The 69,739-nt window shown below is 44.1% G+C and overlaps 4 protein-coding genes across 7 annotated transcripts; 2 read left to right on the top strand and 2 right to left on the bottom strand.

Moving 5' to 3' along the window:
- Positions 1-16,888: 16,888 nt before the first annotated feature.
- GPBAR1 (G protein-coupled bile acid receptor 1) lies at positions 16,889-19,389 on the top strand. The gene is made up of 2 exons (XM_074307644.1): positions 16,889-17,023; positions 18,276-19,389. Exon 2 carries the CDS (start codon positions 18,314-18,316, stop codon positions 19,283-19,285), a length of 972 nt encoding a protein of 323 aa, XP_074163745.1. The 5' UTR covers positions 16,889-17,023; positions 18,276-18,313; the 3' UTR covers positions 19,286-19,389.
- Positions 19,390-19,594: 205 nt separating this feature from the next.
- Positions 19,595-23,919, bottom strand: AAMP (angio associated migratory cell protein). Of its 2 annotated transcripts, none has more exons than XM_074307639.1 (11): positions 23,687-23,919; positions 23,118-23,276; positions 22,381-22,500; positions 22,082-22,221; positions 21,783-21,927; positions 21,344-21,427; positions 21,151-21,266; positions 20,889-20,992; positions 20,681-20,771; positions 20,406-20,560; positions 19,595-20,059 (listed from the first exon to the last, which is right to left on the bottom strand). In XM_074307639.1, exons 1-11 carry the CDS (start codon positions 23,805-23,807, stop codon positions 19,984-19,986), a joined length of 1,311 nt encoding a protein of 436 aa, XP_074163740.1. In that variant the 5' UTR covers positions 23,808-23,919; the 3' UTR covers positions 19,595-19,983. The 2 variants fall into 2 exon arrangements, with proteins under 2 accessions (XP_074163740.1, XP_074163741.1); XM_074307640.1 differs by having other exon boundaries at positions 23,118-23,296; positions 23,598-23,888.
- Positions 23,920-24,190: 271 nt separating this feature from the next.
- On the top strand, positions 24,191-25,546 carry LOC141564749 (putative thioesterase PNKD). Its single transcript, XM_074307645.1, has 3 exons — positions 24,191-24,327; positions 24,720-24,879; positions 25,236-25,546. Exons 1-3 carry the CDS (start codon positions 24,264-24,266, stop codon positions 25,426-25,428), a joined length of 417 nt encoding a protein of 138 aa, XP_074163746.1. The 5' UTR covers positions 24,191-24,263; the 3' UTR covers positions 25,429-25,546.
- Positions 25,547-26,352: 806 nt separating this feature from the next.
- Positions 26,353-61,526, bottom strand: TMBIM1 (transmembrane BAX inhibitor motif containing 1). Of its 3 annotated transcripts, none has more exons than XM_074307641.1 (12): positions 61,381-61,526; positions 42,692-42,899; positions 33,519-33,619; positions 33,110-33,174; positions 32,809-32,862; positions 32,291-32,341; positions 31,987-32,026; positions 30,497-30,534; positions 29,903-29,990; positions 29,516-29,611; positions 28,169-28,222; positions 26,353-27,814 (listed from the first exon to the last, which is right to left on the bottom strand). In XM_074307641.1, exons 2-12 carry the CDS (start codon positions 42,861-42,863, stop codon positions 27,668-27,670), a joined length of 906 nt encoding a protein of 301 aa, XP_074163742.1. In that variant the 5' UTR covers positions 42,864-42,899; positions 61,381-61,526; the 3' UTR covers positions 26,353-27,667. The 3 variants fall into 3 exon arrangements, with proteins under 3 accessions (XP_074163742.1, XP_074163744.1, XP_074163743.1); XM_074307643.1 differs by lacking the exon at positions 61,381-61,526 and adding an exon at positions 60,622-61,089; XM_074307642.1 differs by lacking the exon at positions 61,381-61,526 and adding an exon at positions 60,592-60,707.
- Between the last annotated feature and the right edge of the window lie 8,213 nt (positions 61,527-69,739).

The following is a 69,739-nucleotide window of genomic DNA, read 5'->3' as shown; positions in this document are numbered from 1 at the left end:
GTAGAAACATTCTTGAGTTAAAGGGTACGCTCAGTTTGATAACTTTTTGAGCATAGTTCCAAATTGCTCTCCAGAATGATTGGATCTATTCACAGTTACACCAACAGTGTATCAGTGTCCCAGTTTTCCCACATCCCCTCCAACAGTTGTCATCTTAGCCAATCGAGAGGTGTGTAGTGGTATCTCAGAGTTGTCTTCATTTGCATTTCTCTGATCAATAATGATTTGGAACACTTTCATATGACTAGAAGTAGTTTCAATTTCTTCATCTGAAAATTAGTCTATTCATATCCTTTGACCATTTATCAGTTGGAGAATGGCTTAAATTCTTATAAATTTGAGTCAGTTCTCTCTATTTTTTAGAAATGAGGCCTTTATCAGAACCTTTGAATGTAAAAATCTTCCCAATTTATTGCTTCCCTTCTAATCTTATCTGCATTAGTTTTGTTTGTACAAAAACTTTTTAACTATTTAATGTAATCAAAATTATCTATTTTGTGATCAACAATAATCTCCAATTCTTCTTTAGTCACAAATTCTTTCCTCCTCCACAGATCTGAGAGGTAAACTCTCCTATTTTCTAATTTATAATATTCTTTATGTCTAGATCATGAACCCATTTTGACCTTATCTTGGTATACAGTGTTAGGTGTGGGACAGTGCCTAATTTCTGCCATACTAATTTCTAATTTTCCAAGAATTTTTTTGTCAAATAGTGAGTTCTTATCAAAAGTTGGGATTTTGGGGTTTGTCAAATACTAGATTGCTATAGTTATTGACTATTTTGCCTTGTGAACCTAACCTATTCCACTGATTGACTATTCTATTTCTTAGCCAGTACCAAATGGTTTGGATGACTACTGCTTTAAAATATAGTTTTAGATCTAGCCCACCTTAATTTGATTTTTTTCCTCATTAATTCCTTTGAAATTCTTGACCTTTTGTTCTTCCAAATGAATTTTGTTATTTTTTCTAGATCAGTAAAAATAATTTCTTGGGAGTTTGGTATAGATAAATAGATTAGTTTAGGTAATATTGTCATCTTTATTATATTCTCTTGATCTATCCAAGAACAGTTGACATTTTTCCAGTTGTTTAGATCTAACTTTATTTGTGTGGAAAGTGTTTTGCTCATATAGTTCCTGACTTGCGTTTGGCAGATAAGATTTCCAAATATTTTATACTATTGACAGTTATTTAAATGGGATTTCTCTTTGTAGTTCTTGCTGTTGGATTTTGTTATGATGTATAAAAATGCTGATTTTTGTGGATTTATTTTGTATCTTGCAACTTTGCTACAGTTATGAATTATTTCTAATAGTTTTTTAGTTGATTCTCTGGGGTTCTCTAAATATGCCATCATATCATCTGCAAAGAATGATAATTTGATTTCCTCATTGCCTACTCTAATTCCTTTAATCTCTTTTTCTTCTCTAATTGGTGAAGCTAGCATTTCTAATACAATATTGAATACTAATGGTGATAGTGGGCAACCTTGTTTCACTCCTAATCTTATTGGGAATGGCTCCAATTTATCCCTGTTACATATGATGCTTACTGATGGTTTTAAATAGATGCTACTGATTCTTTTAAGGAAAAGTCCATTTATTTCTGTATTCTCTAATGTTTTTAATAGGAATGGATGTTAATTTAATCAAATGCTTTTTCTGCATCTATTGAGGTAATCATGGTTTTTGTTAATTTGGTTATTGATATAGTCAATTATGGTAATAGTTTTCCTAATATTGAACCAGCCCTGCATTCCTGGTATAAATCCTACATGGTCATAGTGTGTTATCCTGGGGATGATTTTCTGTAATCTCTTTGCTAATATTTTATTTAAGATTTTTGCATTAATATTCATTAGGGAGATTGGTCTATAATTTTCTTTCTCTGTTTTCGTCCTACCTGGTTTAGGTATCAATACAGTACCATGTCTGTGTCATAAAAGGAATTTGGTAGGAGTCCTTCATTCCCTATTTTTTCAAATAGTTTATATAGCATTGGAGTTAATTGTTCTTTAAATATTTGACAGAATTCATATGTAAATCCATCTGGCCCTGGAGATTTTTTCTTAGGAAGTTGATTAATAGCTTGTTCTATTTCTTTTTCCAAAATGGAACTATTTAATTTATTTCCTCTTCTGTTAATTGGGTCAATCTATATTTTTCTAGGTATTCCTCCATTTCACTTAGGTTATCAAATTTATTGGCATAAAGTTGAGCAAAATAACTCCTAATTATTGCTCTAATTTCCTCTTCATTGGTGGAAAGTTCTCCCTTTTCATTTTTGAGATTAACAATTTGATTTTCTTCTTTTTCTAATCAAATTAACTAAAGGTTTATCTTTTTTGTTGGTTTTTGTATAAAATGAACTTTTAGTTTTATTTACTAATTCAACAGTGTTTTTTTAACTTTCAATTTTATTAATCTTTTATTTTTAGATTTGGTTTTTGGTATTTTTTCTAGCTTTTTTAGTTGCAAGCCCAATTCATTGATCTTCTCTTTCTCATATTTTATGCAAATAAGCATCTAGAGATATAAAATTTCCCCTTATTACTGCTTTGGCTGCATCCCACAAATTTTGGTATGTTGTTTTATTATTGTCATTCTCTTGGATGAAATTATTAATTGTGTCTATGATTTGCTGTTTCACCCATTCATTCTTTAGGATGAGATTATTTAGATTCCAATTGCTTTTTGTTTTATTTCCCCCCCAGGGGATATTCTCAAAAGAACACTGGCCAGGAAACCACCTTGTAAAAGTAACAGTAAATTTGTCTAGGTTTTGGGGGGAATCTAGTGGATCACTTTTCCTTATATACATTGCCAGCTGAATGTTGTGTAAAGTTGATAGCTCCCCTTCCACTCTGTTCACTATGGTTCTCCAAAGACTATAAGTTTATCTTGAGAGAGCCAAAATTCCAAGTGAGATAATTTAGCATATTAATAGTACAAATGGTGCCATTCCATTTATTACATTAAGACCAGCTGTTCATAAGGCTTTATGAATCTTGGTTTTTTACATCTGATTTCATCAGAGTCATTGGAGCCTTGTGTGTTCCTATTCCCTTACCCAAGAATACATATCTTGAAACTTCAACAGAGCCAGCATGTTTACACATTGAGAAAGTAAGAGGATAAGAGGGGAAAATCTAATGGGGAAGTGTGCTATAAACCTTCAAACCCCTCTGGGTAACAGACCAGAAGCACAGTCTGGCTTGAGGGGATCTCAGGTAGTCCAAAAGTACTTGCCTTCCTTCCTTGCAGAACTCAGAGGTGACCTTTGGCCTTCCAAAGGTTTATATTTTATAAAAGTGCTGTAAAAGGCTAAATTATGATGTCCTATCCCCTTCACAAGAATAGAGAAAACTCTATGGAATCCCAAAATTTACCACAATCCTTTTATTTGCTCCAAACTGCATGGAGCCAGGAGCCCACAATGGGGTTACCTAGAACCTAGACAAACCTCAGGCGTCATGGGAAATGAGAATGAGTGGAGAGAGAGGCAGCTGATGAAGCAGAGCTCCAACAAAGTCCAGAGCCTTAGCCCCCCAAAGTGGAGCAGGCCCTGGCTGAACCATTATTCTCTTCCCTGATTCTTCCTTTTAATAACATAAAGAGCAGGACCGATGTACAGAATGAGACAGGAGATCAGGTAAGGCCATATCATGAAGAAATTTTTTTTTGTTGTTGAGGAATAGGAAATCATTAGAATTTTTCTAAGGGAGCAGCACACAGTCCTAGCAGAGTACTGAGCTTAGGTTTAGGGGCTATCAATTTAGACAGTCATATTTAGGCAGTCATTTTTAAACGTAGGCAAAGCTAAAAACCTTGTGTCCTAAAAGTGCCTTTGCTAAATCATTGTTATGTAAATTTTGTGTTTGTCCTGGAATAACTAGTGTAAAAATTGTCATTACTGACTCTATCTGATGGATTTGATCATGCAGAGGTATCAGGAGGTTTGAGATTGTCATTTGACCTTCAAGTGCTAGGTCCACAATGGAAAAGGGAGATTTTTAGTTATCGCTACTTTTCCTGGCAAAAAGCAAATTAATAGAGTGCTCTTTTTCTATACCATCTTTGTACAACAGTGAGCTAGTCAGATATAGCTGTGAGGCTTTTTAGATGCTGGAGTTCTTTTTTAAAGGTTTCACCTGCCAGTCCAGAACTCCAGGAGGATACCTGTCCCTTTTATCACCCTCTTGCTCCCTGCCTATGCTGTCCTGAGCACCTGACTATGTCCAGTGACAACCAAGAGATATAACAGAAGACTTTTGCTTCCAGGTAGGTAAGATGACAGAGTCCTAAAATCTACCTCCCAAAAGTTAGCAATTTATATTCGATCAAGGGAGGAATTCAAACAGGAGCACTCAAGATGCTCTGATGATTTTCTAGCCTTCTTGTTCATTCTCTGGTTAAAAGCCAGGCCACTGAAGGCAACACAATATGAATTACTCTGGGCTTAGATGCTTCTGAAGCCCAAGATTAGGACATGGGAAAGAAGGAAAAGAGCTGGACTTGCCTGACTAAAGAGAAGAAATAACAATAATGAGCCAGGTTTTTTCCTTATCAAGAAGGCAAACTAACAGTAAAGTATATGAACAAAGAAGAAAATTGAGACCCATTTTTTCACTTCTAAGAAAAAGACATTTTCATCCAACACATTTAATTAGATATTAACTAACTAATAAAAGTGTAAGACTGCTACATTTGGGGATACAAAAACATGAACCAGTCCCTTCCGTCCAAGAGCTTACATTCTATGAGGGAAGGTGGGAATACTGAGTATATGTAAATTTAAAGAATAAAATTCAGTGAAAAAAAGAGGCTGGGTTTGGAATCAATATACTTTAACGCCCAGGCAGAGGTCAAATATACTAAGCTTGTCACTTTATCTGTATAAACTCAGGCAGTTACTTGGCCCTCGATTTCTTCAAAGGACCTATGAGAAGGTTGATCATTCCTTCCAGCTTTATAGATTTAATGTAAATATAAATATAAATTTAATACAAAGTGACTTCAAGGAAAAGGAATTGGCATTTGGGAATATGGGAAAAGTCTCCTCCTCAGTGCCTTCATGAAGCCATGTAAGGCTGTCACTATATGCTGGGCTACAGCTGGTGCTTCTGAGTTAGAAATGGCCCAGGACAGCCCAGGTGAGTCCCACCGCTTCAGACAAGGGGCAGTCCTTCCCAGCTAAGGATACTATTCATACTTGTGAGGTAGGATTCCATCATTATTCCCAATAAGGTCAGGGATTGGTTTGGTTGGATTTTTCCCTTTCCAATATTTAACATATTGCTTGGCACAGAGTTGCCTGTTAGTGAACATTTGCTGATTATTTTCAGTTGTGATTCTACATAGGTTAGATCATGAGATCCCTGCCTCGTTCCTGTAGTATTTGTTTCCAATCCTTTTTCCTTCTAGCTCTCACACCCCAATAATAGCAATTGACTAAATCCTTCACTAAAAGTGAGGCTATCCAATTTTAGCCCTCTTAGTTCCTTTTTTTCATTCTTCAAAACGTCACCAATCCAACATTGCAATAAATTTCATGTCACCAAGCATTTATTAAAAGAAGCCATCTATATGGTTAGTGCTAGACACTGGGAATACATAAGTAAAAGCAAAGTCCCTGCCTTCTTGAAATGTATTTTCTATCGAAGAAAAACAACAAATACACAGATAAGTAAATATGAAAAGTTTATAAAACAGTTCAGATTAGTGTAATCCGGTTCAAACTAATTTCAACCAGGTCAATTTGGTTCAAATCACTTTAATCCAGTTTTGATATAAACCAGATTAATCCAGTTCAAAACAGTATAAACTAGTTCACACTAGTATGAGAATATAATAAACCATTTACCAATGTTGATATATACTATTTTTCTACTAATTCAAATTAGTTTATACTATTTATTTGAATTTATTTATATTGAATTGGTTTACATTGACTTGAACTGAACTGGTTTATAACATACTGGTTGAACTGACTTATTCTGTTTTATACCATTTGGCATTTGTGCTGAACAGGTTTATACTGGTTTGAACTCATTTGCACTGGTTTATACTAGTTAGAAGAGGGAAAATAGAAAAAAGCAAATGACCATTTGAGCCATTGTAAAAGGCAACTTGGTACAATAGCAAGAATACTGATTTCTTGGAGTCAGGACAAGATTCAAGTCTTGGTTCTGCCACTTTTTATCTATTATTGGATAGTGGAAATCAATTAACTTCATTTCTCAGTCTCTTTAAATTTCTGCCTTGCCTATGAGAAAAGGGGGGCAATGAGATTATGAAGACTCAGTGGAGGGACAGCTAGATGGTGCTGTGGGTAGAGTATCTGCCCTGAAGTCAGGAGGATCTGGTTTCAAATCCTACCTCAAACACAATATGTCCTAGCTGTGTGACCTTGGACAAGTCACTTAACTCCAGTTGCTTTGCCAAAAATAATGCTAGGATAAAAAAGAAAGCTTTAAAAAAAAAAATGAAGATTGAATGGAACTAGTAAAGTCAAAGTGTTGGTAACTACAAAGTGCTTTGGAAACTACAAGATTTAATTTTCTAGTATTACTATATTCCAGCACTTCAGATTAGGAGAAACGATGAAATGATGGGAAGAGTGCTGGCCTTGGCTCAAAAAAAAAAAAAAAATGGGGCATCAAGCAAGTTATTTAACCTCTCTGGGCCTCAGTTTCTCAACTATAAAATGAGTTGATTCATCAATGTCTATGTTCCCTTCCAGTTGTAAATATATGTGGCCAAATAGTGTTCTTTTTCCTGCTCTATTCAATTCAATTAACAATTACTAAATACTTACTATGTGCTAAGCACATAGTATCAGAGGGAGAGGGAGAGAGAAAGGAGAAAGGGAAGGACAAGAAGAGAAGGAAGAGGAGGAGGAACAGGAAGGAGAAGGAAGAAAAGGAGTTGGTGAAGAAGAGAAGAGGAAAGAAGGAAAGAAAGAATAATATTGTTTCCCTGTTTCTGTTGCTTTGCTAGTATCCCTCCCTCCCTGAGCCAAAACTACTAGCAAAAAGTTTTGCAAATCAACCATTAACTGTAATGTGTTAAACACCTGATATGGGCTAGACATTTTACCTACTCTGTAAAGAAAAGCCCTCAAGGTGCACAGAGGAGACATGTTCAGTATACTTATTTACAAGATGGATGAATAGATAGATAGATAGATAGATAGATAGATAGATAGATAGATAGATAGATAGATAGATAGATAGATAAGAATTACAACATAACCTTAAGGGGAAAGTCACTAGCAGCTAGGAGAAACCAGAAAGGCTTAGTCTTCCTCCTATTTATTCTCCAGCTATTAAATTTGTATTGATCCCTTTAAAGCAGAATTCAAATACTAACTTGTCTAAGTAGGCTTTGCTGATCCTCATAACAGCCTGGGACTTCTCATATAGCACAGCATACGAGAGATTAGGATCTCTCATAATATCATGTTTATATTTACAATGTCTTGCATATGTTAAACATTTAGTAAATGTTTTACATTACTTTATTCATTCATACAACTGGGAATTTCATGTAGGCAGAGAAATTCTATTTCTAAATCTCCTATCTTATCTAGAACTTAGCTGTACACATGGGCAATCAATCAATAAACATTTATTAAGCACGCAGTTGAGTTTTATATGTGTTACATTCACTTTACCAAACTGCAAATTCTGGAATATTGCCTTATTGTGGAAGAAGCGTTTATATAATAGCTCAATGAAATTAGGAGCTATATCCTGCAGGGTTACCCAAGACAGAGTGGAGAGCTCTGACACAAGGTGATCCACTGGAGAAAGAAATGACAAATCACTCCAGTATTTTTGCCAGTGGACAGCCATCTCAGATACTATCGTCCACAAAGTCACCAAAGTCAGACATATCTGAATGACCAAACAATTACAACAAGTTCTTTGAGAACAGCAACTTTACCTTACATTCATAAGCACAGAATCATAAAACAAAACTATAGTTATTGTATGTAAAGAATCTTAAAAGACTTATAATTCAACTTCATTTGACAGATGAGGAAAGAGAGCTTAAGTGATTTAGCTAATATTATATAATACTTTAAGGTTTGCAAAGTGCTGTATAAATAATCTTTTATTAACAATCTTGGGATGGAGGTGCTCTTGTTATCCCCATTTTATGGATAAGAAAACAAAGGTACAAGAAAGTTAAGTGTCTTGCCCAGAGTTGCACAGCCAGTAAATATCTGAGGCCCGTTTTTAACTGTGATTCCATGTTTGGCATTCTGTCCAAAGAATACTGTCTCACATTCTTATTGTCCAAGTCAGTGCTCTATAATCAATGATTCAAAAATGATTGTCATATGAAATGAGACTGACGCATAGACAAATAATAATAAGAGATATTGCTGACAGTAAATAATGTACTTATGCATAGACTGAGTTTTTCAACATTGGCAACCCACTTTGATTTTTTTTACTTTAATTTTCCCCCTTTTTCCTTGCCTCCCCCATGAGACACACATGTGTATATACACACATACTTTATTACACACAAACCATTTACACATATACCATATAGATTGTATAATCATATACATTCATATGCATCTATGTAAAACTATATTATGCTTGCTTGTTCCATTTCTCTGAAGATGGATAACATGATTCTTAAGTCCAAGTCTTTCCATATTTTTCTAACTCTACCAACTTATCATTCACTGTACTATAGCAACATTCCAACCTCACACTATCTGGTTATTTTAAATAATCTAAAACAATATTGATTAAGATGACTGGTATATAGTATAGTTTCCCTATTTTTCTCTTGATTAAATTATTTTTTATCTTTTATTTTGTGGCACCCCACTTTTTCTCTTGCCTGGAGTTTCTCAGTCATATCTCCTTACCTTCTCCCAATTGATGTGGATCTTAGGGAAGGAGGGATGAAGTTCAAATCTACACAGGGAAGTTTCAGGCCTTTGCAACTCCCAGTTCATTTCCCTCCCCACAACTACAAAGCTCTATACTGAAAATTTGCAGTCTCTTTCTTTCTCTCCCTTCCTCCCCCACCTCTCTGTCTCTCTCTCTCTCTGTCTCTGTTTTTGTCTTTTGTCTCTGTCTCTATCTCTGTCTGTCTCTGTTTTTCTCTTTTTGTCTCTGTCTCTGTTTCTGTCTCCGTCTCTCTGTGACTCTTTTTCTTTTTGTCTCTCTGTCTCTTATCTCTGGATCTCTGTGTCTCTGTGTCTCTCAATTTGTCTCTGTCTCTGTGTCTCTCTGTTTCTGTCTCTCCCATCCTCCCCAAGGCAGGTGTTCTATCCACTGCACCACCTAGCCACCCCACAATGTCAGTCCCTACCCCAGTGGAGATCACTTTCTGCATGGCTTTTGAAGGCCTTTTCCAGAAGAACCAATATTTGATCCTTCTTGTCTAACAGGACAGGGAGAGGGCCAGTGATTTCACTGGTTCTGCAAACTCCAGGAAGCGATTTCTTCTGTGTCTAATCTGTGATTTGGGGAATGTCTAGACCACTGAGAAGTTACGGGACTTGCCCAGAGTCACGTGGCCAGTTCACTATCAGAGGTAACATCTGAACCTTGGTCTTGCTGACCAAAGGCTGCAACCTGAAAAAAGATTGAGCAGGTAACTTAGGACAACAGTGCCCCCTGGGGGTTGTTAAGCCTGTGCAGTTTTCTGATGTTATCTCATCCCCCCTTCATCTTACCCCCTTCCCCCAAAAAGAAGTTTCAGTTAAGTTGAGTCTCAAACCCTGCTGAGAGTGACCCACGATGCATCTTGCTCAAATTCAGGAAGCTTTTCCCGGGAGGCAGAGTCAGGGCGCCTGATGGAATTCTGCACAGACACTTTAATTGCTACTTGTTCTAAAGCACATGATTTACCCTGCCATGCCCTTACTGGATCAATTCTAACGAATCCCTGTTGCCTCGACCAGAAACTACGAATCTTTCTCTTTGGCACTTAAAGCCTTTCACAACCAGCCCTATCAGGTCTCTCCTGTCGCATTCTCCGGTCTCCTTCCCGTACCAGGGGCCAGTAAAACTGGCCTTCAGGCTGGTTTCCTAGCAGATGCCCATCTCCCTCCTCCCCGGTGTGCCACGGTCCTCCTTAGAATGTCTTCCCTCTGCACCTTAGAATCAATCCCTTATCTCCAGACAGCCCCTATATGAAGCTTGTGTGTATGAGAGAGAGACAGAGAAATGAAGAGAAGAGAGAGAGTCAGGATCTTTGCCCAGGATCTCACAGCTAGTGGCAAGTATCTGAAGCTGAATTTGAATTCAGATCCTTCTGACTACAGGGCCAGTGCTCTAACCATTGCCACCCAGCTGCCTCTGAAGCGCGTCTTAATGCCCAGTCCACATAACAGCCCCAGTCCCTAGTGCCTTCCCAAAACAATTTTCTATTTATCTTTTATATACGTATCTGCTGTTTTCCCCAACAGAATGTTAGCTCCTCTTTGTATCCCTAGTGCCAGGTGCATAATAAGTGCTTAAATGATGAACCATGGGCAAGTCACAGCTTCTCTAAGCCTGTATCTGTAAAATAAGATATAATGCTGCCTGTAGCATATATCACAGGTTTTCTGTGAAGTCTAAATGAGCAAATACAAAATTGCTTTGCAAATTTTATTTACTTTTATTCACAATTTTTTTTTTTTTTTTTTTTTTTTTTTTTTTGGTGAGGCAATTGAGTTTAAGTGACTTGTCCAGGATCACACAGCCAGGAAGTGTTTAAGTGTCTAAAGCTGTATTTGAATTCAGATCCTCCTGACTCCAGGGCTGATGCTTTATCTCCTGTGCTTTACAAAATTTAAAGCTCTATCCTTATTTAAAATAAGTTTGTATTGATATTTTCTGTTTAACATCACTATAGTTATCCGTGTTTTCACCCAGTCCCTCCCAGAGGATGATCCCCTATGAAATATAGCATTTTAGGGAAGAGGAAAAAAAGCAGCCCAACTGAGCAATACATTAGGAAAAGTCTGAAAATATGATGTAACTTAACCTGCGCACTTGCACCTTCACCAAAGGAGTAGGTTGAAGGCATCTTTTCATATCTTTTCAATTGAAACTTGCTTGATCTTTATAATTTTGTTACATTTTCTTTTTTATTTAAATATATATATATATATAGTTCTATTTGTATTGTAGTTAAACAGTGTGTATTGTTTTCTTGGTTCTGCTTCTTTTACTCTGCATCAGTTCATATAGTTCCTTCCATGCTTTTTGGTATTCATCACATCATTTTTTACAGCATAGTGGTACTCTATTACATTCTTGTACCACAAATATATAGTCTTTTTCCTCCAAATGAAGTGCATCTATTCTGTTTACCATTCCTAGCCATCACAGAAAGTGCTGCTACTAATATTTTGGAGAATGGGGAACCTTCCTGTTCGTTGGGATATAAGCCCAGTAGTGAAGTCTCTGGTTCAAAAGATATGGGTATTTTAGGCATTTTATTTACATAATTCCAAATTGCTTTCCAAACTGCTGTACCATTTCATAGCTCTACCAATAATGTATTAATGTGCCTATTCTGTGACCCCTTCCAACATTGACAGTTGTCATTTGGAGGAGGGTGTGCATTTTTGCCAATTTGCAGGGTATGATGTAAAACTTCAGGATTGTTATAACTCGTAATTTGGAGCATTCTTTTATGTGGTTATGAATACTTTCTAATTCTTCACTTAAGAATTATTCATTCCAATAGACTTGGGACGGAAAATGCCAATTGCATCCAGAGAGAGAACTATGAAGATTGAATAAGAAATTAAGCATAATATGATTACCTTTCATTTGTTTTTTTTTCTCATGTTTTTCCTTATTATCATGTCTGACTTTTCTTGCACAAGATGGCAAATGTTTTAAAAGATTGTACATATTTAATCTATATCAGATTGCTTTCTGTCTTGGAGAGAGGAAAAGTTAAAAGAGAGGAAGAAAATTTAGAACAAAGGTGGTTTTGTTTGTTTGTTTGTTTAATTGAATAATTTTCCCCCTGAGGCAATTGGGGTTGTGTCACACTGCTAGGAAGTGTTAAGTGCCTGAGGTCACATTTGAACTCAGGTCCTCCTGACTTCAGGGCTGGTGCTCTATCCACTTCGCCACCTAGCTTCCTAGAATAATTTTTATTTGAATTATTTTGAATTATTTGAACCCAATATATGAATTATTTTAATAATATTTTCAAAATATATGCAAAAATGTTTTTCAGCATTCACACTTGCAAAACCTTGTTTTCTAAATTTTTCTCTCTCTCTTCCCTCCCCTCTTCCCCTAGACAACAAGCATTCTAATATCAATTCTTCTATACATATTTCCACATTTATCAAGCTACACAAGAAAAATCAGACCAAAAAGGAAAAAAATTAGGGAAAAAAAAAAAGGCAAGCAAATAATAACAAAAAAGGTGAAAAATTATGTTGTGGTCCACATTCAGTCCACAGTCCTCTCTGAGTGCAAGATGCTTCTCCATCACAAGGTCACTGGAACAGGCCTGAATCATCTCACTGTTAAAAAATAGCCACGTCCATCAGAATTGATCATCACATAATCTTGTTGCTGTATACAATGATCTCTTGGTCCTGCTCATTTCACTCAGCATCAGTCCATGTAAGTCTCTCCAGGACTTTCTGAAATCATCCTGCTGGTCATTTCTTACAGAACAATAATATTCCATAACATTCATATACCACAATTTACCCAACCATTCTCCAATTGATGGGCAACCACTCAGTTTCCAGTTTCTCACCACTACAAAGAGGGCTGCCACAAGCATGTTTGTACATGTGGGTCCCTTTCCCTCCTTTAAGATCTCTTTGGGATACAAGCCCAGTGGAAACACTGCTGGATCAAAGGGTATGCACAGTTTGATAGCCTGTTGGGCATAGTTCCAAATTATTCTCCAGAATGATTGGATCCCTTCACAACTCCACCAACAATGTATCAGTGTCCCAGTTTTCCCACATGCCCTCCAATATTTATCATTATCTTTTCTTGTCAGTCAATCTGAGAGGTATGTAGTGGTACCTCAGAGTTATATTTTAATTTGCATTTCTCTGATCAATAGTGATTGAGCATTTGTTATGACTAGAAATGGTTTTAATTTCTTCATCTGAAAATTATCTATAGAACACTAAGTTTTACAAAAATGAATGTTTTCTTTACATGTATTTGGAAAAATTAAATCCTGAAAATTGTCATATTATTTGACCATTTACTTATTGGGGAATGATGTGTGTATTAGCCCTAAGAAATGTCAGCTGTAAGCACTGTGGGTCATTAGTATTTCTAAGTCATCAGTTGGAAGAATCTCATTACCTCCAGACAGGCAGGGATACCTACTTCCCTCTGCTTCCCTCTCCTTCTCTTCCCTAGATTCTGCTTTGAGGAATCCAGAGAAGAATACCCAATAATTACCTAATGAACAGGGAAGTTCCAAACCCCCTCCTCTTCCACCTCATCTTTTGGTAGGAGAGATGTGAGCCAACCAGAATTCTTGGGAGGGCCTCCTGTAGTCCATACTAATTACACCAGAACATCCTGAGCCTTTACCAGATGGCTCAGAGGAATTTAAATATTTAGAAAAATGAAGAGAGATTAGCAAAGAAGAAAGCAAAGGACCTAGATCTGGAATAGAGGCCCTGGCAGCTATCACCTAGACAGCTAACTCGGGGAGAGAATCAAGAAGAGGCCTCCAGAGGCCCACGAAGGGTGGGTAGATGGGAAGGAGGCATAACCCACCAAAACCGCCATGTCTGATCCCCCCAGCCGGAGAAGGGTGGGCCAGCCAGTGCCAGAAGATATAAGAGGAGGATAAGAACTGAATGATGTGGATGAAGGGTCTGGCGGGACAGGGGCCAGAACAGAACCCAAGCACACTGGCTCAGAGCCCCCTAAGTGTTTAAACAGCTGAGAAGAAATGCAGACCTCCTTTGTCCCAGCAGGATGGAGGCCAACATCGGAAACAGGAGGTCTGTTTATCCCTAGTATCCAAGGGCCCTATGTCCTACATCTCTCGCCAGTCTCACATCTCAATTCTGTATTTTCCCAGGACCATCTCCTTCTTACCCAACAGTGGGAGAGTATAAAGGTCATCTCTTGAGACCCACAATCTTCCTACCCACCAGGCTCTCTAAAAAATGGCTGAAAGTCAGAGACATTTTCTTCCTTCCAGTTTCATGTTTAGAATGGTTTCCCACTTTGTCCAGTCCCCTATCTCTCTCATCTACCCCTCCAGGTTAAAGTTATCCCCAGACCCTAAGGAGAAGGAACTTTTAGCAGTGACTAATACATTACTTTATCAGTTATTAAACAGATTCTTCAGAGGTCTCAACCAATCTCTGTGGCAGAGAAGGAAGGAAATCAGATGATATTCTTCAGACCCCTCAGAAGCACTGACATAAAGCCCTGATGCAGTGTGCCCTCAAATCCCTGTTCATTATTCTTTTCTTTCCTATAAAGCTTTTTATTTTCAAAACACACAATAGATAATTTTCAACATTCACCCCTGGAAAACTTTGTTCCAAATTTTTTCTTTCCCTGCCCCCCATCCCCTCCCCTAGCCAGCAAGTAATCCAATATATGTTAAACCTGTACAATTCTTCTATACATATTTCTAAGATTATGATACTCCTGATCTAATTTTTAATAGCTCTGTGGTCCTGAACAAGTCACAATCTCTCAGAATTTCAGTCATGTATTTGTATGTCATGGAATAAGAGGACCTGTATAAGTCAGCAATTATTATCCTCCCCCCCCCCCCCCCCCCTCCCCGTGATTTCCAGCCTGCTTTTCCTGTTGTACTCTGCGGAGCTGATCTCCCGATTTCTCAGATGCTTTTCTCTCCCTATCCCTTAGTCCCCAGACTCATCATGTTGGGAGAACAGAGATTTAGGGCTCTTAATTCCATCCCTTCTTTTTCTGCCCCTGAAAGTAATGTTCCTACCAAGCATTTCCCTATAGTCTCTGGGCCTCTCATTTACTTTCAACGTTTGGAGAAGGGAGGAAAAGGAGTGAGGGAGATTCCATGCTTTGCTCTCGAACATAAGGTTGTAGATTAAAAGCTGGAGGGAACCTCAGGTATCTAGTCCAATCCCCTCATTTTTTTCTCAGTAGTATTTTATTTTTCCAAATACATGTAAAGATAGTTTTCTATATTCATTTTTGTGAGACTTTGTGTTCGAAATTTTCCTCCCTCACTCCCTTACTTCCCCTCTCCAAAACAGCAAGCTGACATAGGTTAAATATGTGGGGTCCTTTTAAACATTTCCACGTTTGTCACATTGTGCAAAAAAATCACAATAAAAGAGAAAAAAAACTCCAGAAAGAAAAAGCTAAACAAAAACAAAAATAAGGTGACTCCATAGTTCTCTCTCGGGATGCAGATGGCATTTTTCATCCTGAGTCTATTGAACTTGCCTTGAATCACCTCATTGATGAGAAGAGCCAAGTCCATCGCAGTTGACATTCACATCATCTTCCAATCCTCTCATTTAACAAATGAGGAAACTGAGGCTTTGAGGTCATGACTGTCTCTAAGTGAATGAGAGTTCACCCTCAGCATGTCCTGCATTGCCCTCTGGGGTTCTCATCTCCTCCCGGCTGACTCCCTTGTCACCTTTTTAGGGAGCCCCACAATTGTGCTTCAGATTTGTTGTGTGTGTGTGTGGGGGGGCAATCAGGATTAGGTGACTTGGGGAAGGTCACACAGCTAGTGTCTGAGGCTGGATTTGCATTCAGGTCCTCTTGACTCCCAGGTCAGTGGGCTATGCACTGTGCCGCATTCTAACTGCCCTTTTTTAAATGCCCTTTCACTGGGGAGGAAAAATTGGAACACAAGGTTTTGCAAGGATTAATGTCAAAGAATTATTCATGGGTATGTTTAGAAAAATAAAAAGATTTAATTTTAACAAATGAAAGAAAATAACCAAAAAACAAAACAAAAGTGCCCTTCACTGGCTCTACTTCCTGACCTTAAGTATTGCTGGTATCCTTTCTCCTTTCCAACCCCTATTTTTCAGCCCCTCTCTCTCTATATATATGGCCTCAGACACTAGCTCTGTGACCCTGGGCTAGTAATTAGCCCTGTCTGCCTCAGTTTCCTCATCAATAAAATGAGCTGAAGAAGGAAATGGCAAACTATTCCACTATCGTTGCCAAGAAAACTCCAAATGGGGTCAGTAGGACACAATGCAGTCTTTCTCTGTATGTAATTTCCTTAAGGTTCTACCTTGCTTTTATATATTATATTTTTATTATTTATATTCCCAGAGGAATTCAGTAAACACTTAATAAATGCAACCGTATGTCCGCTAATTACTTAGTCAAAATAAGAGCTGATGGATAGTAAAATCAGGCTCTGAATATAGGATCATTTGGTATGGGATTGGGAGACAATCGAGTCCCCATTCCAAAAATGTCTCCCCACCTCTTTTGGATAAAGGTATTGAAATAAAGAAAGAAATGTTTGGGGCAGAGGGAGGTGGGAGTAAAGAGTTAACACACTAAGCCATGATCTTTGCCTCATTGAAATTAAAGAAGTCTGTTTAATTAAGCCCTCACTCCTCCGGACCCCTAAGCCAGTCTTTGATGCCCTAAGCTAGGGCCAGAAGGTCCAGGCCTGGGATGCTAGACGAAAGGGAGTGTGGGGTGGAAGCCAGAGCTCAGGGCTGCATGAGACCCCGGAGAAAGGAGGGGCCGTGAGCAGAGATGGAGGGGCAGGGATGTTCACCTCCTTACAGGTTCTCCAGCCTTGGCAACTGCTTCCTCACCCTCAGCCCCACGGGTGAGCCAGATGCCAGCTCCTTCTCCACCTCCTCCCTTGAGCCCACCCCCCAGCCCGCCTCATAAGGGCGGACCGTTCCCTCCCTCCCTCCTTCCGTGGTGGGGGCCGGAGGCTGGGCCCCGGCAGGCAGCAGTTTGTGCTCATTAAGGTCCCACCAGCCGGATGGAGCCCAGGGCGGCACCCCGGGGCTGGAGAGCACCGCTCAAAGCTCCCATCTGCTGAAGCCGGTAAGTCACCACTCCCCAGGACCCCCGTGGAGAGACCCCCCACCCCTGCCAAGCAGAGCCCAGCTGTGCTCCCGAAGAGGTCCCGACTCTTCTGGCTCTGCCTGTGGAGCCCAGCATCTGCTGCTGGAAATAGCTTAAATGGGGAGTCACAAAAACAGAGTTCAAATCCCAGTTTTGCCGCCTGGAAAACTGCCTTTCCCTCTGCCAGCCTCATTTCCCTTATCGGGAAATGAGGTTGGGACTCATTCCCTTTGGGTGCATCTCCACGCTTTGGGCTGCCTTGGATGAGGACGGGGGCAGGCAGAGGGGGTAAAGGAGGTGGCTGGGCTGACTTTAATGGAGAGGAAAGCCCAGGGCTGGGGCTCACTGGAAGGAGCAGGTGGCTTTCCCTCCCTTCCCTGGAGAACAACGTTCCCTAATGGGACATCGGGTCCCTGTTTTGTGGAACCCCGTTGGGGGAAAGTATGGGGCAAAGGTGGGAACGACTGGATGGCCGAGTGGGCATTGACAAGAAAGGGCGGGAGCTCTGGAGGGGACCTGGCTGTCTGTCTGGGGTAGGGAAGGGCACAAGGCGGTCCCAGACCAGGGCTCTCCCTGACACGAAGGGAAGGCAGGGCCCCTGAACTTTGAATGTGGGACTCAGACGTGCAGAAGGGGGAGAAGGGGAGAAGGGAGAGGGCCCTTTTTAAAAGGAAATGAGTCCAGAACATCTAGTTTTATTGACTCTGTTCCCAGCAACGCCGTTCCCGTCCTATTGACAGAAGCTGTGAACTTGTCCGGGCAGAGCTGGGATGGCGAGGTCCCCGCTTCCCTGGATGAGGTCAGCCTGGCTAGGGCCTAGGGAGGAAGCCAGAAGGTGGCCTCAGGGACAAGTGGGAAGAGCCGCGGGCAGAGGGAGGCTCCATCCAGAACCAAGACCCAGAGCCCCTCTCCTCCCTGCACCTACTGGGCCAGGTCTGATGGCCCACCTCTCACGCCCCCCCTCCCCCCCCGTGTCTGCTCTCAGGACCCTCGCGCTGCTGCCCTTCCCTGGGCCCCTGGAGCCCGCTTGCCCAGGGACTGCCCTGCTGTTCCTGTTGCTAGTGGAGCCGGGTTTATGGGCTGGAAGTCCGACCCGGAGGCTGCTCAGTGACCTGTGACACACGGGGAGAGTGGGGAGGATGCAGGGGCAGTGCCGCTCAGGCTCCTGGCAGGATTGCCCAGTCCTCCCGCTGTGACCCGGCCTGATCTGCCCTTCCTTCCTCCTCCCCAGGAATCAGAGCCACTGCCCCAGAGGCCCTGGGTGTCACCATGGCACCTAACAGCACAGGGGAGGACCCAGGCCCGCTGCCCCAGGCTGGACTTTGGCTCTCCCAGGCCCTGGCAGGCCTCATCGTGGGTGCCAACATGCTCCTGGCGGTGGGAATCGCCCGAGACCGTCGCCTCCGGAGGCCTCCCGCTGGCTGTTTCTTCCTAAGCCTGCTGATGGCTGGACTGCTCACGGGGCTGGCACTGCCCACGCTGCCCCTGTTGTGGGCTCGGAGGGGGCACGGCTACTGGCCCTGCCTGCTCCTCCACCTGGCCCCCAACTTCTCCTTCCTCTCTCTGCTCGCCAACCTCCTCCTGGTGCACGGTGAACGCTACCTGGCAGTCCTGAGGCCCCTCCACCCGCCCCGAGGAACCCGCTGGGCCCTGGTGGCGGCCTGGGTGGCCCCGCTGCTCTTCGCCAGCCTGCCAGCACTGGGCTGGAATCACTGGGCACCTGGCGCCAACTGCACATCGCAGGCCATCTTCCCCGCCCCTTACCTCTACCTTGAGGTTTACGGCCTCCTGTTGCCCTCTGTGGCGGCCGCCGCTCTCCTGTCCGCCCGGGTGCTGGCCACTGCCCGGCACCAGCTCCGGGACATCTGCCGGCTGGAGAGGGCAGTGTGCCGTGGCGCCCCTTCACGGCTGGCCCGGATGCTGGCCTGGCGCCAGGCACGGGCATGGGCGGGTGCCACCTTCCTGTTTGGGCTGTGCTGGGGCCCATACGTTGCTGCCCTGCTCCTCTCAGTGCTGGCATTTGAGCATCGGCCCCCCCTGGGGCCCGGCACCCTCCTGGCACTCAACTCTTTGGGCAGTGCCAGTGCTGCCCTTGTCCCTGTGGCCATGGGGCTTGGGGACCGGAGATACACAGCCCCTTGGAGGGCGGCAGCACTGAGATCCTGGGGAGCGCTCTGGAGAACAGCTGGTGCCCCCAGAGCCCCAGGCCAAGGTGGCAGCCTGCGCAGGGCCAGTGCCTGAATGGGGAGGCAGGGGCACCCCCGAGCCCCAACACAGGGCTCCCACTTTTCTAGTGCACAGCCCCCAAGGGCCATCTCCCTGTTGACCCCCACATCTGACACCCAGCCCACAGTTGCCTGGACAAGTCCATCTGTGCCAGCCCACGGTGGTCCGGGGGAACAATCTCACGGCAACAGGAGAGATCATCCCTCAGAAGAAGGTCCCGTGCTGCTCCCAGTGGGTGATGCCGGGAAAGAGGGCCTCAGTCCCACCCCTACCCATCCCTCACTGTTACCTCTCCCTCCCCCTCAACTTCCTGTACACCAGGACTCTGGGAACCATAGTTTATTTACACTTTTTAAAACCTCTATAATCATAAGCCCCTTCCTTCGCCCCCCAGCCCCCGCATCTCAAGTCCTAGAAAGCCTGGAGGGGAGGGGAGGGGGGGAGGGGAGAAGAAAAAAGCTTCTCAGGAGCTGCTCCTCATCTCCCACAACCCCCAAGTGAAATGGAGCCCCAAAACACCACAGGTGAAAGGTGAGAACAGCAGAGCTAAACTTCCCTCTGGAAGGCCAACATGAGGGAGAGGAGGGCAGTGTCAGTGTGGAGAAAGGCGGGGGCGGCAGCCTCCCTGGCAGCCCCTGGGTGGGGGGAGCCAGCCCCCCTCCATCTCCCTTCTCCCTATAAAACGAGAGCCCAGAGCGGGGACGGCAGTAGCACTAACGGTCCGGTCTCTGGACGCAGAACACTTTGGCTTTGTGGTCTCCAGACGTGGTCACCACCAGGGAGGCATCTCTGCAGGGAAAGCCCCGAGGAGCAGTGAGGGCTGGGAGGGGCTCTGGCGGCCTGGCCTCTGCCCAGCCTTCTCCCTCTCCGTCTCTGTCCCCTCTCCAACTCCCCTGGCTCCCCTCTGGGATAAGTCCGTCTGGGGCTCCTGAATGCTGTGACCCCGGCTCGTGGGCCCCCTGGTCACATGCTGTCATCTCCATCAGAGCTCCTTTCTCTATCTTGGGTGCTCAGCCCAGCACTGGGCACGGACGTAGCAGGTGCTTAACAAACACCAATTACTGACCAGTCTCGTCGGGACTGGGGACCCCCCCCCCCCGGGATCCCTCCTCCTCCTCTCCCCACGTGCACTCACTTGCTGAGGGCAAAGTCAAGGATCTCGGCCGTGTGGCCCCGGTAGTCGCTGAGCAGGCGGCCCGTGCGCGCGTCCCAGAGCCGGACGGCTCCGTCGAGGCTGCAGGTGTACACCACGGCCGCCCCCTCCTCCCAGAGCAGCTGCACAATGCCCGACTGCGGAAGAGAACGTGGGGCCCTGAGACACCCTTCCCTTCTCTCTCCAGGGGAAGAGCGGGGACCAGGAGGGGGAGGGGTGCACTAAGTGTAACCCCCCGGCCCCCACGGCCGCCCTACCTGGTGCTGGCACCGGTGTCTCAGGCTCTGGGTCGACAGGTCGTAGATGGCCAAGGTCCCATCCAAGTAGCCGACGGCGGCCAGCGGCATCCTGGGGACGGAGCAGCGTCAGGCGGCACAGCCACAGGGGCGCCCCCCGCCCGGCACCCCGCGTCTGCCGCCACCGCCTCCCCTTCAGTCTGAGATGCTTCCAGCCCAGCCCACTCACACATTGCAAAAGCCCAGGGACTCCACCGAGTTGGATTCGCTTTCTTCCTCCTCCCCGGGGTTCGGCTGTGGGCCCACAGCGTCCGGTCTGAAGACGCCCACCACCTGGGGACAGGGTGCCACGGCCCGTCAGAGGGGGAATCCGCGGGCTGGGCCTCCTGCGCTCGCGGCCCTCCCGGCTCCGGCGCCCAACAGCCCCCGAGTCCGCGTGGGAGTCTGCCCGGGGAGGGCCTGGCCGGGGGCCACGGGCCTGCCCCGCTCACCTTGCCGGTGGCCACGTTGACCAGCTTGGCCTGACAGTCCACGGAGCCGGTGAGGATCAGGCTCCCGTCCAGGTTGCTGGCCACGCACGTCAGGGGACCCTGGTGACCTTCAGCTCCTGAGCACAGAGAGGGAGGGCGGGTGAGGCAGGCCCCACCCCCCCCCCCTGCCCGCCCCGGCCCTCACGGGCCGTACCTTTGAGCACGTGGACGGGGCTGCCCTGCTTCAGGTCCCAGATCCGCACGGTGCCATCTTCGTAACCAACCACGGCTTTCCTGCCTGGGGCCGGAGACAGAGCCGAGAGAGAGGAAGTGGGCTCGGGCCAGACGAGGCCCCGCGGGAGCGCCTCGAGGAGCACCCCGAGAGCTGCCACGTTACTGGCGAACACACCGCGTCACGAAGGAGGCGGGCGCCCTGCCCGGCCGCACCGGGAGGAAGCTCACGGTGCCACCCTGGGACTCAGGCCGGGTCTCGGGGCGCCCACCAGGCCAACCACGGGGGAAGGCCGGAGGCACCGGAGGGGGCTGCTCTCCGGCTGTCTTGGGGGGAGGGGTCCGCGGCGCCCCTTCTGCCTGACCCGGCCCACCCCCGCCGCGTCGTCGCGCACCCCCGGCCGTGGGACGAGGGCTCTCACCGTCGGGGAGGACTCGGCCGCAGGTGGCGGGGCAGTTGGGCCCCTGGAAGGTCTTGCAGTCGCCACTGGGGACCTTCCACATCCAGGTGTTACCGTCGGCGGTGCCCGCCAGGAGCACGGGCGCCCGAGGGTGCCACTCCATCCACTGGGTGGCAGAGGGAGGGAGAGCGTCAGCCAGGGCGGCCTGGGCTCGGGGAGGTCCCCACCCACCAGGCCCCCCTCGTTCCCGGCTTCCGGGGCAGAGTTTGGGGTGGGGAGATGGGTGGGCGCCCGGACTCGAAGCCCCCCAGCGTCCTCACCTCCAGGTCCCCCACTTCAAAGGACCAAACCTCCTCCTTGGTGTCCACCTGCCACACTTTGAGTAGGCCGCTCATGTCCCCGGTGGCCACCAGGGCGGAATCGTGGCTGAAGCCGGCGCACGTCACCGAGTCCTTGTGGCCTGGGGGGGGAGGGGCCGGTAACCAGGCCTGGAAAGTGGCCGTGGGGACGCAGACCAGACCCCGCCCCGGGGATCGGCAGCAGACGGAGAGACTGAGGAAGGGGCCGCCACCTCCACCGCCTCTTCCCGCCCCCCCACCAATCGGGGCCAGCCGCTCACCGGGACACTCCAGCAGCAGCTCCCCGTCGCTGAGCCGCCACACGAAGGCCTTGTCGTCCTCGCCCCCCGTCACCGCCAGCGTGTTAGTCTTGGGGTCCAGGCTCACGCAGAACACAGAGGCTGCTCCGAGACACAGACACCCGCGAGTGCGGAGGAACCCCCAACCCCCCGCGGCCGAGACCCCGAGCTCAGGGAGGGGCCCCCAGGCCGGGACCCCGAGCTCATGGAGGGGCCCCCAGGCTGAGACCCCGAGCCCCGGCAGGGCCCCCGCCCCACACAGACCCCGGGCCTGGGGGAGGGGCCCCCAGGCCGAGACCCCGAGCTCAGGGAGGGGGCCCCAGGCTGAGACCCTGAGCTCAGGGAGGGGCCCCCAGGCTGAGACCCTGAGCCCCGGCAGGGCCCCCGCCCCGCACAGACCTCGGGCCTGGGGGAGGGGCCCCCAGGCTGAGACCCGGAGCTCAGGGAGGGCCCACGCCCCGCACAGACCCCGGGCCTGGGGGAGGGGCCCCCAGGCCGAGACCCCGAGCTCAGGGAGGGGGCCCCAGGCTGAGACCCTGAGCTCAGGGAGGGGCCCCCAGGCTGAGACCCTGAGCCCCGGCAGGGCCCCCGCCCCGCACAGACCCCGGGCCTGGGGGAGGGGCCCCCAGGCTGAGACCCCGAGCTCCGGGAGGGCCCACGCCCCGCACAGACCCCGGGCCTGGGGGAGGGGGGCCCCAGGCCGGGACCCCAAGCGCTACCTGAGTGATGGGCAAAGGTGACCTCGCTGTCGTCAGGGCTCTCCATGCCGCCGACCACCCCCTCGTCCTCCTCGTCCCCCCACGCCTCGTCGGCCCCCTCCTCCTCCTGCTCCTCGTCCTCCTCGAAGTCCACCCCGTCCATCTCTTGGGCTAGGTCATCTGCTTTGGGGACGAGAGCGCTGAGACACCCACCTCCCTCCTTCCTGGGGATGGGCCAGGGGGGAGGGGCGCTCGAGGGAAGGGGGTGGGCGTGAGCAAGGTGAGTTTGGGGGAGAAACAGATTTAATGGTGATAAAGACTCAGTGGAAGACGAATGTTCAAGGGACATAAAAAAGAGGCCAAAGTTCAAAGGTCGTCAGATAAAAGGTTAAAAATCACGGCCCGGAAAGATGCAATTGAAATGAAGGGGAGTGAAAACGCGGGGGTGGGGGGGGGGTGGAATGTCCCCGGGATGGGGGGGGGGGGCATATAGGTCATCACATCGGGTTAGGATGGAAAAGTTGCAAGCCAGGGTGAGGTCAAGGGTCAAAGGTCAGGTCCCTGCCGCTACGCCACGGGGCCGCTCTCACCCGGGTCGGGAGGGCCGGAACCCAGCTCCACCACCTCGATGATCTCCTCGTCGCCATGGAATTGTAGGGACTCCGGGGAGGCCGCCCCGTCCTCGGGCCCGGGATCGGGATCGGGCTCCATGAGGCTCACGGAAGCCGGTGTAGCAGCCGGGGCCCAGCCGCCTCAGGAGCCACAGCCGCGCGACGACACCTTCCACGGCCCGGGCGAGATGGGGCAGGAGGCGGGGCTTTGACGCGCAACGACTCTAGCCCCGCCAATAGCAAAGGGGTCCGGCCGACGAGCAGCCAATCGAGAGGAGCGGTTGGCCGACAGAGCGGGGGTGAAAGGGCAGGATGGAAGGGTTCGAGAGCTAGCTCCGCCCCCGCACGGTAACAACTTCGCCTGCGTACCGCGAGAGCTTGTGGGAAGCATAGTTTTCACGAGGTCGCCGCGCGGGATTCTGAGACATGTAGTCTTCCCTTCCCTTGACTGGGCGGAGCAGAGAACGAGGATCCCGCGTAGTCCGCGCCATCGCCGCGCTCGAATCTAAACTACAACTCCCAGCAGGCAGTGGGGCGGAGCTTGAGGACCTGGAACATGGCGGCGACGGTTGTGGCTGCTCTGAAGAGCCCGGGGCTGAGGGGTGCCCTAGGGTACAGGGGTAAGAGGCCGGGCCCAGAGGCCGGGGACCCAGAACATTCTTCCCCATCCCTAGCTGAGATCCGAGCGCTCTCCTCCCCTCCTTTGACGGGGGTCCGGGGTGTCTTAAGGTTTTTTCTAGCCCTCCCCCGCTTCCCCAGGATTATGGGTCAGGGTCGAGCCCTTGTTCGGCCGCGCTTCTGGTTCTAAGTGCCCTCCCCCGCCCTCTCACTAGCGGCCATCACTGCAGCCATGCCCCTGCTTCAGCGCTCCCTTTTCGCTCAGCCCCGGCGCTGCAGGACCCCCTGCTTGTCCTCTCGGCAGTATCCCCGCGGGTCCTTCGCCCTGATTCCCGGAGCCCCGCCCAGCGGGAGCCCCCTCGCCCTCGGTCTCAGGACCCTCCCTCCTCCGCAGGGTTTCTCCAGGGAGCCCGGGCCAGCGGGGCCCAGCTCCAGCAGCGCCTGGGGCCCCCGCAGTCCAAGCCTGAGCCCGAGCCCGGGCCGTGGCCTCCGGGCGTGGAATACATCCCCAAGAAGAAGGCCAAGAACCCCATGAAGGCCGTGGGGCTGGCGTGGTGAGTCCCGGGGGCGGGGGGGGGGGGGGGGGGGGCTGCGGGCGGGGCACTGCCCACCTCGGGCGCCCGTGCCCGGTGGTTCGGCACGGGGTCCAGCCTGCAGGACTAGAAAGCGCTTTTCAGACACTTTTAAATGGCTTTATTTTCCCACTCGCCAGAAACCTGGTCTCTCTCCCTGTGGCAAACGCGTGGTTGGGCCCGATTCTGCCCCGGTGTGTCCACTGGGGGCTCGCGTTGCCCTCTGACCCGGGGGGAGGGGCTGAGTTGGAGAGCTGTTCTCGGCGCCTTCTGCAAAGGGAGGTGGGCTCCCCCCGGGACGTCCTGGGCCCCACTGAAGCCCCTCCCCCCGTTCCCAGGGCCATCGGCTTTCCCTGTGGGATCCTCCTCTTCGTCTTCACGAAGCGGGAAGTGGACAAAAACCGCCTGAAGCAGATGAAGGCCCTGCAGAACATGCGGACCGCGAACCGGGGGGACTACGAGAGGCAGAGGTTCAGGTCCTCCACCCCCGAGGCCCTGCCGCCGCCCACCCGCGCCGGGGTGCAGTCCTGAGGCGGCCTGGGACAGGACTGAGAACTGAGGAACTGGGAGAGTCCCCGGGGGCGTCTGCACTGCCGGCGGGCCCCAGGTGCGAAGGTGCCCAATAAAGTCACTCTATTTGTCCTGAAAAGGAGCCAGAGTCTGGCATGTGGGGGAGGAGGGAGCGGAGGCTCCGGCCCAGAGTGGGAGAGCGGGTTACGGAGCAACCCCCTGGAACAGGGACCTCGGGAGCCCTCGCGCTGGCCTTCTGCCCCCCCCCTCCGGTAACGGGCCGTCAGACCATCCAGCAGAGGGTGGGGGAAGCCGAGCCCCACTGCCCAGGTCTGGATGCAGAATTGTTCCGTCCCGGACCTCTCTGCCTTAATGTACCTTTGTAAAGGAAGCCTTAGGAGGCAGAAGAACTGGGCCTGACTGGGCCTCCCCCCCAGCTGTGCAGTCTTGGACAAGTCAAGACCTCTCCCCGCCATGCCCATCACAAGAAGAGCAGGCTCAGGAGGAAGCGCTCCCCCCGCCCCGCCCCTCCCAGTTCTCCTGTCCCTGGGCCGTCCCAGAGCACCCCAGACCAGTGCAGAGGGACAGTCCGGGGCCTCTTGAGAAGTCCTCATTCTCTTGTGTGAACGAAATACGGCTGGGAAGGAATGAGGGGCCTTAAGTGCAGTCATCCTGAAGAGAGCAGGGCTAGAGTCCAGAAGCTGGGTGGCCCTGGGCAAGTCACTGTCCCAGGTTTGCCTATTTCCCCATCTGTAAAACGAGCTGGAGAAGGAAATGGTGAGCCACCCAAGACTAGGACAGAATCCCAGAGAACCCAAGTCCTGAGGAAGGCGAACAGCTCAGACATTACGCTGGCGATGGAGGGAAGAACAGAGTGACCCAGCTGGCTTGTAACCTGGAGAGGCAGCTCCCCTCCCCCTCCCACAGAGAGCCAGAAGCAGACCCTTCGTTTCTAACATAGTATTTTATTGTATTTCCCATTATAACTCTGTGTAGTGCTCAAAACTCCGGAAAGGTTGTATACAGAAGCCCTTTTTTGACCCTTGAGCTGGGCCTAAGTCAAGAACACTGTTGAGTCCCTGCCCCCTCCGTAAGGCACATGGTGTTAAAAGCTTAGCCTGTAGCTTCCTGCTCCTAGAGCAGGGAAGGGAGGTCCCAATGGGGGGGAAGAGCAAGGGGCGCCATATCCCAACAAGTAGCCCAGAACTGAAAGTGGGATGAAAAACACCCAGGTTCCAGCGGAAGCTCTGCCACTCTTGTGAGACCTGGGGCAATCGGCTTTACCTCAGACTTCAGTTCTTTCATCTGTGCAACAGAGGCTGACCCTAAAAGAGTCTTTTTTAGGTTAAAATTCTGTAAAAAGAGCCCTAAGGCAAAAACTCCTGGGATGCTCTGAGTAAAAACGGGGTTCAGTAGCAGCAGACATGAAGCCCAGAAAATGGACTGCGGAGCATGTTCCAGTCCCAGCTCTATCCCCGCTGGCCCCACTTCAAGAACCCCAACGAAAGAACAAAAGTAGTGGGGAGGGATGGCCCACCTCTCCTCCAGGCTTATTCCTACACATCCCTCCACTGCAAGTCTAGGAGGCCAGAAAGGAAAATCAGAGACTTCCCACTGCCATTGGCCAGTCACCCACCTGGAACAAGTCCCAGCTGGGGCTGGTGGGAAAGAGTCAGATGGGTGGAGACGGAGGTTTGCCCTCTGACTGTGGGCAGAGGTCAGGGCAAGGGCTGGGCACTGGCATATATTGTGCCCGACCCCCAAAAAGCCATATATACACATTACCAGGTCATGTCTGTACAAAAGGGTGAGGGGAAAGGGGAGGACTGAGAAGACAGGATTTGGAGCTTTGTGCAAGACAGAGCAGACGCTGGAGAGGATACCAGGAGGAAGGGTGTTAGAGGCAGCAGCTAAGTAGGGAATCCCCCAAAGAAAAGGCTCATCACCGGCCCTCACAATCATCCACGCATCTCGTTTCCCTTTAGATACCGAGACAAAATGTCCTCGTCACAGATCCCCGACAAGGGCCGTCACGACAGAAGAAATCCTGGATCTAGCCTTGGACGAGTAAGAAGTGGCTCCCTGACTTCCCCAGTGCAGGTGTCCCTCCCACAGAGAGCTCCAGACAAGATGGCTCCCCCAGATCTCACCAGCCAAAGTGAAACCTTTCCTGAGGGAGTTACGGAGAGAAAGGGGGCATGGCAATGCCGGACCAGCCCAGAAAGAGAAGGGAAAGGAGCTGGGGAGGAAGGGGGGCCCCTTAGTTGTGATCCCCCAGAAGCTGCAGCACGAAGGTGAAGATGTAGATGATGTCCGTGTAGATTTGCAGGGCACCTGTGATGTATTCTTCTGGGCTGATGGTGTGCTTCCTGTTTCCCAATACCAGCTGGGTGTCATAGGCCAAAAACTGCAGGGAGGAGAGCGTAATGAGGACCCCCTTGTCTCTCCCTAGCCCCCACCCCTCAAGGATGGGGAGCTTCTTCCCCCAGTCACCACAGTGTCCACTATGGGCCAGGCACAGAACCAGGCGCAGGAGACAGATAAAAACAAAAGCCTTTTCCTGGAAGGAGCTATACATCTGTGAGGGAAATAGGAGATCGGAAATGACTCCAAAGTAACGAAGCAGGGGATGAGGAGAGGCTGCAGGGAGGGGGTGTCCCAAGGGAGCTGAGACACAGGAGTCGGGGACCAAGGCATAGAGAGGGGAGGAGGGGCTGTAATGGGGCCCAGGGCCCTGGGGGCAGAGATGGAGGCCACTCACCAGAGTAAAAGCAATAGCCCCGAGCGCCGCATACAGCATGTGGAGCCAGTATATCTGAGGAAGCAAAGGGTAAGAGTTAAGGGGGCGCTGAGAGGTGGGGTCCAGAGAGCCCAACACCAGACCGCTGGACGGCCGGGAGGAGGCTGGCTGCATGTCTTTGAGGGGGTGTTTCCTACATTTTATGCAGACCCTGGATTGGAGAGCTGGAGATCCAGGTGCTATTCATCTCCATGTTAAAGCTACACTTCCCAGTGTGGATTACCAATGCTAATAGAAGGACAGTAAAGATGAAAACCTATAATCCATCCCGGGATAACCTACTTATGCTGACTTTAATGATAGGTTTGGACCCTAGGTTCACAATCTCAAAAAAAGGTACCAAATTACAGGAATTTCAGCTGTACTTTTAGGACAAAGGAAATCAGTGGCTAAAGATATCCAGGCCAAGGTGCTGGCTGGGGAGGAAAGGACTACTGTCTTTTATTTCTCCTCAAAAAGGGGTGTCCCCAGATGAGAGTGTCCCTCTACTTCAGAAAAGAACCAAAAATCAGTCTCCTTCTTGGACCCTTCCCGCCCATAACCTCAAGAGAAACTGCCTCACTTCTCTCTAACTTAGGAGATGTCTCTTTTCGGATCATTCCAAACCCAGTCTATGGTAACCTGTCTCATTCTTCTAATGTCTCTTCTTAAAGTCCTGGTCTTGAGGTGCCCTTCCTCCCATATACTCCATGCCCTCAGGTAATATGATAAGCTTAGGCTCCCCCAATCCAAGCCTGACCATCCAAGGCTCTGGTCCTCTTTCCCAGTCTTACTACAAACCTCATCTCAGATAACCCAAAAAATCCAAATTATTTCCCATTATGGCATTACTGATTAAGTTTAATTTATCAATTGTTATTTTCTTAAAACAAGATCCTATCAAAAAAATTAAAAAACAAAAAAACAAAAAAAAAAGAAAAGCAAGATGCCTCTTAAATCCAAAGCAATAAACCACTAATTATATATTTTAAGAAAGTATGATCAATAAAAGAGAAAAAACCTATGATCAATGATGAAGGCTTGGGTGGAGGGATGCCTAACTAAAATTTCCAGATTTTAAAAAATGGATTATTTTTAATATTCTTATTTTTTAAATTGTGAGTTCTGAATTCTCTTCCTCCAGTTCCTCTTCAACCTAGGGAGAAGACTATATATATTATCAATTATATGTATCTAGAAATCTAGATTATAATATCTGAAATTCACAACAAATATGCAAGTCCTTATGGTATTCCACCCATGCCTAAGGTCTGTTCTGGAGCCCAGAAATCCTCAGCTCTTATAAGAATGGGAAGATTATCCACTCACATATTTGAAAGCCAGCACAATAGCAGTGATAATCCCAGTCACAGTCAACACAATCCCAAGCACACAGAAGAGTCCAGCACAAGATGTGAAGTCCACCTGCCAAAGGAAGGAGAAAATGGGGGTGTTCAGGAATTCACAGGAATGCTATGTCAGTCTTCATATCTGCACCAGAAGAGAAATGTCAGAAAATTATAGGGAAGGAGGACCATTTTCATGAAGAAAAGCTTATTGAAGCTAAGCAGTTGGGTCTGCAGATCTTAAGACAGAAATAGGATCTCCTTATATCCCCAGTCCTTAACTGTCTCCCAATCTCTGAGGCCTAGGAGAATGGACTGAACATGCTCAAGTAAAGGTACATCTTGCAGTCTGAGGCTTGAACGCCCTCACCTTGGTCTGGAAGCAGAATATGGTAACGGCAATGGTGACAATGGCAGTGATAATCATGGCCAAGAGGACTGCTTTCGTGCTATACATACTGTGGGGAGAGAGAAATGACTGATTGAAAGACTGATCCATCCACGTAAATAATTCCCAGTCCCATCAGGCCAATGTGAAAGAGAAAATTCAGCAGAAAAATGGAGATTTCCCTATTTAAAGGAAAGAGTGAGAGAACGCAAAGCCTATTCTCTGCATCCTAGGAGCGGCTTTTGAGCTATGATCCTTAGTAGGGGGATATCTTAATAAAACTTCCAGATTTTAAAAAATAAATTATTTTTTTTTGACTTTTTTTTTTTTTTTTAAGTTCTGAATTCTCTCCCTCCAGTTCCTCCCCCAGCCAAGGAGAAGGCAATCAATATATTAGCTATATAAACTTCCAGATTATAACATCTGAATTTCACAATAAACAGGCAGCTCTTTACTGTATTTCACCCATGTCTAAGGCCTGTTTTAGAAAACAGAAATCCTAACACCCCCACCCCCACCCCAAACTATGCACCTCCCAAGGGTAATGGGTTGGAGCTATTGCTCAAACATACATACCTGGCTATGCAACCAGTCATGAAGCTCATTGCTAAGGTCTAAAAAGAAAGATCAAAAGGAAAATAAGATAAAAAAAAGATAGTCAAAAGAACTAGGCCTGAAGCCAGAAACGAAATTATCCATAATATTGGATGACAGGACTTTGTTTCAACCAAACCTGAACTTAATAAAAAATTTAAATTTAACGTGCCAATCATGCATGAAAATGTATATTATATATTTTAAATTTATATCAGTAATTGGGTAAATTGAAAGATTGGGACAGAGTTGAGTATGATATGATTTTAAAAAGTAAAACTGTCTAGCAAAAGGTAAAAAGTGTAATTATAGGAATGGGGTTCAGAGGAAGAACCAACAAAGAGGCTTTAGGGGGGAGAAGAAGGCTCAGTTCTGAAAGCCTACTTGCATCAGGAATGGGTTAAATAGGGAACACTACGTGTGTGTGTGTGTGTGTATATGTATGTATGTATGTATGTATGTATATATATATATGTATGTATGTATGTGTGTATATATATATATATATATATATATATATATATATATATATATATATATATATATATATATATATATGTATGTATGTATGTATGTATACACACACATACATACCATGAAGGATGTAGCTCCCTTCAAAATCTAAAAAGAAATGAGGGAGGGAATAATATAAAGTGAGGTATAGAAGGATGGGCAGATTTATGACAGTGGGACAAGATGTATAGATCAATGGGCTAGGAAAAGGGAGTATGCAGAGTAATGGTAATGGGACAAGTTATATAGATTAATGGAAAGGGATAAAGGGAAGGAAGTAGCATAGGATAAGGTGGAGTACAGAAGGATGTTTAGATTAATTGGAGTGAGATAAAGGGTATGGATTAATGGGAAGGGGATAAAGAGGGAAGGAAAGGATAGGGGGAAGAAAAAGGAAGTGCATGGCTAGAGGGAGGTTAAATAATAGCAAAGCAAGTTTAGGAGCAGAATTAATGTAGAAGAGTTAACAGGATAAGAAATATGATATATACAGAAACACTACAACAAAAGTAATAAAGTGTGCAGCAGAAAAACAAAGAATAATCTACAAGGAAGCAAAGAAAAGATAGACACTCATGAATATAATTTCTTCTATTATGATATATGCTTTCTTGAAATGGAAATTTGTTACATGTTTTGAATCCTCCCTGACATTCTGCTGGGCACATGACAACATCTTGTTTTATTTTCCATTTCTCTTTCCTTTTTCTATTCTGTTTTTTCTTATTTTGTATTCAATTCAATAAAAAAGTTTTTAAAAAGCTAGCCAATGGAAAAAAAAAATTTACATTTAAAAAAAAAAGATAGATAGATAGATAAGGGCAGTGGCAAATACAAGAGATCCTCTTCAAAGCACCTTTCTCACTGGACACTGCCCAGAAGTCAACCTTTCTCCTTCATCTTCTTGCCCAATCCTCCCAGCCTCCCCTTCCCATCCTACTCCATTCCTCTAGACTCACAAAGATGGTCAACAAGATGATGTTCCATGGGAAGCGGCGCCTGGAATATAAAAGGAAAAGGGGGTCAGGAATCAAGCAGGAGTTTCCCCAACAAAAGCACATTTCCCATAGTCCATGGGGGATAAAATCTCAGGGTCAATGTTCATTTTTGGTACCTGATTATCTGTTCACCAGCCTCTACCTTTCATCTTGGGCTCCCTCCTACTTTAGAGATCCTACCCTCTACTACCCTTATCTTCCTCTATCCCACTCCCCACTCCCATCACCACACATACTATTCTTTCCCCAAACTCTCAGGACTCACCTGGGTCCCTGGCAGCAGACAAGGGTCAGGTAAGTGGCCAGGAAGACAGCGCTACAGGAAAAAGAACAGCAGTTTGTTTTATCCCCCTCCAGCCCACTCCCACACAAGGGGTTAGCCCTCACTAGTCCCACAGGGTTGAGATGCAGGAAGCTGGAAAATGTGGGAAGACAGTGGCCCAAGGAACGAGACCAACACATGGAAAATATTCAAAACTTCTGTCATGGGGGTGGGAGAAGAAGGGCTGGCACAATGAGATGTGCCTGCAGGACTCTTCACTGACTACTACATCAGCTCTTCCTTAAAGACAGAGAGGTCCCATAATCCCATTTGCCACAGAACTAAAGAGCAGCCCTAACTTTGTAAGATCACCCATGGCTGAGCCAGGTGATAGAGATGGATAAGAAAATGCCATAAAGGGATACACCCTAGACTGAGAGTGGAAGTCACACCATCTTGTCCCGTGGAGTTTCTTCCCTCCACTCCCCTGATCTTAAGTCTAGGAAAGAAGGCATACTCACTAGGAAGCATAGTAGACAGCCACATTCTTCCTCACAAAGGCACGAACTGGATCCCTGAGTGATGAGGGAAGGGGAAGGAAAGACCAGAAGGAAAGTCAGCCCAGCCATGTCTCTGCAATGTGCCAGAGGCAACAACTTCCCCCACCGCCTCTTCCCCAGTGCTCTGTCATTCTCAAATTCTGCCTCCTTCCTCAGTAAAGGAATCTGTCTCTCTTCCCAATAAAGGGCCTACTCAAGTCCAGGATCCCCAAAACTTGAGAACTGGGGGAGGAGAATAAGAAAAGAAGCCTCAGAGACTCACGAAAAGGTGAAGATAGCAATGATGGCCACGGTGATGAGCAACTGTAATGAGATGATGGCATAAACCTGAAACATGGAACAAAAGGAGATGGTTCCCTCTCTCCAAGGAGCGGAAGATCTTTCCTAGAATATAGTTTTTATCCTGAAGAACATGCTATGGAAAAGACTAAAAACGTCGGGAAAGGCCAAATGTCCCAAGGATCAGAGCATTAAAAATAACAGGAATTCTGGGCAGTGCCTGGGGGAGAGGGAACAGGAATCTTGGTGCAGCCTGAGTTACATGCTATCAGGTGGTAGCTGGTGCAAAACAAGCAGGAACAAGGCACTCCTCCCTCGGGCCTATGGGGACCTTGGTCCTCCAGGCCCACAAGGAGTAAACAGAATTGTCTACTCCCTGTCTCCTTCCTTACCTTCTGGATGAAGCGGTGTCGGACCTTCTTGTCCTCCCAGTCTCCAGTCCCAAAGCTGTCACTTGCTGCGGGTTCTGCCCCGCCATAGACTTCAGATCTGCCTGTATGGACAGCCCCTCAAGTTATCCAGTGGTGCACACATGCTCTCGGATTGTAGACCCAACCCAACACCCATTCCTATTAAAAACACTAGAGAGCACAAGAATAAATGGTGTTTTCCTTAAAATAATCAGTAGCATCTATTTAAAACCATAAGCAAGCATCATATGTAATGGGGACAAACTAGAATCATCCCCAGTAAGATCAGGGATGAAACAAGGTTGCCCACTATCACCATTACTATTCAATATTGTATTAGAAATGCTAGCTTTGGCAATAAGAGAAGAAAAAGAGATTAAAGGAATTAGAGTAGGTAATGAGGAAACCAAATCATCATTCTTTGCAGATATGATGGTACAGTTAGAGAATCCTAGAGAATCAACTAAAAAACTACTAGAAATAATTCATATTACACAACTACTTACCCTCAGTTCTCTCCACCACACAATCTTTTCCAGCCCAATTAAAAGTCCCTTCAACATCTGGATATTTACCATCCAGCTCTATTACTTCAGAAATCTTCACTAAATACTAAGCAAAAGGGGCAGCTAGGTGGTGCAGTGGATAGAGCACCAGCCCTGAAGTCAGGAGGTCCCAAGCTCAAAAGTGATCTCAAACATTTAACACTTTCTGGCTGTGTGACCCTGGGCAAGTCACTTAACCCCAATTGCCTCAAGAGGAAAAAATACTAAACAAAAAGTGCTGCTAAGTAAGCCAGGAAAGGCCAAGCAATTCAAACCCAAGATCCTTGCCCAATTAAATCAATGAATGAATATATACATACATACATACATAAGTAAATAAATGAATAGCAAAAATCACCTTATCTAATAACTAGTCCTTTAAGGTTAACAAAGTTAACCATGAACAAGATGAGGTGTGATCTCTCAGGACAGTTGTGAAAATCAAGTAAGGCTTCATCTACTTCAGAGGTGGAGTAGGCCTGAAGGTCTTTGAGCATTGATTCAAGGGCATACCTAAATCCCTCTCCTGATACTCCCATGACATCATTTTCACCCTATTTCAATCAAATATGGGCAACTATGTACTTATTGGCCAAGTTCAATTTCTTGGGAAGTTCCCACATTTCTCAGCCTATGAGGATGAGGGTTAGTGGTGGGAGGGATATTTGCTTTAGGTATTTAAATGTAAAATCAGTCCTGAAAGGTACCTCCTCCCTTTGATTGTCTGCTTGAGAGTGGGATGCCCAATCTCCAAGAAGGTACAATAAACTTTTGTTTTGCTCCTTAGAGATCTCTCCAGCTTTGTATTAAATGGTGACTCCCTCACCATTTTTGAGCCACACTGTTTTGGGGGCTTGTCTAGGATCACACGACTTGGTAAGTAGGCGAACTCTTGGGTGCTAGCGGCATGGTGCCCTGCCCTGATTTAGGCAGCCCGCCAGCATCCAGGGTCTTCTCCTTGCTCCCCAAGGTAAAGTGGGCCGTAAGTGGAGAAACTCAGAGCAAAGTAAAAGGAGAGACACTGCAGTAAAAATTCCGACCAGCTTGGTGTGAGGAGTGATCAGTCAAGCAATTTTCTGCACAGCAACCCAGAGGTAAGCCCCTGTGAGCCCCTTGAGTTGAATTACAGACTCTGGAGGGGGCTCTAGACAGGATAGGATAGGCTTTCTTAGGTGACTGAGATCAACTGGCTACAACTGACATGTTTGGGCATTTTGGAATTTAGATTCCACCCAAATTCAATGGGTGTGGCCCACTCCCAGCCATCCCTCTAGAAGAGAAATGGAAAAAAAAAAAAAAAAAATCAGAAAATACCGGTAGATAAGTCCCTTGGGAAACAAATTAAGTAATTGGAACAAACTGCCAAAACATAAGGAAAAAACACAAAAAAGCTGATAAGGTATTGTTTGTTTTGTAACAGTGATATTGGTGGAGGCAACCCTTTGACCCAGCAGTCACCCAGCTCAGTTACTTATTGAGCTTATATCCCAAACAGATCTTAAAGAAGGGAAAGGCACCTGTATGTGCAAGAAACGTTTGTGGCAGCCCTCTTTGTGGAGGCCAGAAACTGGAAACTGAGTGGATGCCCATCAATTGGAGAATGGTTGAATAAGTTATGGTATATGAATATTATGGAATATTATTGTTCTGTAAGAAAGGATCAGCAGGATGATTTCAGAAAGGCCTGGAGAGACTTCCATGAACTGATGCCAAGTGAAATGAGCAGGATCAGGAGATCATTATATACTTCAACAACAATATTATATGATGATCAATTCTGATGGACGTGGCCATTTTCAACAATGAGATGAACCAGATCAGTTCCAATGGAGCAATAATGAACTGAACCAGCAACATCCAGCAAAAGAACTTTGGGAGAAGACTATGAACCACTACATAGAATTCCCAATCCCTCTAATTTTGGCCACCTGCATTTCTGATTTCCTTCACAGGCTAATTGTACACTAATTCAAAGTCTGACTCTTTGTACAGCAAAACAGCTGTTTGGACATGTATACATATATTGTATTTAATTTATACTTTAACATATTTAACATGTATTGGTCAACCTGCCATCTGTGGAGGGGGGGAAGGAGGGGAAAAATTGGAACAAAAGGTTTGGCAATTGTCAATGTTGTAAAATGACCCATGCATATATCTGGTAAATAAAAACTATTAAATTAAAAAAAAAAAAAAAAAAAAAAAAAAAAAAAAGATATTGATGGGAGGCACCATTTGGCCTAAGTCTAGCTCCCTTGAAGTCTGGGTGTGCCAAAAATTAAATTTGTATGTTAATAGTAAAAAATCTGTTAATCTAGAGGAGGCCATATATGCTGGACTATAGCTTTCAGGGGCCCCAATAAGGTTGAGTAAGAATCAATAGGACCTATTGTTATCTCTCCCTCCTACATACTTAGCCCCACCTCAGGACTTAATTCAATCAGCCCCTCCAGGGGCCCTGAGGGCACAGTAGGACTCAATTAAATTAACCCGACCCAGGCCCTGCAAAGGGCCATTTGCTCCACTAGCAACTACGGAAGGAGTGGGACAGGAGCCTCCCTCCAGCGGCAGTAGTCCTAGTTAAACAGAAATACAAATTAGATCCAAATTAGGATCACAATAACCCCATATATCAGGAAGTAGGAGGGGTCTTAGAGAACTGGTAATTATGGGAATTCTAAATGCAGTGCCAAAGGCACAGAACACAAAGAAGGCCTTTGGGGTGACTGGGGAGAAGGCAAGTCACCAGCTGACTATCTGAGTAGACTAAAGCTAGCATGAGGAGTTTGATCCTGATGAACCAGGAGTACACTATATCTTGAAATTGCACTTTGTGACCAATGCATGGTCAGTATGGAAGTAGGAAGCCTTTGAGATGTTCGAGTAGGGCATATATAAAAAGACTGCTCCCAGCAGAGGATGGAACGGCAGGTATGTTCCCTTGTTAAGCTTCATGAAGATTAGGGGAGTAAGAGGTTCTTGTAAGACTCCCACCGGGAATCCTTGGTAAATTTAAGAATGGAACCCCACCAGGAGACTCTTGTCCTCTTAGTAGATACCAGAACATTGAGATCTTCAGTGACCTCTTTGCCTGAAGGGTTAAATTATCTAAGGAGACCCTGGTGATTTCTGGGGTTAAAGGAGAAATTTTTCTTGTATATGGGAAAAAGGGAAACATTGGGCAGATTTCTGCTCATCTCAGAAGCAGGAGTAAACTTTCTGGGGAGAGATTTAATAACTAAACTAGAAACTGTGTTGATTCTATATGGACTCAGCACGTATCCCTCTAATGACACTAATGAATGAAGAAGGGCAGATTAGGATAAACTCTGAGGTTTGGGAGGGACCAGACAAATCCAGGCAGAGCAGACATAGTCCAGATAAAAATCATATTGATAAGAATCAAACAATACCCAATTTCACTAGAAGGAGGGAGAAGTTTGCAGCCTGTGATTCAAGGAAAAAGGGAAAGCCTCGACTCTCAGAGCAGTTAAGAACTTGGAAGGACGATGGCTCTTACCTGATGGCAGAGAGGTATTGACCAAAGCAAGAATGAGGCAGGTCCTTCAGTGACAGAGCAGTCACCGGGATGTCCAAAACCTGTGTGATGCTGTACTGACAAGGTGTGTTTCCCCTGGCCCATATACTATGGCCTGACAACTGGTGTATGGTTGCCTCATTTGTCATAGGATTAACAAGACTGCTCAACACCAGATCCCAGAAGGGGGATGACCTCCAGGAATCAGACCATTCTAAAGCATCCAGGTGGACTTCACTGAGCTGCCACCAGGGGATCGCCTCAAATACTTGCTGGTCATAGTGGACCATCTGACCTCATGGATGGAGGCATTCCTCTCAGGCTGAGCAACTGCCTTGACAGTAAGGAAGATCTTATTAGAACAAATTATTCCCAGATATGGAATGGTGAGAGGATAGACTCGGATCAGGGAACACATTTTTCTGCCCAGGTTTTGCCTTAGAAATCACTTGGGATCTCCATAACCCTTGGCATCCTCTCTCTTCTGGGAATGTAGAAAGGATGAATCAAGAAATAAAACGGCAGCTGACTAAATTATCTTTAGAGACCCAACTACCTTGGACCAAATGCCTTCCTCTCGCTGTGGTCAGAATCAGAACCAAGCCATGTAGAGATATTGGGCTTTCACCTTATGAATTATTTGTACGGTCATCCTTTCCGGGCTTATCATACAGAAACTGGGACCCTAGTTTAAGGACAAAGGATATATTTCCTAAGAGATATGTTAATCATTGCTAAGACATTTACAAGAACTACAACAAAAAGAGTTAATAGCTCAGACTCCTCCTCTAGGTTTCCCTGTTCATAGAATTCAGGTTGGAGATTGGGTTTTGATCCAATCCTGGAAGGACAAGAAGCTGACTCTGTGCTGGGATGGACCCTACCAGGTGAGACTGACCTCAGACATTGCACTTTGCACCCAGGAACAAGGCTGGACATACCACACCAGAACAAAAGGATCCGTGGCACACCTTTATCAGAGTGGACAGTTGGATTGTCAAACCTGTCCTGAAAGATGCTCCTCCCTTCAATTCTCGAGAGAATGTACAATAAACTTTTGTTTTGCTCCTAGAGATCTCTCCAGCTTTTTTTTTAATTGTGACCCTTCACCATTTCTGAGCCACACAACCAAATGATCCCCTGGCCTTGCAAGAAAAAGCAGCCTTCACCTCAGGAAGCTTACAGCCTGACTAGCCTAAAAATAATTAGGAAATAACTAACCAATTAAGTCTAATTTTTGAGGTCATCACTTGATACTGTAAAATAACATACAAAGAAGTGATTGTGTAGGTTAAAGAAACTGAGGAAGGCTTTTTGTGGAGAAAGTGGTTCTAACCTGGGCCTAGATGAGTGCATCTGATTATATTATGAAATCTTCAAACCCCCTCTCCACTTATTCCCGCCTCTCCCCAGCTGGAAGGTGTGGAAGACTATATATAATGGATCAGCAAGCAACCTATAACTGTGATTATGGAATCTGGTACTGATGACAGAACCACTCCAAACATAGATATGTACAAGCTCATCCAAGAGACGTAAAGTACGAAAATTCTTATCCTTTATTTCCTTACATCTACCCAAAGTAAAGTGTTTGGTGTTAGAACAAAATTAGTTACAAAAAGCTAATATAGATTTTGGAAATTTTATGCATTAATTTGTCTATATGAATTAATTTTTTATCACACAAGGAGCCAAGGGATAAATGAATTCTGCTTGCAGATAAAAGCAGAGCTCACAACAAAAAAATCATTAAGTCATCTTTGTTAAATCTAGCTTTGATAAACACAATAAGCTAAGAATTGATCTTGATATTAATTAAAGATGTTTGGAAACATCAATTTATACCAAGGACATTTTGGATGGAATGACAATTCTATGAGGGAGTTCTATTCTATATAGGAAAAATGTGAATTTCATGTTTTGCATTAAGGACAATCAAATTAAAGGTTCAAATCTTGAATAAACTGCACACACACAGAATGTGATGAAATTCAGATTAAGAAAAAATTACAGATTTCTGAACCTCCTCCCAAAAACAAACTAAAGGTGCCAGAAGAAAGAAATAACAGGGAGAAGGGGGAAGATAAATAAAAGCCAGCCTACTGGATTCAATTGTGTGTTGGCTAGGCTCACAAGCCACATGTTGGAAGCTATCAGAATATCAGAAGAATATAGTGGAAAAAACACCATACCTGGGGGCAGGAGAGACTTCGGGTAAACCTGGCTAGGTGGCACAGGCATTGAGCACTGGATCTGGAGTTATAACACTAGAGTTCAAGTCTGAAATTCAGGTATTTGTTTACTAGCTGTGTGATTCTGCAGTTTGTCTCAGTTTCCCCATCTGTAAAATTGGGATAATAATAGCATCTATCTTTCTGGGTTGTTGTAAGGATTAAATTTTTTTTTACCCTTTTGGTCTCATTTTTCTTGTACAACATGATAAATATGGAAATATGTTTAAAAAGATTGCACATATTAAAGTACATAAGTTTGCTTACTGTCTTAGGAGGGGGAAGGGAGGGACAGAGATAAAATTGGAAATCAAAATCTTGTAAATGTAAATGTGAAAAACTCATAAGTAAATATAAAAAGAAAGAAAGTATGTTTTAAGTCTAGACTACCCTGGAGCTAAAAGAGTGAATGCCAATTCCATGTCCACATCTCTTTTGCATCTATCCTCTTCCCTAATTCAAGAACTTCTCACTCAGACTATTGAAATAGCCTCCAATTGGTTTCCTTGATCTTCCTAAAGCATAGTTCTAACTTTAAGAGGAAGTTTCAAGAAGCATCAGTGGCTCCCTATTGCCTCCATGAAGAAAAAAAAAATAACTACTCCATTTGGGATTTAAAACCCTCCACAATCTGCCTCCAATTTATTTTTTCAGGCTTGCATCATATTATTTGGTCAGCTTATTGTTGCTTTTACATGACATTCCATCTTTTGCATGGGTTGTCCTATCTCCAGTGCCTGGAATTCTCTCCCTTCTCACTCCCAACTCTTAGAATCCCAAATTTCCTTCAGGGCTCATCTGAAATGTCATTTCCTTTTGGGAAGACTTTCAGAAACCCTTCAGCAATTTTTCCCCCATCGATACTTTTTAAAAAAGAATTTTTTTTCTTGAAGTAAAAAAACAATTTTTAACATTAATTTTTTTAAATTCTGAGTTCCAAATTCCCTCCCTTATTGTCTCTCTCATTGAGAAAGCAAGTAATTTGATCTAAATTATACATATATAATCATGCAAAATTATTTCCATATTAATCAGATGATGAAAGAAAACAAACATGTGCACATGTGTATACATACACACACACACACACACACACACACACACACACACACAATATAGCATTAGAACTAGTTCTGCTCATTTCACTTTGCATCAGTTGGTATAAGTCTGTGCCTGCTCTGCAATCTGTAGCTTTAGAGGGCTGACTGGAACACAGCTAGGTTAAGTGATGTGCCCAGGATCACACACCCAGAACGTGTCATGGATGGGATCGTAACCTAAATTTTCTTGACTGGCACCAATGCCAACTGCCTGTGCCAAACTGGCAGTCACTTTGGATTTACCATATATCAATTTTGTATCTACTTATCTGGCTTGTCTCATCTGCAAAAAGAAGTCCTCTTCCCCATTTCTGGGAAGGGAATAATGGAGGATGAAACCTCAGCCAGTAGCTTAGCACAGTCCTTTATAAACACCATAGGTTTTCTGAATTGGATCCACCAGACTTGGATCCAAGTGGTTCCTGCTGGCTTCCAAAAGTGATCCTGGAGAGAGATTATGCAACCTAGAGGTACCTGAGGAATTTCTCAAGGAAGAGTCCCACCATGGTAAAATGAATGGGGGTTGGGGAGTGGGGATGGGAAAGAAGGTAACAACTTCCCAGGGGGATAACTTTAAATAAGAACAGGTATCTCCCAATTATAGAGATCAGAATTAGACAAAGCCTCTCCTCACAACCCCCAGCTAAGCCAGTTAAGAAGTATGCAAATTCTAGATGACTTGAAAAGTTCCTTTTCAAGTTCCTGAGCAAGTCCACAGTGTCTAAAAGAGAGTAAGCACTTAATAAATATTTATTAAATTGAATTCTTATCCCAATTTTATTGGTAGAGAAACTGAAGCTCAGAATATGTGAAGATCCAGGATCATCAAGCTACTACTAAATATTGGTCTCTTGGTTCCTATCCACCCCAACATAGAGGAATAACTTCTAGCTTTTTACATCCAGTCTTAGAGTATGTGTTGTTACATATGTTAAAAGTAGATACATTATGAGATATAGTCTGGAGGAAAGGGATGGGGGCATTTATAGGAGGCTGGCAATTTCCTTTCCTTTGCTTAGTCTCAGAAAGCTTCAGGAAGTAAACAGCCTTATGAATTAGGTATCCAAGCACTTATTCCTGACTTAAGTATCATGAGAAAAATGATAGAAAAAATAATATATAACCCCTACCATACTAGCTACCATTCCTTCATGATCTGCGGGCATCTAACCTAAAGCTGTGACTTTTGAAGTTTGTAGGCTTTTGAAGACAGAATTAACTTTCACATACTCCATTGCACTGGGCAAACCAGACTACTGACTTATCTCATTCTGCCAAAATTTTCTTCCTGCCACTTTTTTTAATCTATGGCCCCTATCAAATATGACCCATCCTCCTTTTTAGGTTTCTCATGTGATATCCTTTCTGATCTTCTTCTGATCTTTTATGCTCTTATCATGACCTAATTACAGTCTATTGATGTATAATTATATTAAGTATAACAGACAATTTGTTGAATGGCAGTAAAGAGGCTGTAATCTTTACAAAGAACATGTATAAAGCTACCCACACTGAGCACAGGACAGGGATCAGGGAAAGGAACACCTTTCCACAAAGTCAAAACTCTAGCCTAGAAAGGAAGGGAGCTCGAGGAAGAGAGAAGACAGGAAAAGAAGAGAAAGGAAGACAGGGAAAGAGGAGAAGGAAGAAAAAGATATTGATGAAAGTCTGAAGGAAGCCACAGAGGCAGATGGAGATATTTACTGTTCTCATACTCAGTACTCCCATCACTCCAACTTACCAAAATTCATGGGCATTGGATGGATGGGGGGCATCGGCTGAGGATAGCCAGCTGGGTGTCCAAAACCAGGTTGGGGGTAGGCTGGGTAACCCCCAGGGTATCCTCCTGGTGGAGGAGGAGGATAAAGGGGGTTTCGGTCTTCATATGGAGGTGGAGCACTGGGGTTTGACATGACTGCTCAAGATTGAGAGGGCCTCAGCCTCTGTACCTAGAATAGAGAGAAAAGGAAAAATATCATCAGTATCTGATCCATTTCTCCTCTTTATGCTTTTTCTCTGGAGTGGGGTCCCCCAGTAGGACATCCCAGACCCCTTCTTATAATTACCTTCATGTGTAGACAGGATCTTTGCTTTTTACTTTCTAGCCTCTGTCCCAGTTTTCTCCCTAACTCCTTTCCCCTCACAATCCCCTCAGACCCTATCCTTCACTCCAGCCTCCCTCCCAAAGCTGCCCAGTCTGATGTTCCTCCCTCCCTGCAAGCTCTCTGGGTCAGCATCACTCATTGCCCTAAGCGCTTTTCTGCACTGAGCAGGAAGGGCAGCAAGAAAGATGGAAGTGAAATGTGGAAAATTCCTGAGCATCAGCAATGTGGGACAAAAGTCACTGAGTCTACAAAATCACTTTATTTAAGGATGTTCCAAAAAACCTTCTAACACCGCTGTTTTAGGATAGGGCTTTATGGAAGCTGGGGGAACGGCCATAGTCAAGTCACAGTTTCTTCCAGCCCAGGGAAGCACTGAATCCCAGAGCTAGCTGGGGCCCATCGAAGGGGTCAGCCCAGCCCCCAGAGCAGCTGGCAGAGAACTGCAGGGCTGGGAGCCAGGCCAGGGTGGGGTCAGGGCTCTTAGCCCAGCTGAAAGAAGAAGAGAAGCAGCTTTCAGAAAATAGTCAAACAGGCTCAGGGTTGGAGAGGCCCTGGTTGGGAATGGGGTATGAAAGAAGGAAAAGGAGAAATGCAAGTAGCAGCTGGGGGGGGGGGGGGGGGGCTGAGGAGGTGGGGGGTAGGTGAGAGAGTGTGGCAAACGGGGAAGGGAAGGGCTGGGACAAGACTTTCTGGTTTCTTCAAATAACAGACGTGACTCAACTGACAGGCGTGGGAGGGTGGGACTGGGGGGAGGTCTGTTTCCATGAGTAATTTTAAAGTTGAGCTTGAGCTAAGCTAAAGTGGGGCAGACATTCCCATCACCTCTGAATCTGGGTGTGTCAGTGGTCACTTGTGTGGGATACAGAACTAACAATTTTACTTAGGATAGCCAGAGAACCAAACAGACTACTATGAGGTAAGCAACAGGGAGCCACCCAAGCTTCTTGAGCAAGAGAGTAACAGTCAAAATTGTGCTGCAGCAATACAATTTGGCAATTGTGGGGAGGATGGATGGGGAAGCCACTTAGAAACTAGAGAATATCTGTAGCCCAAATGTTTATAGAGTCCAAGTTCCTCTTATCTCCCTTCTCCCTTTCTCTCTCCCTCTCTTCCTCCCTCCCTCTCCCTTCTCTCTCTCCTCCTCTGTCTCTCCCTTCCCTGTTCCTCAGCCTCTTCCTCCCTCCTTTTCTCCCTCTCTCCTCTTCCCCTCTGTCTGTCTCTCTCCTTTCCATCTTCCTCTCTGTCTCCTTCCTTCCCTCTTTCCTTCTTTTCCTCCAATCTCTCTCACCTCCCTCCTTCCCTCCCAGTCTGTCTTTGTCTCTCAAATCAGTCACTACAACTCTGTAACAAAGCCATGTAATCATACAAGACCACCTGGAAAAGCCACAAGGATACCATGCTCATGCCTAATCTCTGTGGACCATTAGGCCTCACTCTAGAATTTGATCTGACCTCGGTGGAAAACGAACTGAGCACTTGCAGGAAGTTATTAATTACCTTCCCAGCAGGTGAGAGATTTATCCAAACTAAGGAAAGTCCTGGGATTTAGAGTAGAGAAAAAGTTACTGGGATAACATCCTGGGCTCCCAACACTACTTCCTTTAGAAAAGATGCTCTCCCCAGGCTCAATTCCTTTACACATACAACCCCCACCCTTCTTATGTAAATGGAGTAAAGGAGCCAGGAAGTTGCTGAGAAGTCCCTGAGCCATTCCCTGGACCAGCTCTCAGGAGCATTGCTAGGACTCATATAACCAGTGTCTGCCCTGCTCAGCCCTGCTGATGGTGGTGCATGAGGTCAGTACAGGGCTCTGTACATCAGGGCCAGTTCTCAGAAAAGGCACCATGGCACACTAGAAAGAATCCTGGACTTGAAGGCCTTAGATCTAAGTTCAAATCTCATCTTTGCCCCTTGCTGCTGCTAACAGAATAACTTTGGACAAGTCATTTAAGAGTCCCAAAGCCTCAATGGGACACAGTTTCATCTGTAAAATGGGGACGCTAGACTAAATGAATTCTGAAAAAACGCTTACCACTCTTAGATCTGTGATCTTGTGGAAAACTTTTGATTTCATGCAAGATATATCTATTATCAATCACAATGCCAGAGGGCCACTGATAAAGCATGCTGCCCAGCACCAGATAGAGAATATACCAAGATACAAACTTTTTGAATATGATCAATAACAGAAGTAGTTTTGCTTTGACTGTGAATATTTGTTTTTATTTCCCCCCCATTGAGATAAGGGAGTGGAAGAGAAAACAGATTGAAAAATTTTTTAAATATCCTTGCAGACATGGCTAATATTAAAATGTTTTGCATGACTGCACATGTACAAACTGTATCAAATTCCTTGCCATCTTAAGGAAGATGAGGGGAAGGATCAAGGGAGAGAATCTGAAACTCAAAATGTTTTGAATGAAAGTTAAATTTTTTGGCATGTAATTAAGAAAAGACAAAAATTTTAAAGTAAAAAAAATTACCTGTGAATATTCATGTATATGTATACATGTGTATGTTTTTATATGTGTGTAGATATATTTCTCCATCTTTGCAATCTTTTTAAAAAATTAGCAAGAAATAATTTTCCAGGTCTCCATGATGTCTCAGGGGAAAAAGATGGATTATCTCATCTCCTCTCTTCTAACTTACAAGTGGTATGATTCAGAGAAAGGAAAGCTAGGAGGGAGGGAAGAGATTGAATAACAAGGCTTTGAGTCTGAATGGGTATTATCAAGAATTAGAGGTTATTTTTTTACTGAGTCAGACCCACACAGATGAAACAAGGGGAAGAACTTCCTGATACAAGGCAGAATAAAAAGAATTTTCACACAGAAATTCCTAAAAATATAAGCATAAGTTGTTGTGTTTTTTTTTTTAAACATCACAGGATGGACTGACCAAGTGGGCTGAGTGCCCTACATAAAAATGAGTGAACATACAAGAGGAGAATGAAAACTTAAATTGAGTGTATATATAAAAATCACAAAATACAGAGCTGAATGGGGGAAACTAAGGCCTAGGGAAACTCAAGTTACTTTGTCCAGAAATAATCAGTGTGAGAGCCAGGATTCAAACCAAAGATGTTGGTCTACAAATCTAGCATTCTTTATTTTATTTATTATTATATTAATATTATATATTATATTACATAACATAATATATTATGTGATTATATTAATGTTATATTTCATATTATATATTATTATTATTTATTCTCTATTTCTGCTTTCACAGAATGTCAAAGCAAGTAGAAAGCACATTAGGCATCTATCTAGTCTTCAGCTTCTTAATCTGTAGGTCAATACTCCATCTGGGGGTCTAGTAACTGAACATGGAGGTTGTGAAAATTATGATTTATTATCACTAAATGTTTTATTTGTATATCTATTTTATATACTTATATACCCAGGGTCACATAAAAAATTTCTTGGGCAAAAAGGGGTCTTGAGTGGAAAAAGTTTAAGCCCTGATTCTATTCCAACACTTCCATTTTACAGGTTAGGAAACTGAGGCCCAGGAGTGGATCTGGCTTGCTTCAAGTGACAACCAGTTAGAGCAAGGAGTATAAGTGTATCTTCCTAACTCCCAGTCAGAGCTCTTTTCACAAACCAGACACACTCTTCCGTGGCACCCCCACCCCTGCCAAACTATCACTAATTTAGTATTTGTGGAAATTTTTTTGTTTGTTTATTTTGGTCACCATGGACAAGAATAATCTCTTTACCTCTCTACTGTAAAATGGGAAAAAATTAATCATTTAATAAAATGGACACCTAACAACTCACAGAGTTCTTGTGAGGATCAGATAAGGTAATATTGTAAAAGACGCGCTGCACTTTTTAAGTGATATAAGAAATGCTTTTTCTGATTATACATGTATAGCCTGTATTGGATTGCTTGCTGTCTTAGAGAGGAAGGAAGGAAGGAACGGAGAGAGGGAGAAAAACTTCAAACACAAAAATCTTGCAAAAATGAATGCTGAAAATTATCTTTACATATAATTGGGGAAAAACTGTTTAAAAATGCTTTGACGAATATGGAATTATGTTTAGAAGAATTGCACATGTTTAATCAATATCAGATTGCTTGCTATTTTGGGACGAGGGGAGGGAGAAAAATTTAGAACACAAGGTTTTGCAAAGGTGAATGTTGAAAACTATCTTTGCATGTATTGGAAAAGTAAAATACTTTTAAAAAAATTTTAAGTAAAAAATAAATGCTTGTTTTCCCTTATTCCCTTTTTAAAACGCTTATGATATCTCTAACCTCCTGAAGATCATGACCATCCAGCCCACCCTCATCTGGGTTCCCCACAAACTGCCTTTCATTTCCTTTTCGAGAGAAGGAGAGAAAAAAAATGAAAGACAAAGAAGAGATAATATCTGGAGACAGGGAATGAGGACTTCGTAATTCTGGTTTTACTCTGTGTGATGTTGAACCTGTTCTAGTCACCTGTAAAATATAAGGGTTGGGGTAGGATATGTTCAAGTATCTTCCTTATCTCTAATTACTCTTGAAATCATCTGAGACCATACTGTCTGGAGGCAGGGTATAGGCCAGTGGTCACTGGAATGTAGGGAATCTGTAATTATCTTTTTTTTTTTAATTCATTTTTCCAAATTATCCCCTCCCTCCCTCCACTCTCTCCCCTTGATGAAAGGTAATCCCATACATTTTACATGTGTGTAATTATCTTTTTAAAAATAGATCCTTATAGACAGTTTTTGTTTTTACATCACCTCGATTTCCCCCAGTTTCTCTCTGCCTCTCCTTCTTCCAGAAAGCATTCTCTGTAAATATCTTAGTAAAGGGATGGGTTACTCTAGCATTTCAATTGGATCAGGAAGACAAAGAAATACAAAGCAGCCTAAGGTGCTCACCTTTCATTTGTAAGAAGCTTACATTTCAAGGAGAGGAAATAACATGTACACTGATAGTAAATTTCTAAAACTGTGCATACACAAAGTCTTATAAAAATGAATGATGAGAAAGTATCTTTACATATATTTGAAAAAATAAAATAATATTGAAAATTTTAAATGAATAAATGAAAGAATGAATGGATGGATGGGGCATCTAGGTAGAGCTGTAGATAGAACACTAGGCCTGAAGACAAGAGGACCTGAGTTCAAAGGAGACTCAGATACTAGCTGTATGACCTTGGACAAGTTACCTAACCCTGACTGTTTCCTAAATAAATTTTTTAAAAAATGTTTGTAGTAATATTATAATCGCTATACATACACATATTGCTTTTTTTTTTTTTTTTTTTTTTAAAGTAATTTCAGGGCAAGGGGAGTTAATTGAGGATAGACCTTTGTAAAGGCAGCTAGGGAGTGCAGGAAGAGAGAACATTACCAGACAGTCTATTCAAAGGCATCAAGTCAGGAAATGAAGTGTCACGTATAGGGAATGGCTGGAGAGACAGTTTGTCCTCCATGTAGACTTTGGGAGGGGACAAAATGTGAAAACAGTCAGTGAAGATGGATAGATTGAAGCCAACAGGTGAAGGATTTTAAATGCCAGAGAATTTTGTATAATGTATAAAATATTATTTTTAAATGTTTTTAAAATAAAAATGCATGTTCTCCTTTATTTCCCCTAAAAAAAAAAAAAAAGCCCATGGAATCTCTAGCTCCTGAAGATCATGACTATCCATCCCACTCCACCTAGGTTTCCCCACAGACTGCCCCCCCATTCCTTTGTCTGGATTAGTGGAGAGAGAAAAATAAAAGACAAAGAAGAAATAATATATGGAGACATGGAATCGGGGCTCCAATTCTGGTTTTAGTATTTACTGTGTGACTTTGAGCTTCTTGAATGAAGGAATAACACCCTCAGACCTGAGCACTTGAGTGGCTAAGTAGAGAAGGGAAAAAGCTGAAAGCAAAAACAGAACTACTGACAAAAACCAAAATCTCACCAAGGGTGGGGCATGCCAATGGAGAAAAAGGGACTACTGGAGATTGGCGTGGTGGAACCAAGAAGGTCTGGCAACTGAATAAATAAGGTGGATGAGTTTAGAATGAGGAATGAATGCTACATTTTCTTTAAAGTTACTAATCTGGATGACCCGAAGGAAGGTAACAAAAATAAACAAGTTGGGGGTTAAAAAAAAAAAAAAAAAAAGATGGGTTTAGGGGCAAAAAGAATGAGTTCCATGTTAGAGAGATTGAGAGTTCCACAAGCCCATGGGCATATCAAAGTGAAGACATCCAATTATAATGGAGAATGGGATTTCAGGAGGAGGTTGGATGTATGAATTTGGCAGTCATTAACATAGGGATGACAATTTATGATAGGACCACCAAGGGATAAAGTACAAAAAATAAGTTCAAGGTTTAAATTCTGGGGTTCCCTGGGATATGGATGGACAATGATCCAGCAAAGAAGAATGAGACAGGTAGGGAGTCAGAGGAAAAAGTGATGTCACAAAAATCCTGGGAGAAGAGCAGAGCCAACATGATATCCAACGCTCCTCTAAAGCCTTCACCCCAGAGACAGAACGTAAACCAACACTATTTTTTCCTTGTTTTTTTTTTCATCTCGTGATTCTTCCCTTTTGTTCTGATTTTTCTCTCAACATGATTCGTAAAATGTATATTTTTTAGAAATTAATGTACATGTATAACCAGAAAAAAAAAAAAAAAAAAGCTTTATCTTATGTTAACAGCAAAGTTATAGAGTTTTTTCCAAGGTTGAGATGACCCGTTAGATGAGTCCATAGAATGGGAAGGGAAGAAAAGACTGATGTGGAGAATCTTAGAGCCAGGGGAAAGCTGGCTCACAGCTCTGGCCTTAACCACTTGAGTGTTCCTGGACAAAATAAATGCTCTTCCTCCTACGGCCTTCCAGATGCTCTTCTGATTGTTAGTAAAGGGGCTGGACTGACTTCTGAGATCCCTGCCAGCTCAAACATTTTGTGATTAGACATTTTCTGAAGGAGCTTGATATTTAAGGCCTGCCCTTTGTTCTATCCAGAGGCTGATTCAGCCTTCTTTCTCTAGACAGAACAGTAGCAAACTGATTTCAATACACTCTCATAAAAGCCCTTGGTGATACCACAGTAAGGGGTGTCCTACAGAGCCGAATACTGGGAGGAGCAGGATAAGTCTGGCTCTGGGCATCCCCAACTTGTTTAAATAGGTCATAATTTAATAGCTGCCAAAAGTTTATCTTTTATTCTTCTCATTTGGTATCAAGTTCTATCTCTGCTCCAACAAGTTAAACCAGTTATTTTCTGTTAATATATATTCAAATTTTATTTCTGATGATAATGTTTGATATTTCAAGACCTCATGGCTCTAACTCCCTTTCTTAGAAAAAATGTTCATAATTATAAAATTCTCTCCCTTTCTTAGAGAAAATGTTCATAATTATAAACATCTAGGTATTTCGGTACTAGAGATGGAATTAGGAAGACCAGAGTTCAAATACAACTTTAGACACTGTGTGAATCAAAGCAAGTCACTTAATCTTTGCCTCAGTTTCCTGATCTGTAAAATGGGGTAGTAGTGATAAAATGAGATATCTGTAAAGCACTTTGCCAAACTTAAAGTATTATGTATATACTAAGTATTATTGTTGTTATGTGGTAGTATTTCTTTTTTTAAAAAAGCTTTTTATTTACAAAACATATGCTTGGGTAATTTTTCCACATTGACCCTTGCATAGCTTTGTGTTCCAAATTTTCCCCTTCTTCCCCCATCCCCTCCCCTAGATGGCAGGTAATCCAATGCATGTTAAATATGTTAAAATATATGTTAAATCATATATATATATATATATATATTTATACAGTTATCTTATTGTATAAGAACAAAATCAGATCAAAAAGAAAAAAAAAAAAAAAAAAGACTGAGAAAGAAAACAAAATGCAAGGAAACAACTACAGAAGGAATAAAACTGCTATGTTGTGGTCCACAGTTAGTTCCCACAGTCCTCCCTCTGGATGCAGATGGCTCTCTTCATCACAAGATTATTGGAACTAATCTGAATCATCTTATTGTTGGAAGGCTCCATGTCCGTCAGAATTGATCATCATATAATCTTGTTGTCTTAACCTGGGATCCATTAACTTAAAAAAAAATTTTTTTTTAGAATTATATATCAAAATAAGTGTTTTCCTTTAAAATTCTACTTACTTTGTATATTTCATTATAATGAGAAGGGATCCAGGGGCTTAAAAAAAAAGGTTAAAAACAATGAAGACATAAATGTGAGGGCTTTTGCTAGTCTTTCTGTTCTTTCTTAATCCTTGAGCCAATTTACCACATTTTTTTTGGGGGGGGAATGTATGTTTTGGGTTTTTTTTGCCATCTTCCCCTTTTTAATGAAATCATAGGCTTCAAAGAACTTGGATGGTCTTATTGTGTTCTTAGTAGAGTTAATATTATCATCAAGATAAATAGTGGAATCAGAAGAATTAGTACGTTTTGGGGGGAAAGGGTAAGTTCAATTTGGAACCCATTTTATTTAGGTTTCTGATGGTGTCTCTTCATTTTTGAAGAGGACCAAAATGCCATCACTATGTTAGAATCGAGTTACAGTGTGTCAGACTGTGGCTGATCAGACCAACACAAGCCTGGAATGCTCTGCCATGGGGTGGACACAAATAGTCCACATGAACATTTGGGATAGCTTCTCTAACTTTGCATATTTCAACAATGTCCCAATGGAGTCATCAAAGTCTTTGAGTTGCTGGGGAAGAGTAGAAAAGGATAACCATTTATCAGGGATATTATAGAGGGGAATCAGGAGCACTGAATTTGCAATTAAAAGACTTGAGTTAAAATCTTAGGGGATACTGAGCAAATCTCTTCATCTCTATGGATCTCAGTTCCCTCACTCATAAAATGACTTCAAAAATATGGTCCCTTCAGGTTCTAGATCTAATCTCTGAAGTGACAGGTTTCCAAACCTGGCTCAGAGGTACGATCCTCCTCAACCCCTCCGTATTGCTTTTACTTTTCTCATCTGGGAAAAAAAGAATCTAGAAGCAATGACTTAGCTGAGACCCAAATCTGGGAACTACCAATGGAGAAAAAAACAGGCTCTAATCCTAGGCTGCCAGTTCCTCCCTGAAAACTTCATCAGAGGCAGTTAAAAATACAAAGTCCTGGAAGAAAATGGGGGAAGGGCACTGGGAAATGAACAGAAGACTCATAGTCTGAATCCTAATTCCATTCCTAATCAGCATGATCCATAACAAATTACTTTAGTCTGGCTAGTTTTCTTATCTGGCGAATGAGGGAGGGTTGAGGATTGTCCTAAATGACCTTAAAGATCCCTTTCACCTGTAAATCTTTTTATTTTTTTTTATATAGCTTTTTATTTTACCAAATACATGCTAAGAGAGTTTTCAACATTGACCTTTGCAAAAACCTTGTGTTCCAAAATTTTCTTCCTCTCTGCCGCCCTACCCCCTCCTATGGATAACAAACAATCCATTACATGCCCTGTAAATCTTAAGATCTAACAGCAAATCTACATGTTTGATGATACTACAGTAAAAACCAATTGTTCTTCGGCAACAGTACAGAGGCTGGGACAATAAATACTGCAGGAGCAGAGTGTCACGTGAAAGTTTAGCCATGCTGACTTCCTCAAGATTTCAAGATATCCTAACAGCTGTCAGAAGAAAGTTGGTGAGCCAGTTAAGAAAAAAATCATAAATCGAAGATTTAGGACTGATATCATACTGTCCAGCTACTTCACTTAACAAGTAAGGCTTCTAGTTCTCTAGAACCTACATTTACTGAAGATTTACCTTAATTTTACTCAAGTTCACCTGGCAAGTTCATGGCAGTCCTCTGCCCTTTTCATTACGTCATGCTGCCTCAGGAAAAAAAAAAAAAAAGTCCATAGGCTAGAATGGAACTGATTCAACATCCCATTCCCCAGGGAGATGGTTTCTAAAATTATTTTCTTTCCTCCAATATCCAAACCTTTCCCTCAGCCTTCTCACTTAAGGACCATCTGGGTGACAATTCAGTGAGAATATAGAGGCCATCTGTTGTGAATTCTTCTTCCCCTCTCCTTAGCACAGCCCATCCTAACACATTCTCTCCTCTCTTCTATGAGAATGTGGTGGTCTTTCTCCTGGTCCTGCTTTCTCCTTTTCTTTCCTTTCTCTAAGGATCATGACATCAGTGTGGTGACATGAAAGTGAATTGGGTTTAAATGGAAAAAATCATCAACTTCACTTTTTCCTGGAGCCATCTGGGTTCACTGATAAGATACAGATCAGAACAACTGGAGATGCCCCCGTGATCAACCCTTCAAGGTATTCCCTTGAAGCCCTCTTCAATCTTAAAGCACATTCAATTCACCACTGGTTCCTTTCCTATTGCTTACAAACAGACGTCTTTTTTTTTTTTCTTTCACCATCCCCTCCCATCCCCTCACACTATCATCCCATCTCTCTCCTGGATTTCTTAGCCAAATTCCTAGAAATAGAAGAAGAGTGAGTGACTGTTCTGGAATGTTAACTCACAACTGTATTTAAACATATTGTGTGACCTTTCCCTTGGGTCAAGATTTCTAAAAATATTAATACAAGTTGGGAAAGAGAAAGCACAGGACAGCATTTGAGACTTTGGAAGGACTATGCAGATTTGGATATTTCTCTAAGCTAAGAATGATTGGATTTAGAATAAATTTATATAAAAATTGCTTTTGGCTGAGTGCATGCCCATCAGTTGGAGAATGGCTGAATAAACTGTGGTACATGAATGTTATGGAATATTATTGTTCTGTAAGAAAAGATCAGCAGGAGGATTTCAGAGAGGCCTAGAGAGACTTACATGAACTGATGCTAAGTGAAATGAGCAGAATCAGGAGATCATTGTACACGGCAACAAGAAGATTATACGATGATCAATTCTGATGGACGTGGCTCTTTTCAACCATGAGATGATTCAGGCCTATTCCAATGATCTTGTGATAAGGAGAGCTATCTACACTCAGACAGAGGGCTTTAAGAATTGAGAGTGGATATAGCATTTTCACTCTTTTCGTTGTAGTTTGCTTGAATTTTATTTTCCTTCTCTCTTTTTTTAATGTTTTGATCCAATTTTTCTTGTGCAACAAAATAATTGTATAAATACGTATGTCTATGTTGGATTTAACTTGGATTAGGGAAGGGAGTGGGGGCAAAATTGGAACACAAGGTTTTTCAAGGGTCAGTGTTGAAAATGATCACTTTTCTGGACCAAAGTTCCTGAATTGACAAGAGGGGAGGAGAGGGGGAAGAAAGGATGGTCTGGTCAGAGTAGTTCTAACATCCTATGATTCTCTGATCTTGGCAGAGAAGTAGGTGGGACGCAGATGCAACAGAAGTGATAGAAATTGGACAACAGGAACAACTAACTTCTAGCGAAGATCAAAGCCTTAAGAAGGAATGAACAAAACAAGTAGAACCAGGAATGCATTGTACACAATAACAGCAAGATTGTGCAATGATCAGCTATGAAAGACTTGGTTCTCAGCGGTTTGATGATCCAAGGCAATCCCAATAAACTTTGGCTAGAAAATGCCATTTGCATCCAGAAAAAGAACTATGGAGACTGAATGTAAATCAACACATGCTATGTTCACTTTTTTTTTCTTTTTCTTCTGTTTTCTTTTCCTTTTGTTTTGATTTTTCTCTCACAACATGATTCATAAAGAGATGTGTATTTTTTTTAAATGTACAAGTATAACAAAAAAGTGATTAAAGTGGGGGAAATAAAGAAAGAAGAAATAAGGCAAAGTCTTACACTCAAGAGAGCTCTCTGTATTCTCAGTCTGGAGCAAGGACCCAGAAAGATTGATGCTCCCAAAGAACATCTATTAGATCTCTAAACCAGCCTGGAAAGTCACTGACTATTTTGGTAGCTTGGTCTCTGAATAGCAAAGAGGAAACCCCAAGAACTTTGGCACATGGAAGAGTTATTGTTCCAAGATCTGCCAAACAAAGACTCTAATCCTAGTGTTTAAAAAGAAGGCATGAAAAAGGAAGAGCCAACCTATCCAGGAAAGCTGCCTAACTCCTGGCCAAAAAATCATGTCCAGGGTGGGACTGGAAAGAGCTGCTCAGAATGGGCTTTACCCAGAAAAACCCCACCCTTCTCTAATCTTCTGAGCTTAGCCCTAAATCTTAGCCTGGCCTCAGTCCCACAGCTCACTCTGCCTCCTAATCCAAGGATTCTACCCCAATCTATTTCCCCTTCACTCAATACATCAATTCACAAGACACCATTTATTTTATTTAGTACAAAGGAATACCAGAAGGGGTAAAGTGAGTCAGAAAATCAGAAACAGGTCATATAAAACCACTACTAACCATATCTACTGAAGCTTTGGGGTATGGTTATAAAATTCTTGATCTAAATATGGACCTAGAACCTAGAACAGATTATTGGGGGGAAAAACTACAGAGGGAAAACTGGGGGCTTGGAAATTCTTACCCAGGCTATGAAGTATCGCCTTGGCCATGAATTCCCCTCATTTCCAACCTAGCTTTGGCCATTACCTAAAAACATACTTATTCTCATTCTCTCTATCCGTCTTTCCCCCTCTCCCTCCATTCCAGGAGAGGCCAGGAATGTCACAAAAGGGAGGCACCCATTCTTCACCTCACATGTGTCCCTCTTGCCTAGACATGTTGCTCTCCCTAAAGTAAAGGAGTATATAAGCCTGGTATTTGACATCTGGTTCCTGCCTTCAGCTCATGTCACAGAATCACCAACTTTTCCAAATGTCATTCCCTGTCCAAACCTTGTCCATGGGAAAGGAAGCCCCTATCTCCAATCCAGTTGGAAGCAGAAAAGGCTCCCCTGTGCTGACAGGGTTCCCAAAAAAAGGAGACACAATTCTCATGGAAGGTAGTTAAAAAAAAAAAATTACTCTAGGCAGTGAGAGGGAAGAGCCAGAAATTCACAGCAGCCCCAAGTCCCACTAGGATTGCCTTCACTCTCCCTAAAATTGGCCCTTTCTGGACATTTATTGATAAAGGGTCAGGAAGGCTTGTTTATGTCTAAGTGTGAGTCTCCCTCCCACCCTGCTACTATTTCCCCTAAAGAGAAGGCCAACTAGGGACAGGAAGGGGTGATTTCAATAAAATTAATGGTCTGGATCTGCAAGATAAAGAGGAAAAGGAAAAAGTTTTCAGAAGGGAAGGCAGACAACAAACTGGTAAAACAAAACTCAGGGGGTCTACTTGCTATTTCAGATTCACCGAATAACTACAATGCTGACTTTTTAGCTATCCACCTTTTTCCCCCAACTTTGAACCTTATAAATTATAAAATTAGAACTACAAGAAGCCTTGGTTGGCCCCTACTTTTAGTCCCTCATTTTAACTGATTAAGACACTTGGGTCCAAACTACTGAATCAAATTCACCAAAAGTAAGTAGGTTGTAAGAAGTCCAGTTAGGATTCAAATCACAGAATTCTTTCCACTAATCCCTGCTGCTTCTTTTCCTCCCTTTACCTTTTCAAGACAGGAAGGATGAATGGCCATGATGAACAACAAACCAGAAAAAGAACAACACCCTCTTCTCATCCCTTTTCCATTCTCCAGGGATTCAACCTCTTCAATTCCACTGAGACTAGGCCTAAAGGCAGAGTCATCCAAGAGATGGATGAAAGAGGGGATAGGCAAACCACAAGAAGAGAAGACAATGAGAGAATTGGGGAGGAGGTTTAGTAAAGTCCATTTTGCTTAAGGTCAGCCCAGAGAGAATGGCTGAGCACCAGTCATTTTGTGCCCTACATCGTGTTGTTGAGAGCAAAGGGAGAGAAATGCCTCTTGAGATATACCAGCAAGGGAAACACTAACTACATAAAAACTATTCATCTGCAAGTAAGTTATTCCTTTCCCAAAGGAATAACAATACATTGAAATATATTCTGGTCTTGTTATTAATTCTCATGTGAAAAGGGGTCAAGAAGCAGCAACTTTTATTATCTGTACCATTCCTGGCCCCAAGAAAAAATGAGGGAATATACAAGGAATATCCCTTGAAGCCAGGTGTTTGTTGCTTACAGATTATTATCGATTGATTGATTGCCAGGCTAGGGAAGTGAAACAACTGGATGTGGAAATATATCTATATCGAAGTGACGTTATTAAGACTAATATAATCCGCATATTTGCTGAATCCAATCTCAGTGGACTAGATCATCTCTAAGATCCCTTGCAGCTCCAACAATCTACATCCTGAAGTCCTTTTCCATGTCAACATTCTGTCTTAAGATCCTTTCCAAGTAAGAACATACTATGTTCTAAAGTATCTTTTTTTCTTGATTTTTTCACAGATACTTTTTTATAAACATCATTGACACTTCCCAACCCAAAATAAATGGACATACTGATCATGACTGCAAATGTATGTGTTGTTCTGTACCCCTAGTCTCTCTCTGTCTCTCTCCCTCTCTCTGAGAAATATGCTTCAACACAACTCTATTCCAAGAACAAAGCAGTGATCAATTCTGAAGCCTCTTTGGATTGTTTTCCTTTACATTGCACTAATTTTACCCCCTTAATTCTGCTTACTTCCTTCTGCATCAGCTCATGCAAGTAAATCAAATTTTTCTGAATTTTACTTATTTGTCATTTCTGACAGAGGAATAACAACCAATGACATTCCTTTACCAATTTGTTTAGCCACTATCCAATCCATACACATTCTACGCCTGCTATTTTTTTTTTTGTGGATACAAAAAAACTGTTATTACGATTTTTCCCTCTGTGTTTGCATTGCTTTGCAAGAAACTTTGGACTTGAACTTTTGTTAACATCTTGTAAATTAAAAATGGACTCCTCTGTAAAGTACACTACACTACTATTTAACAATACAAAGCTGTGTAACAATAAATATCTTTGTTCCCTTGTATAGATAACAGAATTCTGCGGTACAAAGACAATTAATGGTATAGAGATAATAGATTTCCCCTTAATTAAAGTGATTTATAGGAAAACAACTTTTATCCTTAACTTAGGGGGAAAAAAAACCTGAGCTTTAAACCTATAAATTTCTAAACATACCTCAAAGACAAAGAAATGTGACATATAAAATGTGGGAAAGTTATATTGAATAGAGTCAATTACAAAACAGAATCAATTGATATTCTCAGTAACTACCTACTTCTTAGGGGAAAATGCTTTGTAAAACATTTTAGGCTACTTAAAGTCAAGAAAGAGAAGAAACAAACTGATTTAGCTGAAAGAACATTGGACTTGGGAGTAAAGCTATGAGGGTCTAAATTCCACTAGCAGAAGTTGCTAGCTGGAAGCTAGTTACAGGGAAAGTCATCTTAACTTTCCTGTATTTCGATTTCCTCACTGATAAAATGGGAATAACAAGGCACATACTTAGTATATCACACACATTGTAATGTGCTTTATATCCCACACAGCACTACGGAAATGTGCTATTAGTTATTATACTGTCCCTTACCTATATTAAAGGATTGTTGTGAAGATCACAGTGAAAGTCCTTTAAAAAACAGAAAGCACGACCATTCTTGGCCCTAGAGAAAAAAAAAGATGCAACATCTCCCTCCTTTCATTGGAGAAGAGGGGAAAACTGTGGGTGTGGTACATTGCATTATGTTTCCAATATCAGACAGAGTTGAAATGTCAGTTTTACTGAATTATTTTCTTATTTGTTTCTAGGGAAGGTTCTCTGGATCAGGAGAAAGGCAGAAGGAGATTTTTTTTTAAATTTAAATTTAAAATGGAAATCTAAAACAAAAATTTTCAACAACAAAAAAATTTTAAATAAGAAATACTAAGTCAAAGTCATTTGCATTAGACTGGAAGGTCTATGAGATCGTAGAAATCATCGATATTTGGGTTCTAATCCGAAGTTGATTATCTACTTAGCATGCTAGACCCCTTTGGTAGTCTGGGGAAGCCTATGGACCCTTTTCAGAATAATGTTTTTAAAGGCAGGCAATAAAATATATGGGATCACAAAGGAAACTAAGTTTAAATAGTCATCAAAATTTATTTTTTTTAAAGTTCACAGACCCCAAGTTAAGAATCCCTGCACGACGATGGTAGTGTGCTTCTGGGTCAGTTAACAGGTGGATTTTGAATGCTTTGAATGCTAAAGGTTCTTTCTGGAAGAACCTTTAAGAGAAGCCACCGTCTCCTGCTAAGGCAATCTAAGTTCATTCAACCACACAAATGGCTGACACATGAGTACCATCCTACCCCTGGGGTAGTCAAAGATTAGGGCTCTCTCCCCACACACACACATTTACTTCTTATAGGTTTCAGGGAGAATGAATAGAATAGATGTCCTTTATTAAAATAAAGTCTTGGCTGGGCCTTTCCCTGTTCCCAGAGATAGAGTGACTCCACAGAGGTGATCATTAATTACTTCCCAACTAATTTGACACGTAAGCATCTCCAAGCACCGGACCCTGTCATTATTTTACAGTGAAGCCCCGAGGAAAGCCAAAGATGCGGGAAGCCGAGAATCAGGTCTCTCGAGGCGGGACCACCCAGAGTACCCTTTTCCAGCTAACACAAAGTAGTCCGACGGAAGCTCCGGGCTCTTTAGGCAGCACTAACCAGGCCAATCCAAATCGAAACCACATCTGACCCACAGGATGAATATTTCAGGCCCCGAGAACCAGACACCAGAGCTGCCTTCCTCGGCTTCGAACTCTGCCCCTGGCTCCCAGTCACTGAGCTCATTCCGAGCCATGACCCCATTATCCCCAACACATACAAGGTGGGGGGAGGGGAAGGAATGAGCCACAAAGAGTCGCCGAGGGAGGAGCCGGGACCGAATGCTGACTCATTGAGACCCCAGCAGACTCCACTCATCAGGGCTGAACTAGCCATTTCATCTCCTCCTCTCCGCGTGCGCTCCGTTCCACCTTTGCTTTCCCATAGTCCCTCTCTGTGTTCCTCCTTTGCACTGACTGCTTCCCCACTTGCTTCAGACCCCTCATTCTACTGAACAGGAAGCATCCATCTCCCAAGGCTAAGTCCGTCCCGGGGAGACGGAAACAGAAACGAAGCCGCAGGGATGGAGCCCTCACTGGCACGCTCCAAGAGTCCATCCCTCTCTGAGCAGCTCCCATTCCTGCACAAATAAAATGATCCTCAAGTACCCATTTCAGTGGGGAAAACTCTAACAGTGGTCGTGGGACCGAGCTTCGACTCTGTGTTTGTGAGATTCTGCGTAAGATCTTCAGTTTTATGTTAGAAGGTCGGAGGAAGCGTCCTGGAGTGCCAGAGCCTGCCAAGGTGCGCCTCTCACTGCTCTACGGCCATGTATCCAGGGCAAGCAAAAAGTCTTTTTTTTTTTTTTTTTTTCCTCAGTAAAAAAGGGTGGAGGATGGAAAAACTTCGGGAAGCCCCGCTCCAGGCGGTCTCTCTTTCGGTAGCCTAGGGGATTACCCAATCGCTCAACCAACCAGGAGAAGCCTAAAAACCCGACACACCCAGCCGGGCAGGAAAAGTAATAAAACAAAATAAAAACAAAGACCCAGGGGCGGAGGGAGAAACGCGCCGCCAGGGAAACTCACAAGTTAAACACACACACACACGGAGCGCACCCAGGATAACGAGGCCCCCGAGCCGGGGAGTCTCCCGGCTCAAGCCAAAGACCAACGGACCAGTCAGGAGAAAGCCAGTTCTCTCGGAGGCTCTCCGGGAAGCTGGAGGCGCTCCTGGGCAAACACCCGAGCGGGGGGAGGGCCGAGCCACGCGGGCCGGCCCAGGCCTCCCCCTCTCTTCCCCGCCCCGTTTCCACACACGGCTCCAATCGCCCAACAAGTTATAATTAAGCTTCCATTACTGCCCGCCACGCCAAGTCTCAGATTCCAGCACAGGAGCCCACGTTCACGGAAACGGGGCTGCCGCGGACTCCCGGCGCGCCGAGGCGGGGGGCGCGGGGGGCGGCTCCGCTCCGGCACTGGGCCTCGGGGCAGCCAGGGCTCCCGGAGACGCGGGGGGGAGAAGGAGGCGCGCTCCGGGCCCGGGAGAGCCGGGCGGACGCTCACACAGGAGCGCGGTTTCGCTTCGTTTGGGGCGGGGGGGACGGCGAAAAAGCCAGAGTCCGCGCGGGGGAGCGTTCAGAGGTGGGAGGACGCGGCCCGGCTGCGAAGCGCTCGACGCGCGAGGAGGAGTTTCTACAACACGGGGCTCACAGGCAACAGGAGCCGCGGAAGTTAGTTAGAGGTGACGCGATCCGATTTGGGCTTCAGGGAAATTACTTTGGCGGCGGAGAAAAAGTTTGGGGACGCCCAGCTGGAGGAGCCCCTTCCCACCCCCCACGCTGGCCCCCTCCCCCCCATCCCAAGAAGCGCTCCTACCAGGCGGCCGGCTGACCGGCGCAGCTCGCTTCGCCTCCGGGTCCTCGGGGTCTGGCCCGGGCTAGTTTGGGAGCTAAGTCCTCGCCGCCCCCACCCACGGAGCCGCCCCACGGAGGGCGGGGCCAGAGGGCTCCCATGCTCCCCACAGCCCGCCCCACCCCGCAGCGTCCGCTCCGTCTGCAGAGGGCGCTGCGGAGTCCCGGCCGCGCCCCGATGGTACCAGTGGGCACCGCCGCCTGTGCGCCAGCTTTGCAGAGCACCGCCCTCCCCCTCCTTTTGTGATCGGCTTCCCACCCGTGCTCTGGCTCTCCATTCCCCCCCCCCAGTCCTGTGTGTGTCTGTCTCCATGTCCGTCCCCTCCTTTCTCTCTCCCCCTTCCCTCTCAGTCTTTGTCTGTCTGTCTGTCCCTCTCCCCCTTCCCTCTCAGTCTGTCTGTCTGTCCCTCTCCTCCTCCCCCCCCTTTTCTCCCCTTTCCCTCTCAGTCGCTGTCTGTCTGTCTGTCCCTCTCCCCCTCCCCCCTTTTCTCCCCCTTCCCTCTCAGTCGCTCTCTGTCTGTCTGTCCCTCTCCCCCTTCCCTCTCAGTCTCTGTCTGTCTGTCTGTCCCTCTCCCCCTCCCCCCTTTTCTCCCCCTTCCCTCTCAGTCGCTCTCTGTCTGTCTGTCCCTCTCCCCCTTCCCTCTCAGTCTCTGTCTGTCTGTCTGTCCCTCTCCTCCTTCCCTCTCAGTCTCTGTCTGTCTGTCTGTCCCTCTCCCCCTTCCCTCTCAGTCTCTGTCTGTCTGTCCCTCTCCCCTTCCCCCCCCTTTTTCTCCCCCTTCCCTCTCAGTCTCTGTGTATCTGAATGTCTCTGTCCCCTCCCTTTTCTCTCTCTCTCTCCCTCACATTCTCTGTCTGTCGGTCTGTCCCTCTCCCCCTTCCCTCTCAGTCTCTGTCTGTCTGTCTGTCCCTCTCCCCCTTCCCTCTCAGTCTCTGTCTGTCTGTCCCTCCCCCCTCCCCCCTTTTTCTCCCCCTTCCCTCTCAGTCTCTGTCTGTCTGTCCCTCTCCCCCTCCCCCCCTTTTTCTCCCCCTTCCCTCTCAGTCTCTGTGTATCTGAATGTCTCTGTCCCCTCCCTTTTCTCTCTCTCTCTCCCTCACATTCTCTGTCTGTCGGTCTGTTTCGCTCCCTCCTCCTCCTGCCTCTGATTCTCTGTAAAAGCCTTTCTGCTTCTTCCCCTACTCTTTAGAACTCCAAAGTCAGCAGCTGAAATCTAAAGGAGGCCCCGTTTCCGGGCAATGGAGATCATTTAAGTGCTCCACCAGGCTCCGGGGACCTCTGTTGACTTTTCCGGGAATGCCTCCACTACTTTCCCAATCCAGCTCCGGTCTGCCAACCTGCCTTCGAGTAACAGCTGGGAGAGGCCACGTGTATTCTGTGCGCTTTCCCTGAATGAGTGGAAACCTCACTGCACCCTAGAACACATTTCATAAAACAATTCTGTCCAGTGAGACTCCGGGACAGCCAGCCAAGTGGAGATGTGGGACCTGAGGACCTCACAGGACTATCCTGTTTATAACTAGGAATAGGGAATTCTCTGACCCTGGGATCATCCTAACTAGCTTTCCCCCCCTTAACCCAAGAATCCACTGAGCAGGGAAGTGGAAAGTAAACTGTGTTTACTGGAACCACTTTGTAAAAGCAATGGTCAGCTTCTACCGGTGAACTCCTGTTCTCCGCTCATTCAGATAAAGAGGAGACTTTCTAGGGATGGAAGGCCAAGGAAGGTAAAACAGTAATTGGTTCCTTGAGTGCTTCACTGGCTTATTCTGGTTCTCAAACTGTCAAGTCAGAAGCCATGAAGCTGTAGTCCCAAGAGCCTCAACTTTAGAATTGAAGGAACTCTGTTGGGAGTAGAGCCATAACTAGAAATTATGGTGCCTGGAAAAGCACTGTGAAAGGGATCTGTCCAGTACAGCATCCCCAAGGCTACCAAAAGAAAGATTGCCTAGAGCAGGGCTTCTCGAAGTTTTTCCATCCTCCACCCCTTTTTACTGAGGGAAAAAAATCTTTTTACTTGACCCTGGATATATAGATAATTAATATCACTATAACAATATCATAATAATAAATTATATCAAAGCCTTCCCATTCAGTTTTGAGACCCCATGGATCTGGATCCACAGTTTGGCATAGAGATAGAAGCAAAAATGGTGAACTAGTGAAAACTTTACCTAGGAAGGAGCCACTACACTCCAGAGTGTAGTGGGGTAATTATTCTTGTTATCTAGACACAAATTCCATAAGCCTTTTAAAATCCAACCCAGAAACAAAGCTAGATGCTGTTACCAATTAGCCTCATGAGCTTGGGGAAATTATTTCATCTCTCAGAATTTTATTGACTATATAAAAGTATTGGATTAGATGGTCCCTAAGGTTCTTAACAATAAGATATATCCTCGATATATATAAACCATGATACTTTTTGTTTGCCCATAACATATATAATCACATCATGCAGACATCCCCACGGAGCCCAGACCCTATGCAGAACACCAGGATACACACAATAAAAGATCAGAAGACAATTTAAGGAGACTAGAGACCTTTATCTTGTGCCTTATATCAATTACTCCCTTGAAATGATTGAGTTTTACCCCTAAAGATCTCTTGCTCTTTATGTATTTGTTTGTTTATTCATCTACTTATCTATTGGAATATAAGAGAAAGCTGTTGGAATACACTGGAGCTACTTGACAGTGGCTGCTGGAGATCCAGCCCACAATGGATCTCCTCTTGTGAGAGGATGATACAAAGAGAGTGAGAGGCAGTTGCTGTTCTCTGACCTCTCTGACTGAAAAGTCACTGTGTTGTCTGACCTCCCTCCTCTTCCCTCTGCCTCCAATTTATCTCATTTCCAGTCCACAACACCTATGTCAGCAAAGGCTGCCCTCCAACTCCTTTTATGTTATGATCTACAGTGTTTGGGACAAAAACACCTACCCATATTGACTACTACAGAGATCACTCATAGAAAGCAGAATTATTTATTAGAATCTCAAGAAGTGGACCCCATCCTGGTCTGTGAACCAAATTTCACAGCAGGATAGGGCCAGAGCCTTGAAAATGTTCACCACTTTTATACATTTCAGACAAAGAACTTCCAAAATCCCATCCTCTATATATTGTGATTGGTCATATAAGTCACTTAGTTGTCAGTGGAATGTAGTAGACAAGATGATATACAGCTTTCTCAACATGCATTCTCCTTTGAACAATAGAATACAGTCCAGGCCTTATCTAAAATCACATGCTTTCTAAACTGAGGCCTTTAAGGCTTTAGATAACAATCCCTGATCAATATGTATTTGATCTGTAAGTTCTTCACCTTTTTCTCACACAACAGCTATGGAGGCTCTCAGGGCCCTTAACAATTCCCCCTTGGAAATATCAGTTTTTGCTACATAAGAGTTAACCACAGCAGTCCTTCATCAAAGAGACAGTGTGATAGAGTGGATGAACCTCCCAGCATAATCAGAACAAAGCCTTACTCTTTACCCAGTGCTTGTGGCTAGGATTTTATTAAAGGCCATTAAGTGAGCAGTACAATTATGTGGGATAAGATCTGACAAGGTATACACCTATTATACCAATGCACAAATTAATGTATGCTGTGAAACCGTCCCAGAGTGGCAAATTTTGTTAACCATGGCTCCAAATTTTACACACGGGTCTCCACTAAAGATAACCAGACTATTACATTGGCAATGGATTTTTGAAGAAAAAGTTTATGAGGTTCCTCTTAAAGGACTATTTTTACAGATGCATCCAAACATAATATTTGTGCTGTATACTCTCATGACTTAACTATAAAGAGAGTAGTCAGAACTCCTTTTCAGTCTACTCAGCAGAATGAATTGTATGCAATCATTCTAGCTCTTACTTATTATCCAGGAGATATAAATATAATATCTGATTCAGTAGGTATGGTACAAAGAATTGCCACAGCTCAAATAAAATTTGTAGCCTCCAATATATATCAGCTCTTTAAGGAACTTCAAGAGCAAGTGAGAAAGCATCCAGGTAAGATTTATATCTTGCATGTCCACTCTCATAATGGACTTCCAGGTCCTATTTTTGATGGTAATTCAAAGGCAGATAGCCTTCTAACCATGTTGGCCTATACTCCTTTATTTCAAGAAGCCCAAGAATTTCATTCTAAATATCATCAGGCTGCTCGAGCTTTATGTTTACAATTTGGGATAAGAGAGGAAGCTAGGAGCATAGTAAAAGCCTATACAGCTTGCATTCCTTTCCATGCTCCTATACTCCCTCCAGGGAAGAACCCTCGTGGTTTGAGGCCTAATGACATTTGGCAAATGGATGTGACCCATTATAAATCTTTTGGTCATCTGTCTTTTATCCATGTTGTGGTAGACAACTTTTCAGGATTCACTTTTGCAATACCAACAGCAAAAGAGACAGCCCAAGTGGTCACTGAATTCCTTATACAAGCATTTGCAATTATGGGTGTGCCAGAAGCAATAAAAACAGATAATGGATCTGCATATATTTCTAAACATTTTGCACAGTTTTGTGCACAGTATAAGATTTTACACACCACTGCCATACCCTTTAATCCTCAAGGACAGGCCATAGTAGAGAGGAGAAACAGAGACATTAAGATGCTCCTCCAAAAACAAAAGAAAGGAGGAGCCACAGGTAACTCTAGAGAACTTCTAAATCTAGCTCTTTATACTATTAACTTCTTGATCTTTGACAAAGATGCACTGGCTCTGGCAGACAGGTTTTATAACCCAATGGAAGGGCAGTGTCCAGTGCAAGCAGCTCCACTATCTTTAGATAATTGCCAGGTGATGTGGAGAGACCCAGAAAGTGGTGAATGGAAGGGACCAGATAGGTTAACTACTTGGGGGAGAGGGTTTGCTTATATCTCTACAGGTGAAGAAGGAATCAGATGGGTGACAATGAGCTGTATTTGCCTTATCCATCAGAGAGAGACAGAAAAAGAGAAAAAACCTCAAAACAAAGGAGAAAACCTAAGAAACCTCTAACACTGAAAGAACATGGCTGATAATAAGACTGTTACAGAATTTTAAAATCAGCAGTAATCATTGGATTCCCTGAGATGAAAAATTGTTGATAAGACTGTTGCAGAACTTCAAAACCATCAGGAATCATTGGATTCCTAACACAAGATGAGACTACTGCAAGACTTCAAAACTTGCAGGAATCATTGTATTACCTGACACATGAAGTAATGGACAGTAGATTGGTTTTGGACTATTTCTAGGACTTATGGATATGTATAATTCCTCATGTTGATTCATGTTGTCTGTTATATAATACCCCTCATGTTGATGGATTTATGTATACCTGTTTCAAGTGAGATACCCATTAATTTGGTTTGGTTCCCCATTTGGTATTTTTGGTATTTTCATCTCTCTGAGATGTCATGGAGGGTGTGATCACCTCCTTTTATGGTATTTTCAGCCTCTTTTTTGAGAAGTCAGGGAGGGTGTGACCACTTTTGTTCTAAAACAAAAGAAAGCAGGAGATGTTATGAGCCAGAACTCTGAAACCAGAATTCTTACAAGGTATTAAGTCAGTGGGATTGATAATACAATGGTTATCTAGTTTAGCGTGTGATTAATAGTTCTCTAGTTCAGTATGATTGATTTAATCTTACAACAAATAATGGTTCCATAGTGATATGATGATTGATTTATACTCAGTATATCGTAAATGATCTAATTATAATAGAGCATATAAACTGGGACAAACTCAGCCAGGGTGGGACTGAGAGACAGATTCATTCCCTTGTCCACCTTTGTGGTGGCTGGAGGCTGAAGCACAAGCCCATGGACTCAGAGACAGATAGATACACTTCATCTCACATCACCATCATGACTGGCCTCCTGCACTTCCCCCACTGAGACCAAGGCCAGTCTGAAAGGCTCTGGAGAAAGCTGGACCAGGCCCCAAGCAAAGAAAATAGATTGTGAAGGAGATAATAAAGAATTTGGACTTTAACACCTGGCTATTCTACTGAGAAGACCAGTCCGGAGACCTCCAGAAAACCAACCAGAACATTATACTTACCTATTTACTTATTTATTCATTCTGGGAATAGCCAAAGCCTAATTTCCTCCTGCAACTTCATTTACTCAATGGACATATAAATATCTATGTACACAGAGTGAAAATACAAAGTAATCTCAGAGTTCATACTACTGCTACTGTTCTAAGTGCAAGGAAACAAAGTAAGACAAAAATCACAACCTATATCCTTACAGAGCTTTCATTCTAATGGGAAAGATACATATAAATATCTATATACATAGAGGGAAAATAGAAAGTAATCTCAAAGTGGAGAAGAAAGGGAGGACAGCTAATAGAAGGTGATTTGGAGGAAGCCTGGAGAACTCATGTAGCAAAGGGAAATAGGGAGATCATTGAAATCCTGGAGGGCAGCCAGCGAATAGGTACAGAATTAGAAGATGGAGTGTTGTGTATAAAGACGAAGTAAGCCCATGTGGCTAGTTGTATGTAGAAGATAGTAAAGTATGAAATAACTAATAAAGAAATAAATAAATAGATGAATAAATAAATGGATGAATGAATGAATAGATAGATAGATAGATAGATAGATAGATAGATAGATAGATAGATAGATAAATAGATAAATAAATAAATAAGAGGGGGCCACCTCCCAGGAAGGGCTTGAAGGATCAACCAGACGATTTTGATCCTAGTGGTAATAATAGGCAACCACTGGAATTTATTGAGTTGGGGACTGAAATGGTTAGACCTGTTTTATTTGTTTATTTCTTAGGGACACCACTCTGACAACTAGTTGAAGGATGAATTGAAATGCAGAGAGACTTGAGTCAGGGAGATCAACCTGAAGGTTACTGTAATAGTGCAGGTGTGAGATGCTGAAGGACTGTACATACCAAGGTGGTGACTGTGTGAGTAGATAGAAGACATAAGTGAGAGAAGTAAAGGTAGAAATGACAGATTTCAACAAAAGACCGAATATACAGGGTGAGAACAGATGAAGAGGTGAGGGTGACATTAAAGTGGCTTGCCTGGGTGGCTGGGAGAATGGTGGTACTTTCAACCATGATAGAAAAGTTGTATTGTGGGGCAGCTAAGGACCTGAGTTCAAATCTAGTCTCAGACACTTAACATTTTCTAGCTATGTGACCCTGGGCAAATCACTTAATCCCAATTACCTCAGTTGTATTGAAAGCACAATTTAGGGGGAAAGATAAGTTCTGCTTTGAACATGTTGAGTTTGAGATGTCTATGTGGTAGTACAGCAAATAGAGCACCAGTCCTGAAGTCAAGCAATTCTGAATTCAAATCTGGCCTCAGACATGAGCTTTGTGACCCTGTCACTTAACTCAGATTGCTTTTTAGAGAGAGAGAGAGAAATACCTACAAGACAACCAGTTTGTAATATCCAGCAAGCAGCTGATTATGTGAAACTAGATAGAACTCAAGAGAGAAATTAGGGCTATATATGTACATCTGGGGATGGTATTCATAAAAATGATAATTGAACTCAAGGGATTTGTGGCCTTATACAAACACACACAAGAGAATTCACTGGTGTATCCCATATTTCCCCTCTCCCTCTCCGTGCTAATCTTTTAAATGAAATGCTTATTAATAAAATTTTAATAAATTATTAACCAACTCATGTTACATATTTGCTTTTTGGGCACCTTTATCAAAAGACTTTTGTTCAGTGTTGTTCAGTAGTGTCCAACTCTTCATACTCAGTATGGATTTTTCTTGACAAAGTTATTGGAATGATTTGCCATTTCCTTCTTCAGTAGATTAAGGCAAACCTAGGTTAAGTGACTTACTGGAGGTCACACAACTAATTAGTTCCTGGGGTTAGGTTTGAATTCTTGGAGTAGTACTCCATCTACTATACCAGTAGCATTCTCAAATAAAAAGAGACTGCCTGAAGTCAAAGGAATGAATATGGGGCAGTGGAGTTTAAGATGTGAGGCATACTAGGGTTAGGGTTTTGGTTCTTAGAAATCCCTCTTCTTTTTAAAAACTTTTATTGATGCCTTTAAAAAAGTCATACACTTGTTTTACATAATTTCACATGGACCTTCTCAGTGTGGGGAGGAAGGGATAGAGGAGCAGGGAGAAAGGGAGAGGATTTGGAACTCAAAGTTTTAAAAATAAATATAAAAAAAATTTTTACATGTAACTCAGATAAATAAAAAATTTATATAAAATCACACTCATTCCTGAGAGGCCTTTCCCCAGGGCATAAGCCTTCCCTTGTAACAAAGGAAAAATAAAACAATTTAGCAAACTAAGAAACACATCACCTATTGCA

The sequence above is a fragment of the Sminthopsis crassicaudata genome, chromosome 3 (assembly GCF_048593235.1).
Source record: "Sminthopsis crassicaudata isolate SCR6 chromosome 3, ASM4859323v1, whole genome shotgun sequence".
Lineage (NCBI taxonomy): Eukaryota > Metazoa > Chordata > Mammalia > Dasyuromorphia > Dasyuridae > Sminthopsis > Sminthopsis crassicaudata.
This window is presented reverse-complemented; position numbering and strand designations above follow the sequence as displayed.

Excerpts from the sequence above, each read along its gene's own strand:
- TMBIM1 (XM_074307641.1), bottom strand. The coding sequence starts at position 42,863 with ATGTCAAACCCCAGTGCTCCACCTCCATATGAAGACCGAAACCCCCTT. Across the intron at positions 30,535-31,986 it reads TCATCTTGTTGACCATCTTT|ACCTTAGCAATGAGCTTCAT; the intron begins GTGAGTCTAGAG and ends CTTTCTTTTTAG. Across the intron at positions 28,223-29,515 it reads TTGTGCTGGCTTTCAAATAT|ATATACTGGCTCCACATGCT; the intron begins GTGAGTGGATAA and ends TTGCTTCCTCAG.
- LOC141564749 (XM_074307645.1), top strand. The coding sequence starts at position 24,264 with ATGGCGGCGACGGTTGTGGCTGCTCTGAAGAGCCCGGGGCTGAGGGGT. Across the intron at positions 24,328-24,719 it reads GGGTGCCCTAGGGTACAGGG|GGTTTCTCCAGGGAGCCCGG; the intron begins GTAAGAGGCCGG and ends CCTCCTCCGCAG. Across the intron at positions 24,880-25,235 it reads AAGGCCGTGGGGCTGGCGTG|GGCCATCGGCTTTCCCTGTG; the intron begins GTGAGTCCCGGG and ends CCCCGTTCCCAG.
- AAMP (XM_074307639.1), bottom strand. The coding sequence starts at position 23,807 with ATGGAGCCCGATCCCGATCCCGGGCCCGAGGACGGGGCGGCCTCCCCG. Across the intron at positions 22,501-23,117 it reads CACCTTTGCCCATCACTCAG|CCTCTGTGTTCTGCGTGAGC; the intron begins GTAGCGCTTGGG and ends GTCTCGGAGCAG. Across the intron at positions 20,993-21,150 it reads TCAACGTGGCCACCGGCAAG|GTGGTGGGCGTCTTCAGACC; the intron begins GTGAGCGGGGCA and ends CCCTGTCCCCAG.
- GPBAR1 (XM_074307644.1), top strand. The coding sequence starts at position 18,314 with ATGGCACCTAACAGCACAGGGGAGGACCCAGGCCCGCTGCCCCAGGCT.